Source organism: Vicia villosa, unplaced genomic scaffold (assembly GCF_029867415.1).
Source record: "Vicia villosa cultivar HV-30 ecotype Madison, WI unplaced genomic scaffold, Vvil1.0 ctg.000041F_1_1_5, whole genome shotgun sequence".
NCBI classification, from domain to species: Eukaryota; Viridiplantae; Streptophyta; class Magnoliopsida; order Fabales; family Fabaceae; genus Vicia; species Vicia villosa.
In genome coordinates this window covers 123,121-195,209 of record NW_026704975.1, presented here as the reverse complement: position 1 = coordinate 195,209, position 72,089 = coordinate 123,121, and the positions used below count along the sequence as shown (strand labels likewise).

The 72,089-nt window shown below is 38.7% G+C and overlaps 2 protein-coding genes across 2 annotated transcripts; both read right to left on the bottom strand.

Annotated features, from left to right (window-relative positions):
• Positions 1-33,071: 33,071 nt before the first annotated feature.
• LOC131622747 (uncharacterized) lies at positions 33,072-58,438 on the bottom strand. The gene is made up of 10 exons (XM_058893790.1): positions 57,719-58,438; positions 56,777-57,346; positions 56,207-56,452; positions 55,265-56,032; positions 54,873-55,102; positions 51,261-51,376; positions 51,088-51,173; positions 33,593-33,671; positions 33,433-33,505; positions 33,072-33,162 (listed from the first exon to the last, which is right to left on the bottom strand). The coding sequence occupies exons 1-10, from the start codon at positions 58,436-58,438 to the stop codon at positions 33,072-33,074; spliced, it is 2,979 nt and encodes a 992-aa protein (XP_058749773.1).
• Positions 58,439-58,477: 39 nt separating this feature from the next.
• Positions 58,478-59,116, bottom strand: LOC131622746 (uncharacterized). Its single transcript, XM_058893789.1, has one exon. The coding sequence runs from the start codon at positions 59,114-59,116 to the stop codon at positions 58,478-58,480; it is 639 nt and encodes a 212-aa protein (XP_058749772.1).
• Positions 59,117-72,089: the final 12,973 nt, after the last annotated feature.

Sequence of the window (72,089 nt, the reverse complement as noted above, 5' to 3'; positions counted from 1 at the left end):
AATCCCTTTCCTGATTAAATGTTGACCAGAAAGTCAACTGGTCGACTTTGGTCAAGGAAACCCTGGTTAAGAATAACCAGATGAATTACAAGCTTGTACACTCCCACCAATGCCTTGAGTTGAGAAGAACCCTAATCCAAGAAGACTTCAATGAAAACAAAGACACATAATCACACCTCCGATCCTCACATTTGGTAGGAAATTCCTAGCTATAAAAGTTCTTTCTTGCTAGTCTTTGATTGATACCAATGATATGCATGCATGGGTATGGATTATGACCTAAGTGATGTATGTACATGAATGCAAAGCCTAAGCCAGTTAGAAGTAAAGGGGTAGGACAAATTTGGGGTATGACAGTCTGGAGAAAGAGCCTCAGGTCGATGAGATAGCAGAACTCCTTCAGTTGAAGGTATCGGATGTGAAAGCAAACATGACTAAAAAAGGGGGAATTTGGGGGTTGACTTCTAAGTTCTTGATTGGAAAGGCTTCTATGTTGGCTAGTAAAGGAAGTATGATTGCTTATGAGACATTTTTGGCCTTGCTCATCTATGGTTTGATACTCTTTCCCAACATTGACAATTTTGTCGATGTTAATGCTATTCGGATCTTCATGATCGGGAATCCTGTACCTACCTTGCTTGGGGACACTTATCATTCCATTCACCATAGAAATGATAAGAAAGGTGGACTTATCAACTGTTGCACTCCTTTGCTCTATAAGTGGTTTATTTCGCACTTACCTCAAGCTAAGAATTTCTTGAACAATCCTGATGGTCTCTCATGGTCTCAGAAGATCATGCCTCTTACTAATGGGAATATCCATTGGTACAATCCTGCTTATGACATTGGTGAGATTATTGATCGTTGTGGAGAATTCCCTAATGTACCTCTTCTTGGTATACAAGGAGGAATTACCTACAACCCCATTCTTGCAAGGCGTCAATTTTGCTATCCCATGAAGGAGCGACCCGCTAGTATTCTTGTGTCAGGAATCTTCTATCTTAATCAAGATGGAAATTCGGATATGAGAAATCGGTTTGTGCGTGCTTGGCATCATATTGATAGGAAGAGACATTTGGGAACGAAACAATGTGTTGCTCTCAAAGACTACACTGATTGGGTTCAAGCTAGAGCTCATACTTTTCAGATGCCTTATTTGCTTGAGGAGCCTTCTCTACCCATTTCTCCACCTTTGTCTTTCACTACTCCTGTTGAAAGTAATGAGGGGCATCTTGAGCTCGTAGCTAAGATGAGAATGGAAAGAGATGCTTGGGAGAAGAAGTTTCATGCTTCAGAAATGGAGAATAAAGAGTTGAAGATACACTTGAAAGAAAAGGATGAAATGCTTGATATCCAAGATGGTTGGTTGATGGAAAAGGATGATCAAATCCGTCATCAAGAAGAGTTGCTTCAACAACATGGAGAAAAGCGAAAGAGACAACAAGAAGATTCAGTTGCATGGAAGGAAGTTGCTGATAAGTTGATGGTCGAGAATGCTCATTTGAAGGCCTTTTATGAAGATGAGTTGGAGAAGCTCCGTAGGAAGCTGCAGAGAGGAGCTGGATCTTCGTCAGAAGCGTTCCTTTCTAGTTTCTAGCTTTTCATTTGTTTTGTAATTTTGGATCTTTGAATCTTTTTGTAAGCTTTTCCGTTTCTAATGAAAGAATACTGTTATGTTTATGTTGTTTTTGTTAATGTTTACAATTAATGTCTTAAAGTTCCTTGAAAACCAATAAAAATCATTTGCATTGCATTTCATGCATCATTCTGCATTTTGGTCTTGCTTCTGAGAGTATTCCCGAGGTCTTATTCAGTGTTCTTCATACAGAATCAAGCTGTCTCACCGGTATAATACTCGAGCTAACTGCAAGAAGAAGATGGAAGGTCTTGAACAAGAGAATCGTGAGCTACGTGAAGAGGTTGTTACTTTGAGATCTGGTGTGGATCGTCTCACTGCTCTGGTTGAGACATTGATGGCTACTCAGAATCAGAATCAGAATCAGAATCAGGTTCCTCCTCCCAATGCCCAAGCTCAGGGTCAGACCACTGTGATTTCTGAAATTGCTGCTACAACCATTCCTGCTGTTCCTGTTGGTGCTACTCAGCAACGTATGCCTAATGGATATCCTTGGGGTATGCCTGAAGGTTATCTGTCTGTTCCTGAGATGACTCGTCCGTTGACTCCTGTTATGGCCAACACGTCTCCTATTGTTCATACTGGTCCTTTTGTCCCAGAGCCCATTTATGATGCTGCTCCAAGTGAAATTCATGACAGAATGGATGGTTTCCAAGATCAGTTTGAAGAACTGCAGAAAGAGATGAAAGCCTTGCGTGGGAAAGAACTATTTGGAAAGAATGTGCATGATCTTTGCCTTGTTCCCAATGTGAAAGTACCTGCTAAGTTCAAGCTGTCTGAATTTGAGAAGTATAAAGGAAATTCCTGCCCTCAGGCACATCTGGTGATGTATGTAAGGAAGATGTCCACTCACACTGATGATCAACGTCTGTTGATCCATTATTTCCAAGACAGTTTTACTGGAGCTGCTTCAAAGTGGTATATGGGCCTTGATAGCACTCATATTCGCACTTTTAATGACTTAGCTGAAGCGTTTGTGAAGCAATACAAATATAATGTGGACATGGCTCCTGATAGGGATCAATTGCGAGCTATGATGCAGAAAGAGAAGGAATCTTTCAAGGAATATGCTCAGAGATGGCGTGAGGTTGCTGCCCAAGTGATTTCTCCAATGGAAGAAAAAGAGATGACTAAGATTTTCCTTAAGACTCTTGGTCCGTTTTACTATGAGAAAATGATTGCGAGTGCTCCTGTAGACTTCACCGAAATGGTGGGTATGGGTGTCAGGTTGGAAGAAGCTGTGCGAGAAGGTCGTCTGGTTCGGAATGACAATTCGTCTGGTGGTGTGAAGAAGTATGGTTCTTCATTCCAGAAGAAGAAGGAATCAGATGCTAATGCTGTTTCTCATGGGAGGAATAGTCGATTCAGAAATCAATCTCAACAAGTGGCGTCAGTAACTCCTGTTGTGAATTCAGTGCCTGTAGCTCCTGATAATGAACAACCAGCAAGGCGGAATCCGTATCCTCGAGTTAATATTGATCCTATCCCCATGACGTACACTGAACTGTATCCTGCTCTAATTCATAAGAAGTTGGTTCAACCAAGGTCACCACCTCCTGTTCCAGAGAAACTCCCTTGGTGGTACAAGGCTGATGCCACTTGTGCTTTTCCTCAGAATGCTCCTGGGCATGACTTAGAGAATTGCTGGCCTTTGAAGAATGAAGTTAAGAGATTGGTTCGTTCTGGAATGCTTTCTTTCCGTGATATTGGCCCTAATGTGAAGAACAATCCGTTGCCAACTCATGAAGCGTCTGCTGTGAATATGGTGTATGGGTGCCCTGGGAAGTATAAGATTTATCGTGTGGAACACATCAGAGGATCATTGGTAGAGATGCATGCCACTCTGTGTGAATACAGTCATTATGAGCATAATCATGCTGCTTGTAGGATCTGTTCAGTTAATCCTCGAGGATGTTATATTGTGAGAAGAGATTTGCAAGAGATGATAGACCAAAGGCTCATTGAGATTCTGAGGGATAGAGATGAAGATGATGTCAATGTGATTGAACCATGCTTTGAAATCTCGGAATGTGTAGAGATTGGTTATTATGGCAAAGCTGCTGTAGAACCTCTTGTGATATGTTTGCATGGATCTGTACCTTATAGTTCTGACAAAGCTGTACCCTACAGATACAATGCCACCATGCTGGAAGCTGGAAAAGAAGTTGAGATTGAGCCTCTGTCTTCTGTTGAGAATATAGCAGATGTTAGTAGAGTGACTAGAAGTGGACGAGTTTTTACTCAGCCCCAAACAGTTGTGGATGTCCATAGGAGTCCTACTCAAGTGCCTGTGAATAATAATGATGCGACAAAAGTGAATGCTGGATCATCTTCAGGAAAGGAGATGGATGAGATTTTGAAGCTTATCAAGATGAGTGATTATAAGATCGTGGATCAGCTACACCGTACCCCGTATAAGATCTCTATAATGGAGCTGCTGACAAGTTCTCCTGCTCATAGGGATTCTTTGATGAAAATACTTGATCAAGCCTTTGTGGATCATGATGTGACGCTGGATCAGTTTAATGGGGTTGTGAGTAATATCACTGCGTGTAACAATCAGAGCTTCAGTGATGAAGATTTGCCTGAGGAAGGAAGAAATCATAATTTGGCTTTGCACATCTCTGTCAATTGCAAAGAGGACTCAATGTCTAATGTGTTGATCGATACTGGTTCATCGCTGAATGTCATGCCGAAATCCACTCTTGCCAAGTTGTCTTATGGTGGCACACCAATGAGATTCAGCAATGTGATTGTCAAGGCTTTTGATGGATCGAAGAAATCAGTGGTTGGAGAGGTTGATTTGCCTATTGGTATTGGACCGTTTGTCTTCAAGATTACTTTTCAAGTGATGGACATTTTCCCTGCATATAGTTGTTTATTGGGACGCCCATGGATCCATGAGGCTGGGGCAGTTACTTCGACTCTCCACCAAAAGTTGAAATTTGTGAAAGATGGAAAGATGGTTGTTGTGAATGGAGAACAAGCTTTACTGATTAGTCATCTCTCTTCGTTCCGTACCATAGAAGCTGATGAAGTGGTCATTGGAACTGCATTCCAAGCCCTGTCTGTTAATGATGAATTCAAAAAGGATGAAGCTTCCATTGCCTCCTTCAAAGATGCTCAACTGGTGGTTCAGAATGGACATTCAGGAGTCTGGGGACAAGTGGTGAGTTTGCAAGAGAACAAGAATAGAGTTGGTCTGGGATTTACTGCCTCAGACAAGTCTGTGATGAAGCCGGAATCTTCTTTTCGTCCTTATCAGGAGATGTTCCATAGTGCTGGGTTTCTACATCCGACTCTTCCAGAAGTGAACGCTGTTGTTGAAGATGAACCAGAGCCTGAAGTGCCAAACTTTGTGACCCATGGAAAGATGATTATGAACTGGATCACCATTGACATTCCTGAGTGTACTCATGCTTCAAAGTAATTTGCTTTTATGTTTTTCAAAATCCTTTCATTCTGCCCAAGATGAAAGTGAAGTTGTTGGGCCGTTTTCTGTTTGTTTTAAACGTTAAAATCATCAATAAAAGTCATTTTGTTTCTGCATATACATGCTTTTTTATCTTTTTGCTTTTTCTGGAAAGTGGTAACACAAAAAACCTTAAAAAAATGTTTTCATTTTGCCATAATCTGCACGATTACATGTTTGCATATATCTTTCCTTTTTTCTGAAATAATAATCACTTTTGCAGATTAATCAATAAAACCGTTGAAAGTAATGACCCTGCACCCTCTCCTAACTTTGAGTGTCCTGTGTATGAGGAGGAAGAAGAGAGTGATGAATGTATTCCTGATGAGATTTCCCGACTGCTTGAGCACGAGGAAGACACCATTCGGCCATATAAAGAGCCGATAGAAGTTATCAACTTGGGTTCTGAAGAAGACAAGAAGGAAATCAAGATTGGGGCACTGCTTGGTCAAGATGTTAAGAAGAGGATGGTAGAGCTTCTTAAAGAGTATGTTGACATTTTTGTGTGGTCCTACCAAGACATGCCTGGGTTGGACACAGATACTGTGGAGCATCGATTGCCATTGAAACCTGAATGTCCTCCTGTCAAGCAAAAGCTAAGAAGGAGTCATCCCGATATGGCGGAAAAGATTAAGAATGAGGTCTTGAAGCAAATTGATGCAGGTTTCCTTGTCACTTCTGTGTATCCTCAATGGATTGCTAATATTGTGCATGTTCCGAAGAAAGATGGAAAAGTTCGCATGTGCGTTGATTATAGAGATTTGAACAAAGCCAGTCCGAAAGATGATTTTCCTCTACCTCACATTGATATGTTGGTAGATAGTACGGCAAAGTTTGAGGTTTTCTCCTTCATGGATGGTTTTTCAGGATATAATCAGATTAAGATGGCACCTGAAGACATGGAAAAGACAACCTTTATTACGCCATGGGGGACATTCTGTTACAAAGTGATGCCTTTTGGGTTGAAGAATGCTGGCGCGACATATCAGAGGGCCATGACCACTCTTTTCCATGATATGATGCACAAAGAAATTAAGGTTTATGTGGATGACATGATTGCCGAGTCCCAGTCAGAGGAAGGGCACATGGAGGATCTTTTGAAGTTGTTTCAGCGTTTGAGAAAGTATCGTCTCTGCCTAAATCCAAACAAATGTACTTTTGGTGTCCGTTCTGGAAAATTATCGGGTTTCATTGTGAGTCAGAGAGGAATTGAAGTAGATCCTGACAAAGTCAAAGCAATTCAGGAAATGCCAACACCAAGGACTGAGAAACAAGTGAGAGGTTTCCTCGGACGTTTGAATTACATCTCCAGGTTCATTTCCAATATAACCGCTACCTGTGAGCCCATCTTCAAGTTGTTAAAGAAAAATCAGGGATGTGTGTGGAATGAAGATTGTCAGAAAGCTTTTGACAACATCAAAGAATATCTGCTTGAACCTCCCATTTTGCTCCCTCCAGCTGAGGGAAGGCCTTTGATTATGTACCTCACAGTGCTTGAAAATTCAATGGGATGTGTGTTGGGACAGCATGACGAGTCTGGTCGAAAAGAGTATGCAATATACTACCTTAGCAAAAAGTTTACCGAGTGCGAAACAAGATACTCGCTGCTTGAGAAAACTTGCTGTGCTTTGGTGTGGGCTGCTCGCCGACTGAGACAGTATATGTTGAACCACACCACCCTATTGATTTCCAAAATGGATCCAATTAAGTATGTATTTGAGAAACCTGCATTAACTGGAAGGATCGCTCGCTGGCAAATGTTGTTATCAGAATATGATATTGAATATCGAGCTCAGAAAGCTGTGAAAGGAAGTGTGTTGGCGGAGTACCTCGCTCACCAACCAATTGATGATCATCAATCTATCAGAATGGACTTCCTAGATGAAGATATATTGTATTTGAGAGCTCAAGATTGGGATGAACCGTTGCCAGAAGAAGGGCCAGATCCTGAATCCAAGTGGGGCTTAATTTTTGATGGAGCTTCTAATGTTCATGGCCATGGTATTGGCGCTATTATTATCACTCCGCATGGGTCACATGTACCTTTCACTGCAAGGATATGTTTTGACTGTACAAACAATATTGCTGAGTATGAAGCTTGCATCATGGGACTTGAAGAGGCCATTAATCTGAGAATTAAGATTCTTGATGTTTATGGAGATTATGCGCTTGTGATTAATCAGATTAAAGGAGAATGGGAAACTCGTCATCCTGGCTTGATCCCTTACAAAGATTACGCCAGAAGGCTGTTGACGTTCTTTAACAAAGTTGAATTCCACCACATCCCTCGAGATGAGAATTAGATGGCTGATGCATTAGCCACATTGTCCTCCATGTACAAAGTGAACTTCCATAATGAGTGTTGCACCCCAAAATTTGCCCACCTAATTTTTTGCTTCTAACTGGCTTAAAGTTTCACATTCATCTGCATACATCCATTAGGTCATCTAACACTCATGCATTCATTTAATCAATAACAGTGACATGGGATCAAGGATATTGAAAAGTCAAGGTCCTATTTATATGCTCGAGGATATTGTAATTAAGGCTGACTTGTATTCGGTATTTACATTAAATTGATGATTGTATCTCCTTATGGTTATACCTACTAAGTAATCAAGACTTGGTCCAAAGGGTTGTCGTCAATTCAGTTATTGTTTGTTTGGATCTCTCAGTGAAGTGCTGTAGAAGAAATATTACAAAATATCCAGTTGATTAAGGGTTGACTTTTGCTCAACAAAGTCAACCATGGAAGGTTGACTTCATGTTGACCAAATCGTTCTAATTAATTCTCGACCAAAGGTTACCTCAATCTTTTGATAGAATTTCAACTGATATTGTGGTTCATCCAAGTTGGCAATTAAGGACAAAGTGAAAAGATTTGGAAATTTAAATTTAACAAGTGGAGGGAAAATTTAAGTTAACAAATTCCACTTCAAAGTCCAAGAAACCCTGTCATTACAAAATAGGAGCATTTCACTATAACTCTAAAATCACAAACAAAGTGTACACATTCAAGTGTCTATCCATTCATTTCAAATCCCTTTACCAAAGTCCTAGTTCATTCGATCTATACATTCATCCAATTATCATTACAACATTCAAAGTTCATCCATAATTACACAAATAAATTCTAAGTCATTACACTGAGACATTCACAAAAGAAATTTAAACTTATGCTTCGAGGGCTAAGCTCCACTAATCTTCTTTCAAGATCACTTCAATCCGTAATTTCCATGTGTGCTTAGGAGTCATTTTCTCATATTTCTTCTTCCATGCCTATGTAAAGAGAACCATGGCTGCCTTAAATTCTCAGACCTGCATAGTGTGTACAAAACAAATCAGTTCCATAACTATTCACAAATCATACCTCAGAACTATATACCTTGCAAAAATAAGACACTGAACCGGTTCGGACCTCTGCATCGCATTGTAAAATCTCAAAACAGTTAATCTATTCTATTGGGTAAACCAAGAACAATTTCACACTCACTTCTCAATTCCAAACTTGCAACCTCAGTACAAAAAAGAATCAAGACTCGCGCTGGTTCAGAAGAAAGCGGAGCAAACATACGCAACCGTATTCAATACTTACAATCAATTGATTCAGGCATGCACTAAATTCAGTCCAAGCGGTGTTGTGTCATTCGCAAGCTCAATACGGCTCAGAATAGAAAAATAACTTATACACCACTCCAGCACAAAATTGAGACTCGACGTATACACATAAGCAGGAACTGTACACTAAGCAATTTGAAGGGAGCTTCACTAAGCTATTTTAACTAACAGCAGCACTGATTAACCTTAAGTTCTCTAATCACATCCTAACCATAGTTGCAACTAACTTATAACAAACCTTCAAACATATAACTAACTCCAACTGCCATGTAACAGTTACCAACTAACTCCTAACTAACAGCTATCAGAAAAAATCAGAAGAATAACTAACCTCTTCAAACTCAGTCTCCACCTTCAGTTCCATAACAGATTCTTCAATCTAAGGGCTCAAAATCCTTCTGCCCTAACTGATTCTCTTCCCCCAACCAACCTCTATATAACAGAACCTTCCACCTTCATTCAAGCCTCTCCACAATTCACTCATCAACCAACCATTTTTCACTCTCCACCATCTTTCCACAAATCATCATAGACACCATTCCCCACCACTTTATCAGATTCAGATTCTTCATTCATCATCACTCTCTTCACTCTTCATACCTCACATTCAACCATCATTGACTCTTTTTCTCTCTTCATCTTCACTCTACACCTTCACATTCATTCTCTTATTGATCATTCCAAAACCTCTCTCTCTGAACCATCTTTCTCCACCATTCAGCATCTTCATCGTTCTTCATCGCCTCATCATCAATTCTTCAATCAACTTCTCTGCAATTCACCTGCAATCAATCAACAACACTGCTCAAGGCAAAAACTCACACCATCCGAGTAAGACACATCGCACAAGAAACGCAAAAAGAAAGATTCAGAATCTGAGAGAGGAAGAAAATAACGCAAGAAAGAGAAGAGCATTACAAGAAGTGAAGGATTGCATTATCACCTGAAATCGTAGCTCGTCTTCATACTTTGCGTTTATTTCGCAACGAAGCTTCGAGGACACCGTCTCCGGATTTCTCAACCTTCATCTCTTTCTGCACTTCAGCTCGGTTTCATCATCACCTTAGTCCCTAGGGTTTTCAATTTGGGGCTCGAGTGGAAGGTTTTTGAACGATTATCTTTCGAATTGACAAAGTGAGCGCGAGAAAGAATCGAAGGTGAAATGGTTTGGTGGTTCATGGTGGAGTCGTTCGGCCATGGATGCTTAAGCTCGTTCGGCCGTTTGCGTACGTTCACGAGAAAGGAGAAGGAAAGTTGAAGAGTCACAATACAAGTAACCCTAATCCCATTTCATTTCATTTTATTACTATTAATGTTATTAATTCAATTAATTAGTATAATTAGAATATAATATAAGGTTTAACTTCTATTAATTGGGCTAGTTGGCATTAGTACAATAAAAATCTGGATAAGAATAGAAACGGATCATACTACTGTATTGGGCCTACGAATTCTGATTCACTCCCTTTGGGTCCATAGTCACGTTTTTTTTTTAAGAAGAAATTCTGAAAACAATAACTCTTCTGGGCCAGGTCCTGTTTGGGCCCGGCGCCCTTACCATCACTGCATCAATATTTTACTACCCCCAGGGCTTTCTTTTTGGTAAACAAACTCAGCAACAATAATCACCAATAAACACCTTTGGGCCCTGCGCTCCAATTGCTAAAAACACCATAATTTCAATATTCACCCCCCTGTTTCCTTGTATTTTTCATTTAGATTTTAAGTAGTTTTCTTTGTTATTTCTTTTAGATGATAAATACTAATTTTTCTCCTATCATTTTAGTCCCTTTAATACAATTTTTGACATATAAAAATATTCATAAAAAATAGTAGTTTTAGGCTATTTGTTTGTAATTCAATTTCTCCCATAAAAATCAATATAAAAAAAAATAGTATTTTTAATTCATTTTGTACTATGTTTTTTACTTGCTAATTCATGCTTGTGTATAATTTTGTACCATTGTATCCTTACTCAATTTTGTTCATGTATCCTACTTGTTGACTTCTAATTGTGATCTTTAATTTTCATATTCTTTTATTCCTAACCTTAGGTAGAAACCATGATAACATTAGGTAGAAGTTCCCTTCATACTTAGGCTAGTTTCTTCTCCTTTTTCAACTTCAAAACATCTAACAACTATCCAAATTAAATCCCATAAAAAACACCAAGAAAATACTAAAAAACATTAATAAAAAAGTGAAAATCATTAAAAAGGGAATGGAAGCTTGAATCTCCCTTGCTTTAGGGAATCATTCGAGTGCTTGGATCTCCCTTGCTTTAGGGAACCATTCGGGCGTAAGTTCCCAAATTCTAAAAAACACAAACCAAAGAGCAACTCGAGTCTCCCTTGCTTTAGGGTGCAACTTGAACGCTCAAACTCTTTTCTCTATCTCGCCTCCGAGGCATTCTTTAATCGGACACGTTATTTCCGCTCCATTCCCAGCTTAAGACTCCAGAGGTCGAGCAGCGGAGTGCGAATGTAACTTCGTCCACTAAAAAACACAAAAACAAACAAAAACTAAAGAGCTGAACTACGGCGCTCTGATTCCTGAAAAGGATACGTAGGCATTGGGTCGCGGGGCCTAAGCGAGCACAATTATTTATTAACCTTTTTTTCCCCGTGTTTCTTTTTCTTTCCTTTGCATGCATTCCCTATACATTAAGCTCTAGATTTATAGTACACACCCTTTAGATAGCAACAAACATAGGTGGATACCATCGAGTACGATGGGCGTGAGGGGTGCTAGTACCTTCCCCTTGCGTAACCGACTCCCGTACCCTATCTCTGGTCGAAAGACCTCGTTCTTATTCATCTTAGGTTTCCTGATATTCCTTTCCCTCTTTGGGATAAATATATTGGTGGCGACTCTGTTCATTTCGCGAGCGTGCGACAATGAGGAACCTCAGATTACAATCAGACGTCTTGATAGACCTGCTCATGTATTTGCAGTTGAGGAATCAACAGATGAAAAGCCTTAGTATTTCGATATTAAGCACTTCCTTCAGACTCAAGAATACCCACTTGGGACATCAAATAAAGATAATAAAACTTTGAGGAGACTGGCTGGTAGTTTCTTCATCAATGATGATGTTTTGTATAAAAGGAATTATGACATGGTTTTGCTCAGATGCGTGGATAGACACGAAGCAGACATGTTGATGCATGAAATCCATGAAGGTTCTTTTGGTACTCATGCCAATGGACATTCGATGACTAAAAAGATGCTTAGAGCAGGTTACTATTGGCTGACAATGGAATCTGATTGCTACAAGTTTGTAAAGAAGTGTCATAAGTGTCAAGTGTATGCTGACAAGATTCATGGGCCTCCGACACTTTTCAATGTTATTTCTTCTCCATGGCCTTTCTCTATGTGGGGTATTGATATGATTGGCATGATTGAACCCAAGGCTTCGAACGGACATCGATTCATCCTGGTAGCAATCGATTACTTTACCAAGTGGGTAGAAGCTGCTTCATATGCTAATGTGACAAAGCAAGTTGTGGTCAGATTTATCAAGAACAACATCATCTGCAGATATGGTGTACCGAGCAAGATCATTACTGATAATGGCTCGAATCTGAATAACAGTATGATGAGAGAACTGTGTGAAAGTTTTAAAATTGAACATCACAACTCTTCGCCTTATAGGCCAAAGATGAATGGAGCTGTTGAAGCAACAAATAAGAATATTAAGAAGATTGTGCAAAAGATGGTTGTTACGTACAAGGACTGGCATGAGATGCTCCCATTTGCTTTGCATGGGTACCGTACATCTGTTCGTACTTCAACAGGGGCAACTCCCTTTTCTTTGGTTTATGGTATGGAAGCAGTGCTCCCTATTGAGGTTGAGATTCCATCGTTGAGAGTTTTAATGGAAACCAAGTTATCTGAGGCTGAGTGGTGTCAGAGCAGGTTTGATCAATTGAATTTGATAGAAGAAAAGAGAATGACGGCTTTATGCCATGGTCAGTTATACCAGAAAAGAATGAAGAAAGCTTTTGATAAGAAGGTTCGACCTCGTGTATTCAGAGAAGGCGACCACGTGCTCAAAAGGATCTTGTCTTTCACCTCCGATTCAAGGGGCAAATGGACTCCTAATTTTGAAGGACCATATGTTGTTAAGAAAGCCTTCTCTGGCGGTGCATTAATTCTTGCAACTATGGATGGAGAGGAGCTCCCACGTCCCGTGAATGCTGATGTAGTCAAGAAATACTTCGCCTAAAAATAATAAAAGAACAGCTCGCTAAGTTGAAAACCCGAAAGGGCGGCTTAGGCAAAAAAGAGCGTATCGGTGGATTGAAAACCCGAAAGGGCGGTCCAGGCAAAAATTAGAGACATAAACAGAATAAAATACCCGGTGGACTGAAAACCCGAAAGGGCGGTCCAGGCAAAAGTTAGGGATTCATGGCAAGTAACTACATCAGACAAGACTTGATCATCAGCAGTCATCTGTTTATCATGAAGAAGTTCAACACGTTTCAACGGAAGCCTTTGCTTAGGAATTCCAAGTTGAGAGAGAGGATAAGGTCATTACATTTCAATGTACCTTTTCCACAAAATCACCACTTTCCAAACTTTGTAATCATCTATGGGGTCTTGCCTTTATCAAGCTACCATTCTATTAAAAAAGTTTGAGCCTTTACCCTTTATTGGCAATCTTATTTCTTTCATATCTCTCAAAATGTCATTTATTGTTGATAGTAATTTTTGAAACAAAAAGAAAATTGATCTCAATAAAATCTTTTTTTGAAAAATATAAAAGAAGTTTTGTTTGATTCATGAGTGCATTACAAGGAATGGATATGTTGATGTATTCATATGCAAAAGGGGAAGAATATAGCCCACTTAATGTACTGTTGGCCTGGTTCGAAGATGATCTAGAACTCGGTTATTTTGTTTTCTCAGCTCCAATGTTTCCTCAGTGTTGGGTAGCATTTATTCTGATGCCATCAAAAGATTGTTATAGCAGTTTCTGCTCTGGTGTTCAGCTTGAGACATGCTTGATTATGTTATCCTCGTACTCTATCTCTTGAGTTACTCCTTATGCTAAGTTTTGGCAGGATATGCATCATTAACATGCATCAAAAACAGTCATGCATTCACATTTGATATTATAAAGTTTACTGTCAATCAGATTGCTCTTTCATTTAGAGTGTCTTAAGCAGAAAAAGCCCACTTTCCTTGAAAATCCCCACTGAATTTGTTTCTAGGTGGATAATATGTTTCAGTTATTCTGTTCAGATGTCTACGAACAGAAGACCAGTGAGTTTTTCCCTCACTTGGTCCAGTCTTTTTGGGGCAGCTTCTTTCCATTTGGTCATGGATTGAATTTTGGTTGCTGGACGATGAATATTGAGATTATGCATTTGTGTTTGCATCCCCAAATCATGAAAAAAAATATATTATTGATTGCTCTTCACCATCAGTGATACGAAGAGGCATCTCTTTCAACCTCCAGTGGAACGTTGGTATTTCACCTTCAGTGGAACGTTGGTGTATTTTGTTATCTTCATCGTCAGTGGTACGTCGATGTATTTTTCTTCAATACCTTCAGTGGAACGTTGGTATGTGTTATCGTTAGTGGTACGGCGATACATCTCTTTCTACCTCCAGTGGGACGTTGGTAGTTCACCTTCAGTGCAAAGTTGGTGTATTTTGTTATCTTCATCGTCAGTGGTACGTCGATGTATTTTTCTTCAATACCTTCAGTGGAACGATGGTATGTGTTATCGTTAGTGGTACGACGATACATCTCTTTCTACCTCCAGTGGGACGTTGGTAGTTCACCTTCAGTGGAACGTTGGTGTATTTTGTTATCTTCATCGTCAGTGGTACGTCGATGTATTTTTCTTCAATACCTTCAGTGGAACGTTGGTATGTGTTATCGTTATTGGTACGACGATACATATCTTTCTACCTCCAGTGGGACGTTGGTAGTTCATCTTCATTGGAACGTTGGTGTATTTTGTTATCTTCATCGTCAGTGGTACGTCGATGTATTTCTCTTCAATACCTTCAGTGGAACGTTGGTATGTGTTATCGTCAGTGGTACGGCGGTACATCTCTTTCATCGTCAGTGGTACGTCGATGAATTATCTCTTTTTATATCATCAGTGGTACGGTGGTATATCTCTTCAATATCATTAGTGGAACGATGGTATATTTTATCGTCAATGGCACGGCGATATATCTCTTTCTACCTCCAGTGGGACGTTGGTAGCTCACCTTCAGTGGAACGTTGGTGTATTTTGTTATCTTCATCGTCAGTGGTACGTCGATGTATTTTTCTTCAATACCTTCAGTGGAACGTTGGTATGTGTTATCGTTAGTGGTACGGCGATACATCTCTTTCTACCTCCAGTGGGACGTTGGTAGTTCACCTTCAGTGGAACGTTGGTGTATTTTGTTATCTTCATCGTCAGTGATACGTCGATGTATTTTTCTTCAATACCTTCAGTGGAACGTTGATATGTGTTATCGTCAGTGGTACGGCGGTACATCTCTTTCATCGTCAGTGGTACGTCGATGAATTATCTCTTTTTATATCATCAGTGGTACGAGGTATATCTCTTCAATACCTTCAGTGGAACGTTGGTATGTGTTATCGTTAGTGGTACGACGATACATCTCATTCTACCTCCAGTGGGACGTTGGTAGTTCACCTTCAGTGGAACGTTGGTGTATTTTGTTATCTTCATCGTCAGTGGTACGTCGATGTATTTTTCTTCAATACCTTCAGTGGAACGTTGGTATGTGTTATCGTTAGTGGTACGGCGATACATCTCTTTCTACCTCCAGTGGGACGTTGGTAGTTCACCTTCAGTGGAAAGTTGGTGTATTTTGTTATCTTCATCGTCAGTGGTACGTCGATGTATTTTTCTTCAATACCTTCAGTGGAACGATGGTATGTGTTATCGTTAGTGGTACGACGATACATCTCTTTCTACCTCCAGTGGGACGTTGGTAGTTCACCTTCAATGGAACGTTGGTGTATTTTGTTATCTTCATCGTCAGTGGTACGTCGATGTATTTTTCTTCAATACCTTCAGTGGAACGTTGGTATGTGTTATCGTTAGTGGTACGACGATACATATCTTTCTACCTCCAGTGGGACGTTGGTAGTTCATCTTCAGTGGAACGTTGGTGTATTTTGTTATCTTCATCGTCAGTGGTACGTCGATGTATTTCTCTTCAATACCTTCAGTGGAACGTTGGTATGTGTTATCGTCAGTGGTACGGCGGTACATCTCTTTCATCGTCAATGGTACGTCGATGAATTATCTCTTTTTATATCATCAGTGGTACGGTGGTATATCTCTTCAATATCATTAGTGGAACGATGGTATATTTTATCGTCAATGGCACGGCGATATATCTCTTTCTACCTCCAGTGGGACGTTGGTAGCTCACCTTCAGTGGAACGTTGGTGTATTTTGTTATCTTCATCGTCAGTGGTACGTCGATGTATTTTTCTTCAATACCTTCAATGGAACGTTGGTATGTGTTATCGTTAGTGGTACGGCGATACATCTCTTTCTACCTCCAGTGGGACGTTGGTAGTTCACCTTCAGTGGAACGTTGGTGTATTTTGTTATCTTCATCGTCATTGATACGTCGATGTATTTTTCTTCAATACCTTCAGTGGAACGTTGATATGTGTTATCGTCAGTGGTACGGTGGTACATCTCTTTCATCGTCAGTGGTACGTCGATGAATTATCTCTTTTTATATCATCAGTGGTACGAGGTATATCTCTTCAATACCTTCAGTGGAACGTTGGTATGTGTTATCGTTAGTGGTACGACGATACATCTCATTCTACCTCCAGTGGGACGTTGGTAGTTCACCTTCAGTGGAACGTTGGTGTATTTTGTTATCTTCATCGTCAGTGGTACGTCGATGTATTTCTCTTCAATACCTTCAATGGAACGTGGGTGTATTTTGTTATCTTCATCGTCAGTGATACGTTGATGCATTTCTATTCATATCATCAGTGGAACGATGGTGTGTTCTCTGTTAACGAAGAATAAGTATTCTGATTCCCCAGTGAAAGAGGATGCATATTTCTCATCCCCAGTGAAAGAGGATGTCCCTTGTTCTCATCCCTAGTGAAAGATGATGCTTTGACCTCTCTGGTGCGAAATGCTTTCCTCAGTGAAGTTCCTTTCCTCAGCAGAGTTTCGTCTCTCCAACAGATCCTTATCTTCCCCAATGGAATTCTTCCCACAAAGACATTTTGTGTTCCCAGTGGATTTCCTTTGCATCCCCAGTGTTGCTATGTTTCATCATCATCATATGCATTCATTAAACATTGCATTGCATCTTAGGATCAAAAATTGTGTGTTTTATATATTTAAGTCTCTTCAATCTCGTCAAAAAGAAGATTTGCAATCATCGTACCTCCGGATCGAAGAAACTTAAATAGGGGCATCTGTCATACCCCAATTTTTGACCCTAAGATCATATATCATTCATACCCCAATCATTAATCAAGAGCTTCACTTGGAAGTTTTGTTCGTGGTATTGCACTCACCTCATCAATAAGAGGGACCATCAAGCACCAATGATTGTTTATCTTGTATGCATATTATACTAACCCAAATACCAAAAACATCGCTTTATTTCTTTGTAGGCTTTTGTTTTGTAGGTACCAAGCCAAGACATGCCATAAGCCAGGCATTTTCCACATTTTGGACTGATGAAATCGATTTCCCTCTTGGGTAAATCGATTTCCCTACAGCAATTTTCAACAAAATCACATTCTGGACAGCATGAAATCGATTTCCCTCCTGGGTAAATCGATTTCCCTAGTGTATTTTGCGCCAAATTCTCTTCTGGAACAGAGTGAAATCGATTTCACTCCTCGGGGAAACCGATTTCCTTAAGGCGAAATTCAAAAAAATAGAGAGGGAAGCTTGATTTGATTTTGGCACCTATTTTCTTTGACCATTTTTGTCATTTTACCAATTTTCCACCTCACCAAAATAATTCCCTTCATTAATTCCATTTTAACCTCATTTTACCATTTTTTACCATTTAAATGTCACTTTAATCACCAATTAAACACAAGTTAATTAACCAAGAGCAAATGACCAAATTGCCACTACTCTTGCTCTCATCCTATAAATAGAGGCCACTACTCTCTCATTTCTCAAGCTTGGAGAGCCAAAAAATTGCTTGCAAATTCATTTCTCACCCTTTCCAAAACCCTCACCCAAAGATCATTTTCATAAGATTAGTGAGATTCACATTGAATCTTGCTAATTTTGAACTAAACCTCCTACATTTCTCTCTTTTCTTTGGTTGTTCATCTCCAAATTTGAAGGATCTATACACTTTGTGCTTGCTCTTGAAGCTACTCCAAGACTTTTGTTCAAGAAGTGGTAATTTGCTAGATCCATGATGTAGATCTTTATTGCTTGTGTTCAATGCATCTTTGATGCTATATTGATGATATTTGCTGGTTTTGTGATGGAAATTTCGTGCTCAAGTTGATGTGTGATCATAAGGTGTTTGTATATTTGTTCAAATCAAGTTTCATGCCTTTAAATGATGTTTTTGCTGAAATTTACACTGAGGAAATCGATTTCCTTAAGGCTGAAATCGATTTCCTGCTGAACGTAACCTGTTTTTTTTGAAAACTGCACTATGGAAATCGATTTCCCCCTGCATGAAATCGATTTCCTGCTGGCAGAATGTGGTTTTTTGCCTTTTTTTATGCTTGTTTTGGCTTCCTTCTTCCTCCACTTCATTAATATCATTGGATCTAGGGTGTTGATAGGTTTGAAATGACCAAATCCATAATATTAGATGAATGATATTAATGATAGTGTGAGTTGATTATCTTTTGTGAATTTTATTCTTCTTCCTCCACCTCATTAATATCATTGGATCTAGGATGTTGATAGGTTTGAAAGAACCAAATCCATAATATTAGATGAATGATATTAATGATAGTGTGAGTTGATTATCTTTTATGAAATTTATTCTTCTTCCTCTACTTCATTAATATCATTGGATCTAGGATGTTGATAGGTTTGAAAGGACCAAATCCATAATATTAGATGAATGATATTAGTGATAGTGTGAGTTGATTTTACTTTATGCATTTTATCTTCTTCTTCTCCTTTTTTTTTTCTTTTAATCAATGAAAGTCTTAATACTTTGAGAATTCTTATGGATTCTTAGTAAAGACTAGATCGTTACCTATTTTCTTTTCGTGCGGTATTGCTTTCGGAGAATGATCTACATATCATTTCTCTCGCATGCATTAGCACATAAAGTTTTGACCGGCCTCGTTGTAGGGTGATTTCTACATAAATCACTTGGCGATCTGCTTAACATAGCGCAATATTTCGTGTCCCGAATAAAAAAAGATCAAATATGGAAGAGAATTGTATGCGGTTGATTTAAGACTTATGGAAATTTATCGTGTAGTCGCAATGATTTTATCAAGTTTCTGATAAGTTTCCATTAACTTTAAATCCGAGTACATCCTTCACTCACCATCGATCTTTACTACTAACTTTGATAACATACTTGACAAGTTTCAAGATGGTTTATCTTTAACATCTAACAATTGACTTTAATTTCCGCAATTTATTATACCGCTCTTTATATTTCTCGCTTTATCGCTTTATTTTATCATTTCATCATATTTACATTCCGCTATTTTTCCTTTGTCCATTTGGACGTTTATATTCCCGTTATTTTCTCTTTGTCCATTTGGACATATGTTTATGTTTCCGTTTTTTTTCTTTTGTCCACTTGGACCATACTTTACTTTTATGCTAAAACACTAATAAATAACAAAAATCTAAAAAACTCTTAAGGCTCTTTTGGACTATTGGTTACTATCCCTAGCATTTTGGAGATTCGGACTTATGGACTTAGTGCCTCTGGACCCCCTATTCTGTTATTACTCTGCTGTTATTCTGTCTGTCTGGCATTGGATTGTTGTCTGTTTGTATGTGCAGGTATTTCCTTGAAAGTCCTTGATGGTTAATTCCAAGGCATTGAGATAAGGATTTTACCCGAAAACAGCTGTTACTCTGCCCGATTTTTGTCAGAATTTTAATGTGCTTAATGCAAAGTGGTGCTAAGACAATAAGTTCATCTGGATCCCCAAGTGATAATGTTGGTTTAGTATTGATATTCCAAAGGAAGGGAAATCTACCTTGACTCACAATGTCAAGTGTTGGCTTCTTATTTAGGTTAGACCGTTTCTTTCCTTAGCTTTTATTTTACGCAATAGGATAGCCTCTTCATCTCCTCCCACTTCTTAGATTTTCAAAATCTTCTCCCTTTTTCAAAAACCTTCTTATGTTTGTAAAACCTTTTTAAAACTCTTTCTTTAAAAAATCTCTTTTGCCCTTAGTGGCTTTTTCTCCAAAGTTTAGACACCGTTAATTGTCGAATCGAGTGGTTATACCCCACGATTTTGAAATTGATTGATATAATGAGATCTTTTTCCGCGTGAGAGAGCTAGTGGCATACTCGTTGATTTTATCCGAGTTGGAGCCCTTCTTTCATTTGCGATGCAAAGAACTCGTTTGTTCTCATGCTCAAGATCAATGGCTAAGTATTTCTCTCCGACGATGATAAAGTGTTTATTCGTTTTAAAAAACGTTTTTCCCTTTAAGCGGAACTACATTAGCTCTTACTTCTCCATTGCACCGAGGAGGTATGTAGGCACAAAGCTTAACGCTTTGCCGAGCTTATTTTAAAAATAAAACAAACCGTTTTTTAGCACACACGACACAGATTTTCAAAAAGGTTCCTGTGGAGTACCACAGATATGAGGGGTGCTTAAAACCTTCCCCTCATATAATCAACACCCGAACCTGAGTTCTCTTTCTTGTTTTAAAAACAAAACTTTGGGTTTTTCGTTCTTTTCCCTTTTCCTTTGAAAGAATAAAGCGCGGTGGCGATTTCAAATGAAATATTGATTCGAGTCAATCCTATGGCTTCGATATCAGAATTTCCCCGCTACAGGAGTATGCTCAACGTTGGAGAGAGCTAGCTTCTCAAGTGGAACCTCCTTTGGATGAAAAAGAATTAACTGGAATGTTCATGGACACTCTCTCACATTTCTATTGGGAGAAGATGATTGGAAGTATGTCCTCCAACTTTACTGACTTGGTGACCATCGGTCAAAGGCTAGAAGAAGGAATCAAGAATGGCAAAGTTGCCAATGCTGCTGAATCTTCTAATGGGGCAAGAAAGTCTTTTGGAAACTTCCATAAGAAAAAGGAAGGAGAAACAAATGCTGTGAGTGATGAAGGAAGAAGACCTCGTCAAAGGACTAATAACTATGATCAACCAATTGTAGTTACAGTTGCTCCTGTGACCAAGGCTCCACAAGTTCAAGCTCCTCAACCTCAAGTTGTTATTCAGAATCAGAATCGTGGTAGGATGACCTATGATCCTATTCCCATGACTTACACTGAGCTATATCCTGCATTGGTTAAGAAAGGTCTGATTACAACAAGAGCTTTTACTCCTCCGAATCCTCTTCCACCCGGTTTCAGATCTGATCTGCACTGTGAATTTCATCAAGGTGGTGCTGGCCATGATTTAGAAAGTTGTTTCGCGTTGAAGGCTAGAGTGCAAGAGCTGATGAGGGCAAATATGATATACTTCAAGGATATCAACCCCAATGTTGTCAAGAATCCTTTGCCCGAGCATAACAAAAGTGGCTGAAGACTGAGAAAGCCAAGTTACTTTTCCTAAAGCCAAGTGTTTCAGACAGGATAGCTCCTCCTCGTCAATGATTAGTCACTAGGCCTTGTTTTTCTTCTGTTTGCAATTTCCTTATTTTATTTTTTGTGTACTGCATTTGAATTCAGTTTATTCTTGATTGTTAATTTTAATGAAATGAGCATTGCGTATTTTGAGTCAATCCATTTATATCCATTGTGTGTTTCTTTATGCTTTATCTTTAAAAAAAAAGATATATCTCTTCTTCATTTTCTTTATCAAACTTGTGTTTTATGCAAAGATTGGACGGAGGATGATGAAAACAAAATACCCAAAATTGTTGAATTGTATGCTTTCAAATAAAACTTTGCTGATGATGTACAGGCATTGTTTCAATCCCCAAACACTGGAGAAATAAGGAAGTTAATCCCTAGTCAACCCCTCTGAGCCTTCGAAGTTGGAGTTTCTTTTTTTTTTAAACGAAAAAACCCGCAATTTTAACCTAGGGCAGGGTAGTTCTCAGTTAATTTGGATATGCATTCGATTTCGAGAAAATCATCAAGTACACCTTTTAATAAGGGTTCCAGTCAAAAGTGACCAAGATGGTCATCATTAATCATTATAAAGGCAGTCACTATCTTTCCAATAACAAAAAGTTCAATGAAGAGAGCCCGCTAAGTCAAAACCTACAAAGGAGACTTAGGCAAAACTGGGGCATCCCGCTGACTGTAATCCTAAAAAGAAACAGTTCAGGCAAAAGTTAGAGATATAAAGCAAAAAAGAGAAGTCAATAAAGTCCTTAAACAACAATAAAAAGTTGTGACTATCAAAAGGAAGAAGTGACTGCCATCTCAAAGATTCCCTTGGTCTTTAAACCATCATCATTATCATAGGTGCAAGTCCAAAAGTCTTTTGGAACCTGAATGCATAATTTGATTTAACTGAGCGTAGGATTGGAAGATCATCACGAAGAATGGGGTGGGTACAAATATATTTTGAGCCTATATCCTTTGTTTCTGAACCCGTGGACCAAGCCACGTTACAACCTTCAAAAGACCTAATTGAAGCAAGGTTTATTTTGAAAGCATACTACAACAAGGTTGCGTTAACCTGACTCCTAAAGATTTTTGCATATTGTTTGTTTTACCATACCTTTTGCTTTATCCATCACTTTGAATGTCTAAACAATTGTGTTTGGACTTTTGATCCATTTTCTTTACATCAATAATATCATTCCTACAATGATTTTGATTTCAAAATATGCTTTGAGCGTTGCATTAAAATTACCATTTTAAATGAACATTTTATTTGCAAGTACTCATCTTTCAAGGAAGTTCAAACAGTCAAGAGACTTGATCAGTGATCCTATCAGGTGCACGTTACTTCAAGATCCTGTTATTCAAGACTTATACTGGAGCATGTGTTCCCGACATTCATTTCAAGAACTGAAGCAACGATCAAATCACAATCAGTCAGCCAGGGGCAGTTTTCTTCATCGATCCCCAAGCAGTTTATATGTCCTTCTCAAAAGGATCATCAGTGTGACATAACAGAGTTGACAATGTTCTTGTGTTGAGGAATCAGAGTTCCAATCTTCCCTCACAAAAGAGTCTACCTCAGTTGTCATAACCAAATGCATTACATTAATCATTCACATCTCATGCATAGAAAAATTCAATATCATGCATCGAAACAAAATTCATACTCATTTACATTCTTTTGAGGTTCCGTTGTTATTAATCCTACATTGTTATCAAAGCCCAACTCACTTGGCATCTACCAAAACGATGTTTGTCTCTTCATCCAATGCTACTCTTGGATGTATAATTGTTTCTCTTCATCCAAAGCTACTCTTGGATTTGTAATTGCTTCTCTTCGTCCAATGCTACTATCGGGTGCCTATTTGTTTCTCTTTATCCAAAGCTACTCTTGGATTTATATTTGCTCCTCCCCGTCCAAAGCTACTATTGGACATGTTGTTTCTCACCTGTTATCCAAAGCTACTGTTGGATATCACAATCCCTAGTAAAGTGTTATTCAAAGCTACTGTTGAATGATCTTTATATCTTTGAGCGGGAATACCATTCTTTTTTCATCCAAAGCCACTCTTGGATGTTCTTGAGTTTGTTTTTTCCTTCCCATCCAATGCTACTATTAGATGGTCGCTCATATTTTCCAAAATTGGTATCCATTTCATCTATTGCTCCTTAGGATGACTCTGATACGTTTCAGGTTCGGGTTTCCTTTTTGCATTCAAAGCCACTGTTGAATCTCTTTGGTTTCCGTATTATCCAAAGCTACTATTGGATTGCCCCCGATGTTTTTCAGAGTTTGGATTCCATTCGTTCAAAGCTACTCTTGGACGTCTCTGCCATAACTCTGAGTTTGTAGGTCTCCTCGTGCATTCAAAGCCACTGTTGAGTCTTGTTGGTTTCCTTCCATCCGAAGCTACTATTGTATGTCTCCGATGTTTCCCCAGAGTTTGGATTATTTTCAGATCCATTCAAAGCCACTCTTGAATGTCTCTGATGTTTGGTGTCGTCTAAAGTCACTCTTAGACGTTCCTACCCAAAGTTTTGTTTCAGATTCATTCAAAGCCACTCTTGAATGTCTCTGATGATTTCCGCCGTCTAAAGCTACTCTTAGACATTCCTACTACCTTTTCTTACCTAGAGTTTTATCCCTCTTTTCCAAGTTTCTCCATCAACAGTTTGTCTCATGTGGCACTAGTTCCCCACAGAGTTCAACATATGTCTCATATCATATTGCATTCAAAAAAAAAAAGTGTCCATTGCATTCATGTCATAAGCATTGTTGCGGCGATCTTAAAGACAAAAATTGTGTACTTTGTATTTAAGTCTCTTCACATCTTCGATAGAAGAAACTTAAATAGGGGCATCTGTCGCACCCCAATTTTTGACCTAGTCATTTTTATATAGTCATGTCGCATTCGCATTTCATGTGCATCCAATCATCGCACTTTGCATATTTTGAAAAAATGACTTCTACTTAAAGTCAACAAAAAATAGCTTAGATAGTTTAGATTAAATTTAATGTTTATACTATTTAATTTTTTTTTTTTTAGTTTAGGTTAGGTTTAATTTAGATTATTTTTTAGCTTTAATACTATTTTTATTATTTAGTCTAGATTTAAATTAGGTTAATTTTTTAGTTTAAATTTATTTTAGATTAATTGTTATTTCATTTTTTTTACATCTTTTTGTTATTATTATTATTATTATTATTATTATTATTATTATTATTATTATTATTATTATTATTATTATTATTATTATTATTATTATTATTATTATTATTATTATTATTATTCCATTTAACTTTAGTCCAAGTACAAAACAACAAAAACAATAGTCAAAAAAGGATTTTTGACCTGCATGCCACCCCTTTGAAAATTTATTCCAGAATTGCCACCCTCCCAAAATTATTTCCCAATTTGCCCCCCTTTTCCCACTTTTCAGAATTTTTTAATTTTTTTTCCTGGCGCAGCAGGTGGCCGCCGTTTTGAATGGAGGCCATAAGAAGGCCTTCATGAGGCCGCCATTTTGAATGGAGGGCACCCCTTATTTTATTATTTTTTTTCGTTTTTTGTATTATATTTAATTTTAATTGTTTTTTTAAATTATAGTTATTATATATAATGATTAAATAATTATAATTTAATTATTTTTATTATTTAAAAAAAAATTAAATTTGTCCATTAAAATTAAATTATTTTGATACATAAGAGAACCATAAAATGTAATAAATATTATAATTTAATAAAAGATAATAATAATATTTCCCGCCAAAGCAAAATATTGTACTATATTTTCCCTCCAAAAATATGGGTAGAAGAGGTCTGATCTTCTATGAATAGAGGTATGTATGTGAGAGTTGAATTATCAATTCTTGTGTTGTGGTTACTTTTAACAGTTAAAAATCATGTATGTTTGGGCTGTAGTGTTTTTTGAGGTAGGCGAACACATCAGGGTATGTCTGAACCCGCATTGGAATTTCAGCAGAGTTGTTAGAGCCATCAACACCGGGTTTCGACAACTTGACGGTCCTCCCCGCAAAGTTAAACAAATAGATTATCGCTGTCCATACATAACCTTGACGGATGCAAGCCCAGAAGGAACCTACATGTATTACTGGGATCGTGTGAAAGATGATGTCGATGTGGATCTAATGTTTTGGACATACAATGGAGAAGTTAATCGAGGCGTTCAAGATCCACTCGTTCTAGCAGTTATACTTGAGTAGTTTAAATGTTGTATGTTGAGTGAGTCCTTATATGATCTATCTATGTCTGAAGTATGTCTTTTGCTGTTTTGATTATGTTGTTGTAATCTAATTTTAAATCGTTGTGTTGTTGTTAACGTTGTTATGATGTTAGTAGAAGTTGAATATTCTAATTAGAGTTGTCATTGATATTGAAAGAAACTACAAGGCAGTGATGAAAATAAATCAACATAAAAACTTAAACACAACTAAGATGATGGTCCAACTCGGTTTGGACATGTTTTGCGATAATGTCCGAACTCGCGACAAATACCACATCTTCTTTTTTCCTTCTCATAATCATCCGTTTCTGTTCGTATGCGGGTACTGTTTGGGCGACCTTTCTTTCTTCTTCTCATGGCGTCATTGTGGCAAAGAGTATCTCCTTCGTATTGAGGCCAGTCAGCCTCAGTCCCCACCCCTATGAAACTTTCTTCGTAGACCTTAAACACGTTAATGACCTTGAAGACATCAGCTATATGCACGGTATAGTCCTGATGTATGCTCGCGCATGCTACAATGATATGCGAGCAAGGCACATGAAATGTTTGAAATTTTCCACACTCGCACGTTTGATTTTTAAGGTCGACGTTGAAATGACGAGTCGGTCGACACTCATTATGGTTCATAGTTTCCTCCACCAAGAAGCAGAACCGTAGACGATCAAATTGCCTAACGTGATGACTGCTTGCTTTGGCAGCCTCCTCTTCTATACCTTTCAGGAAATTTTTTGTATATTGTTGTCCAGAACCCAATTTTTTTGTCCATTCGTGCCCTCTTCTGCCAAATAAATCACCCATCCTAAAGTATGTAGATCTTACCAATGCTGTAACAGGTAGATTACGAGTGGCCTTCAAGACTGAATTCATTGATTCTGCCAGGTTGGTAGTCATGTGACCCCACCGTTGCCCTCCATCAAAAGCTCTGCACCATTTTTCTCTTGGAATATTTTCTACCCAGTTTAATGCATCCATATTTGACATACGTATTTCACCCCAGTAGTAGTTGTAGGTTGATTCAGTTAATGCATAACCTGTAAGTGAAAATAAGAATATTAGTTAAACAAAATATTTTTAAACAACATTATCAATTACAAAGAAACCCTTGGCGTTGAGAATTACCCATGTTAACGACTTTTTTGCGAAGCTCTTTGTCTCTGATCTCTCGTATGAAGATCTAGGATATATGTCTAATGCAATAGACATGCATAGACGGTGGGTATTGCCAACCATTTTCCGGGTTATCATATGCGCTTTTGATGGACACGTGTCTGTCTGATATTAGACAGATGTTGGGTTGCGGCGTAACATGCATTCTTAGATTCCTTAGGAAAAAACTCCATGCATCACCCGTCTCACTCTCAACCAAGGCAAAAGCTATTGGAAAGATGTTCCTGTTTCCATCTTGTGCAACAGCTAGTAACAGGGTTCCCTTGTATTTTCCATACAACCACGTCCCATCAACTTGCACAACGGGTTTGCAGTAAGCGAACCCGTTGATACATGGCTGGAAGGCCCAAAATAGACGATGGAAAATTCTACAACCATCAATTTGCGTCCCGTCATCTGATAACGCCGGTAGGGTCTCTAGATCGATTACGACACCTGGAAAATAATATTTCATTACCAATAACCACTGCGGAAGGTCGTTGTAGGAAGTCTCCCAATTACCATAGGTAGATGCTATTGCCTTGTTCTTCGCAATCCATGCTTTTTGTAAGAAATCGTGTAGTTGAATTTCTCACAAATATGAGCAATAATGTGTTTAACCTTCAACGAGGCATCCTCTTGTATGAGACGTTTGATGCTGTCACTGATGATGTTTGAGTTTAGTTTTTTGTGATCTTGAGTAATCGCAACCGAAGTGCATGTGTGTTGTCCACTTACCTTTGTGATCTTCCACGTACCACTTTGTTTCCCCAAAGTACCTCTACATCTGAACGTGCACTCTTCATTCTTACACTTGACTATATATCTTTTAGAATCAGACTTATAAACTTCATAATCAAGAGAGTGTTTGATGTGGTACTGAGCGATAGCAAAGACACACTCCTCTTTACTTGCGAATTTCATTCCAAACAAACCACCTTCAATTTGCATTGGCACTGGTGTTTCAAATATTGAACCATCATCTTCCTCATCTAAGCTGACATTTCTCATGTGAAGTGGTGGATTATACAGATCCATAGGAACCTGTTGATGCCCCACATCCATTTCATCACCCGAGTCTCCACTATCGCCGCTAAAAAGATTTTGAGCGTTTACGTACCTGACTTCATCAGCATCGCTGTCGTCTCCAACCTCTTCGTTTCAGAGAAATGGCTCGTTTTGTGTTAAGGGGGTGGTAACATTGGAATGATAGACTCCTGACTCATATAATTTTGGGTTTGGGATGGCTCAGCGTGATACATTGGTTGTGTTTCTTCTTCACGTGCCTCCAAAATACACGCATATAGTTCAATAACATCTGAAAAATCATATGTAGCGTGACAATGAAACATAGACCGAACATCGTTGTCATTTTCGATCTTCGTGGTTGTATAGGACATGCTACCGTCAACCGGACTAAAACATGGATATCGATAAAAAATGTCGGTTACGATCATTTGAATTTTATTTTGGATAAGCTCTTTTAGATGAGAAAAATTGGCGGTGGGGTTGATTTTGAGTGTTTGTGAGTCTGTGTTTTGAAATACGACCCCAACATTGATGTCGGGAAAAATTAAACCGTTGTAGTGGACTTAAATATTAAAATTATTTGGAGACATCTTTGTTCCGGTGTCACAAAATGAGGCTGGTTTGAACTTAATATACACAATGAAAAATTTGAAGGGTGTGCCAAGCATGCAAGACACGTGGGAATTCTGCATGCCCTCCCTTAGCTTGAGGCCGCCATTTTGAATGGAGGCCATGTGAAGGGTGTGGCCGCCATTTTGAATGGAGGGCGCCCATAGCATGTGACCGCCATTTTAAATGGAGGGCACCTATGCATGCGTCAAATCCAATTCTGTATAAATGCAGAGATGCTGCATGCATTCTATTACACAATAGTTCTCCCCATGGCTCTCTATATTGGAGTAGTGCACATTATTGCTCTGAACTGTTCAAATGATATTTTTTCTGGTAATATTATATCTGATCCTATATCAGTGCGGTTGATGGAGTCGTTCAATTTTTCTGACATTAAGTCTCAGATACATCAAGTCACTGCAATTAACAGAGAAATTGTTGAAATTTGCTACAGAAAACCCTATTTCAATTCAAATGGGTTATTGTTATATGCAGAGATGAAGATCAGAACTGATGAAGACGTACGTGAAATGTTTGCGAATTTTTTATTTTTTTATCAACATAGGTCCTATGGAATTGTATGTAAAATTTTGTAGAACAGTTGAAGAAATTTTATCAATGTGTAAAAATCCTAATTAATGGATCTAACCAAGTGCAATAACTATGTAACCATATTATTAAATATTATAACTCCCCCAACCACCTACCAATTTTTTCTATAAATAGGTAGTTGGGATTTCATTTTTATCATCACAATCTCAACACTCTCATCATATAACATCACAATCTCACTTATCTATTTGCTTGTAATTCTTTCTCTTCATATAAAATGACTTTCTTCTGGTTTGGTGATAAACATAGAGGAACACCCGAACATGCTGCGGTACTGATTTAAATATATTTATATATTCATGTTTATATTATTATGTTTATATTTATATTTATATATTTATTGTTTATGTTTATATTTAATTTTATTTATTTATATTTATATATTTATGTTTATATTATTATGTTTATGTAACACCCCATACATACATTGCCTAGGATATACGTATATGGCATTAAAATGGTACTCGAAAATCATAAACATAAGCAGCGGAGTGGATAATATATAAGTACAAGTACAAAAGCCCAAACTGTTATGGCCAAAATACATAAGTTCTGGCTGGTACAAATACATATCCATAGTACAAAAGATGATAATACAAAAGATCATGAACTACAAAAGAACACATCGCCAAGAAACACCATCTCGAAGCTAAGGCATCTTACCCTTTCCACGATCCTGCCTCGAACCACCTGTAAAAATAATAATTGGAATGGGGTGAGATTACTAAATCTCAGTGAGTCTCCCTATCCTACGGGTTCACTCAGTTCTACAGGGAACATGCAGTCAACGGATCCACCGAGGATCCGGGTTACCTCACGGCCAGGTACAAATACAAACAAGGGTACACCATCATTGGAAGTCCCATAACTATCCAAGATGGCATCAACAACAACGGGCTCAACGCCACCACAAACAAGTGTGCAGACCCGTACCCATGTACGAGGAATCCAGGAGTAGAATCTGCCTGTCTACCTAGGCTGCCAAACCACACCCTCGGTGAGTTACTCCTGTACATCGCGTCAAGAGACTCGCACAAGACCACCGCACTATGAGTCAGATGAATCCCATGTGACTTACACCTACTTGGCTACACAATCTCATCTGTGATGAGTTACCGTAGTGACCTCCTAAGTGGTGTCACTACCCCATCAATCATGTATATACGCAGGTGGTTATCCAAATGCGAAAAACGCCTACATGACAGTACAAGCCCACCGGGCGAAAGCCTAGTGATTATCTACGTGACATCACTAGAGGTGAGTCCGAAGTGATGTAGCCTACGTGGCATCACGACCCCACCATACCAAGCACGCCAATATGTTACATCAAGGTGGGAAACGCCTTTCAAGACCCTCACCTTCATATTGCAATGGTAGCTCAGGTGCATAAACATACCGAGCACGCATGTGTGTCACATCAAGGTGGGAAACGCCATTCAAGACCCTCACCTTCACACCGCAACGATAAATGATGGACTAAGTCCATGAACAGGACTTACCACCTAGTAGCTTAGGCTTACTCCGATTCAAGCACACACACAGTATCAGCCATCACACAGGCAATCACATCCAAGTGTTCAACCGGAACAAGTGGAAACATCAATAATCATGCCACAATATAATCCACACAATTTGTATTTCACAACATACAAGCATATTCAAGGGATTACGGTCATATCATGGTCTTATACAAATAAAACACTTATCAGAATGTTATACAAGTCATAAGAGGCCTTCGATTCCGATACGAAGCGAAACTGCACTCAAATGGGAGAAATATCAATTCTGTACCAGACTAGTTCGCTACAGCGAACTTCTGTTCGCTACAGCGAACTCAAACAGAAGCTAAGCTTCTTCAAATCCAGGTCAGTTCGCTACAGCGAACTCCAGCGAAGCCCCGATTCGCTGCAGCGAAGGAAAGTTCGCTACAGCGAATAAATCAATTCAACTCCCAGGTTTATTCGCTACACAGTTCGCTACAGCGAACCATTCGCTACAGCGAAAGAAAGTTCGCTGCAGCGAACTCTGCAAAATCAGCAAAAATGCAGAACGCGTTTGGGGTTCCCAAACCCCAACATTTCACATGCAATCATTCTAGATGGAGTAATAAGACATGGTAAAGGTACATACTGTCATACCCCAATTTTTGACCTAAGATACCACCTCATATCATTGCATATACATCATTTGCATCACTAACAAATTACATAGCTTGTGTTTGTTATTTGTGACTCAGCAGGGTTTAATCAAGAAATCACTCATCAGTACAAGCAACAAATAACAATTAGGGTTTTGTTTTCCCTTCATCTCAAATGAACCATCTTCATCAACAATCAACATTTGGTCCTCAGAGATTCATTTCAACAAGCTCAACAGCTTTGAATCGACTGAATTAGGGTTTTGACTGAAGACAGTATACTCCTGACTTTTGCTCAGGATTTGACCTAATGACTTGGGACATGATATCAAGACCTCAAGTGCATCATTTTGACCTAATCCATTGGCTCATAACATCTCCTACACAAAGATTGATCAGACAAATCCTCAGATCAGGGTTTTGAACTATCAGGGACCAAAATCAGGGATCACATTTGGGAAACCCTAAAAATCCCCAGGAGGTCAATCAAATGTTTCAATCATCCTCAAATAATCCCTATGACAACATCCAATGGAAATTGTGTCTCAATTCAAGATCCATAGTCATCAATTTGCGTTCATTTGAAGTGTGCCATTTTCAATTTGTGCGATTCAAGAGATTAGTTTGGAATTTGTTCAAGGAATCGGCATATGGATTTGTCATTCATGAAAGAAAGGGTTTCACGTGGATTGCTTGGAATTTAGAACAAATTCAAAATTATCCATAAGGATTTCTTCAAGGTTTGCAAAAAAGGAGAAGACATTATCCATTTTGAGTTCATTTTGAAAGAATTGCTTCAAGTATGGTTCTAAAACCATAAATTCAAGAATTAAAAGTTCATTGGTGCAAGAACATTCTTCACATTACTTCAAGGATTTTTCATTCAAGAATATCCAATATTCATGGTTCATACAACTTCATTCAAGGATTTTTAAAGGAAATTCAAACATTCAAAAATGAAGTTCATTCTTTACAAAGTTCCAAATTTCCAAATGAGTTACAAATGGACTTTATCTAAAGTTCAAGAATTGCATCATTTCAAAATTCCATTCAAAGTTCATACAATCTAAAGTTGGAATAAATTGGAATTACAAGAAAAGAAAGAAAATGCAATGCTTTCTTGAATTCTTCAATCTTCAAAGTCTTCATTCTTCAAAATCGAATTTCTTCATGCTTTCATCAAGAATGCTCATGTCACATGGAAAAAGAAACAAGAAGGGTGAGATTAGCAAAAAGTTCAACAAAATATTCAAAAGCCCAAGTCAAAACAAAAAGGGTGTGTATTTAGCAAAAGAAATAATTCAAAAAAAGAAATAATTCAAAAAGGAATCAAAGATATTTCATGTCCACTTGCAAGAGAAAAATCTCATAAAGAATATTCTTATTCTTTTTCTTATCTTGCAATGATTGAATCAAGTTCACCAAATTGCCAAACACATCCTAAGCTTTTCCTATAAATAGGAGTGTTCTCTTCATTGCAAAATCACACCAAAGCTACTATACTACTAGCTTTCTCACTTCTTCCTCTTCTCTTATAGTTTTCATGTTTCTTTGTTAGAAGGAGAAATTCTTCAAATCAAAGAAAAACTACTTGAAAAAATAAGAGTTTCTAGCTACATAGTTCTTGAAGGGGAGTGAAGAAGAAATTCTTCATACCTTGGTGGAGAGTTCCAACTTGAAGTCCATCTTCAAGTCTCCCTAATATCCAAAGAGGTGGCTTCATCTTCATCAAAGGATCCTACAACAACAAGCAAGGTGTTAGAGAAATTGTTAGTAATAATTCAAAGTTGTTAGTAACAATAAATAATCCAAGACATACCTTCAACAATAATCCGGCGAAAATCTCCTCGCCGTAGGTAAGTCATCTCCACTCTCAATCTCAATATTGTTGTTGTTTTGAATTTTGGCTTTCCTGTAACATAAAAATCACCAGAAACACATATAGCTTGAGTTATTATTGTTGTAAGTAAAAGCAAAAATTCAGCAACAAGCAGCTAGTCTGCAGATTTTTTCAGAAAGAAATCCGGGACAGTAACAATAACAACAATTTTCAACATAAACTCAAAACAGTAGCAGCAACATGTTCACAGGTTCAGAATCAACAATCAGTTACAACAGAAACGCAACAATCATGGCATAGTTTCAGAAGCATAAAGAATCGATACGCACCTCAACGATAAACCGGCGAAATCCTCCTCGCCGCAGGTAATTCGGTTCTCCTTCCACTTTTGATGTCACTGTTATTTGTTCTTTACCTATGAATTTCTCAAAACCGAAAACAGAGAGTATAAACAATTGCTACTATGTCATGACAAGAGGAAAACGAAATTAAGAACACATACCTTGATTTTGCTTCTGATTTCTATTTCCATGGCCGCCGAAAACTTGAAGGTTGTCATCGTTGTTGTTCACAGCGAGCAACTGAGAAAGATGAATGAATTGAAAGAGAAATCTATTACTGAGTTATCATCAAAGAAAAACAAAAGAACACAAATTTGAAGCATACCCGGACTTTTGTTCTTGTTCCATGGCCGCCGAAAAATCGAAGAGCTTCAGTTTTTGTTGTTCAAATCGTGAGTGAAGAGAGACTGAGAGAGCCCATCAATTGCGCGAGAGAGAGAAGAAAAACCAGGTTATTGTTGCTGTTCGTTGAGAATGAACGAAATCGAGAGAGAGGATGAGAAGAATTGTTTTGTGTTCATTCCATTTGTCTGTTTCAGAATTGTGAACGAAGTGAGAGGGAGTTAGAGCGCTGCTGGCCTCTTTCCCTATTGTTTAGGGTTTTCTAAACCATCCTCTTGCTAACTAACAGATGGGCGGATCCGGGTTCCATCTGACCCGACCCGGTCCGGCCCAACCTTCTCTTATTATTATTTGCTTCAGCATTTCATTTGGGCTGCACCCCCAATTTATTTTTCAACACCTCTGGCCCAATTACTTAGTTTTTTCTTACTAACTATTTCTTTAAAAGATTGTTTATAAAAAATACTTAGTATTTTTATTTAATATAGGATTTAATTTTCTTTTCTAATCCTTATTAAAAAATCCCAAAAAATATATTAGATGCATATTTAAGTTTATTTTTCTAATTATTTTCTTCTTTTCATGAAAAAACCACAAAAATATCTTCTTTTAGAATTAATTTGAGTTTGATATTTTTATATTATTGTTGTATAGTTAATCATTTAAATTTTATTTGATTACTGTTACACATCACTCAAATTTTCTAACATCATCCGAGACTTCGAGATTATTTCTCTGTTGTTCTCTATTTTGTCTGTTTGTTTGGTCTTCCATTTGTTGTAGAATTCCATAAACAATTGCTGGATGATCAAAGATTGCTGAAAGCTGTGAGCTTATTCGACGTTTCTTTTCTGCGGGTGTGGATTCTTAATATCTGTTGAGATCCTAATTTATTCCAAGCACATCACTTGAAGATCACGGTAACACCTCAAACTCAGAAATCCAATTTTCTCATTCTTCGAGGTAAGCCTAAAACTCAATCAACTGTTTTCACAACAGTAATCAATTCACTTTCAAATCATCCATTGTTTTTCAAAACAGTGGGGCCTCTCGAATATTAGAGAGTATAAGACCCACTCCTTTTTTCCTTTTTTCTACAGTTTTTCTTTGTACAGAAAACTCTTTCAAAATAATAACTTTCAAACAGTTTTTCAAACCTCGCGTCTGTTAAAAATAATCAACCATGTTTCATAAAAAATACCATGGGCCTCCATGTAGGTATAAGTCCCAAGCCCCTTTTGTACATACCCACTCAAGTACATGAAATTAGGTATTTCATTGTACGCCTTTTGTACATATCTCGATCAGTTGATTTTTAACTTTGAAATACAAACCAAAAATGAAGGTTTTCTTTAAATCTTCCCAAAAATATCATGGGCCTCCATGTAGGTATAAGTCCCAAGCCCTTTTGTAAATACCTGTTTACATAGCTTTGAATAAATTCAAGTGGACTTCTCCCCGAGTGTGAGTCCCGAGCCCTGTGTATACAAATGGATCATGCTTACAGGTATATTTCCTTCATAAACTCCATTATATACACACACCTTGTCATATATATGTGCTTATATATAACTGTTCATATTTGTTCATGTACTTGTTCATATTTGTTCGTACTTGTTCATACTTGTGATTGTGTTATATATGCTTGTTCAACTTAGTACAACACTAGGTTCCCCATAGCCTCCTATTGGGCTTCATGCAAAGAATCTCCCCTAGTTTAGGTTAGGACATAGAGTATGGTTTCCCGGTGAAATCGCTCTAAGAGCTCAAACCAACTATACCATGCCTCCCCTTGGGCTTTGTACAAACGAGTGTCCCTCCCATAGCCTCCTCTTGGGCTTACAATGCAAGGACCCTGGATTGTCCCTCCCATAGCCTCCTCTTGGGCTTACAATGCAAGGACCCTCGGATAGCCTCCTCTTGGGCTTCGTACAAGGACCCACGGGCTTCTTATAAGCATCCCCAATATCCAAATCAAATACCCTAGGAGATTAGACATTTTTCATCTCTATGCTAGGAGTATCTCTTATATATCATCACAAACAATCAATCAATCAAACTTCTTTTTTGCCACAAGGCTGGCTAATCAATCAAACTGTTTTACCACCGTACTGGATGATTAATCAAAGTTTTTGTCACAAGGCTGACTTCATTGAAACTTTTGCCACAAGGCTGGCTGATTAATCAAAGTTTTTGTCACAAGGCTGACTTCATTGAAACTTTTGCCACAAGGCTGGTTAAACAAAAACATCTTTATCATTCTAAGCACCCTAAGTGGCATGGCCCCGGGCTTATAATGAAAAGATTTTCAAACAAAAACAAACAGATGTATGTGATGATATAGATTAGATACATCTAGCATTTAGACGACATTTGTCTATTTTCCTTTGCTTCCACTAGCATAAGTGGGAACTACGATTGCTCTGACTTTCTCAACATCCCTTTGAGAATACGTAGGCACAAGGTCGATCCTTGGCGAGCAAAACAAAACAGAAAAATGGCGACTTCACTGGGGACCATCTTTTTATTGTTTCCAAAGAAAGGGTTATTTCTATTTATTTTGTTTTTATTTTATTCTTGTTACTTGTTTGGTTCTTTGGTTCTGTTACTTGTGTGGTTCTGTTACAAGTGATACATTATGGACAAATCCTAACCCGGATTAAGTACACATAAGAATTAGGTGGAGGGTATAGTCATGTGCAGGCGCACGTGAGAATCCTTCCGCTCAGTGGAGGTTCCTTGTTTTTAATATATGTTTAGCGAGTTAATTGCGAAGACATTGTTGCTTTCATTGAACTGTAGAAGCTGAGAGACCGTAGAACCCCAACCCATCCTGGCCTTATTAGGTTGTGGTGCAGAAACTATTCAGGTGAAGACTTGGATTAGTTGTCATGCGGAGAACCACACTCAGACGAGTTTTTCTTGAGAATATTACTGGCTCATGAGTTTAATTGTGGAAGGCCGGTAATATCCGAAAGAAAAATGTAGACTCTGACGTATCAGTAGAACATGTCATGCAGGTGATTAACTAGAACTATCCCATATTTGGTTCTCTGACCTCATGCTCGTGACGCTGGACCTTTGAACCTGTGTGTACCATGTTTGTGTTACCATGTTTGTGTTGCCATGTTTACAGTACCATGTTTGCGTTACCATGTTCGCTTTACCATGTTTGAATATGTGGCATCCATGCATCCATGCATTCATACATCCATAAAAAAATAAAAAAAAATCTTTTTCCATAAAAACATGATTTTTTCCAAACAATTAGAGAATTTTCTTTGCAAACATTATAGGATTAGGTTATGGAGTGGGTAAAAAGGCATACCAAGAGGTACGGTTTCAAAGAGCCTAATGTGGAAAGACTGAAAGAGTTAGCATCTTTTGTACAAGATCCTTCTGATTTTAGGAAAAGCCATGGAAAGCTTTTGCCTATCTTGAACACTCATGTTGATGAAGGACTTCTCAAAACTCTGGTTCAGTTTTATGATCCCGTCTACCGGTGTTTTACCTTTCCAGACTATCAGTTGGTACCAACCTTGGAAGAATATGCCAATCTTTTGGGTATTCCTGTGTCTGACAAAATACCTTTCAATGGTTTGGAAGCCATTCCTAAGTCACCAGCCATTGCAGCAGGAACCCACTTGAAGAAATCTGAAATAGAGAGTAATTGGACTACCAAAGGAAACCTTCCAGGTTTGCCTTCACAGTTTCTAATAAAGAGAGCCTTTGATTTCATCGAGACTGGTAGCATGATAGCTTTTGAAGCTGTACTAGCCTTGCTCATCTATGGGTTGGTTCTGTTTCCCAATATCGACGACTTTGTTGATATCAATGCCATAAAGGTCTTTTTGAATGGAAATCCTGTTCCGACTCTGCTTGCTGACATGTATTTCTCTGTCCATTATAGGAATCACCAAGGTGGTGGAATTATTGTATGTTGTGCACCTCTGTTGTTTAAATGGATTGTTTCACACTTACCTAAGTCTCCCATTTTCACGGAAAACCGGGAAGGTTTACGTTGGTCTCAAAGACTTATGTCTCTTACTAATAATGATATTCAGTGGTATACCTTGGCTCGCTGCGGTACAGAAACCATTGAAAGTTGTGGAGAATTCGCCAACGTACCCCTCATTGGTACACAAGGAGGAATTAATTAAAATCCGGTCCTAGCCCGACGACAACTCGGGTATGCAAATTCAACTAAACCCATTGGCCCTACAGTGGAAAGCTACTTCTATCAGGAAGGAAATGATCCTCAAGGGTTGAAGACAAAAATGGTGAAAGCCTGGTACGACATCCGATGGAAAGAAAAAGGTGAGATAAAGAGCTGTATTGCTACGAACGCCTATACCTGTTGGGTGAAGAAAAGAGCAAGGGAGTTTCAAATGCCTTATGATTATGAAATACCCATGTTCCCTGTGGTACCTCAACGACCCAACATTCCTGCTATGGAGGAATACCAAGACACTTTGACCAAGATGAGGATAGAAAAAGACGCTTGGAAAGAAAAATTTCGAAAAACTGATGTGGAAAATAGAAAGTTGAAGAAACAAGTGAAAGAACATGAAGAAACTCTCTATTATCAGGATGGATGGCTCATGAACAAAGATGAGAAGATCCGTCGGAAAGATGCCGCAATCAGAAGATACATCAAAGAAAGCAAGAAAAAGCTTGAAGGCTCAACAAGCAACGCTCCAACTCCTGACAATTGGAAGAATGTGGTTGACAAACTGAGAGCTGAAAAGGCCGAGTTGAAAGCTTACTATGGGAAAGAAATCATGAAGCTCAAGCTGCACAACGCATTTGGTTCTTCGTCTGATGAAGATGTTTAGGATTTGTTTAGATTTTCATGTATCATTTGATTCTGTAAGGAGCTACGCTCCAATGTTGTAACATTTCCCATTATTGCAATAAAAAAAAATGAATAAAAGAATTGTTTGTGTTCAAATGTTTGCAAGGAAATAATCTTTAAAATGTTTGGAAAAATCATAAAATTTCTCTTTGCATACATCATTCAGCATATCGAGTCTGTTGTATAGAGTCTCATCTTTTGGATCTTTCTCCAATAGATCGTCAAGCTGTCGCGTCTCAAAGTTTCTCGACCGCGCTCGCAATCAGATCACAGATACAATACTCGTTCAAGCAGAAGAAGAGTAATGGAACACTCTGAACAAGAGAATATTGAGCTTCGTGGTACAGTGACCACTCTTCAGGAAAAGTTGGAAAGTCTCACTACTCTGGTTGACTCTTTAATGGCCGCACAGAATCAGCCGCCGCCACCCAACAGTCAAGCAACAGTAACATCTGAAGTCACTACTCCAGTTTCTACAGTTGCATTCAGCATTCCATCTTTTTCTATGCCAGAAGGTTGGGGCCCGCCTTTCAGCTTTGGTACAGGTTTCCGCCATAATTTCTCTGGGGTTCAAACAGCTACAACTGAAGCGCCTGCTGCACAAGGTTCGGCTTTTATTCCACATTCAGGGGTAACTTTTTCCCAAATCACTATGGCACTTTCTCAACCCACTATGACAGTTCCGACCCCTACGGTTCACACTGTTCCCTACGATGGAAATGAGATTTATCATGATCAAGGTGATAGCACGAATCAGCGTAATCTTGTAGAAGATCTCCAAGAGCAGTTTAACAAGATGCAGCTAGAAGTCAAAGCTATTCGTGGCAAAGATTTGTTTGGAAAGAATGCCCAGGAGCTATGTTTGGTTCCCAGTGTGCAAATACCTGCTAAATTCAAGGTCCCAGACTTTGAGAAGTATAAAGGTAGTTCTTGTCCACAAAGCCATCTTGTGATGTATGCCAGAAAGATGTCTACTTATGCAGATAATCATCAGTTGCTTATCCATTACTTTCAAGACAGTTTGACTGGTGCCGCATTGAAGTGGTACACAAGCTTGGATAGCACTAATATTCGAACATTCAATGACCTAGGTGAGGCCTTTGTCCGACAATACAAGTATAACTCGGATATGGCTCCGGACAGAGATCAGCTTCGATCCATGGCTCAGAAAGACCATGAAGCTTTCAAAGAGTATGCCCAACGATGGAGAGAAACTGCTGCTCAGATTAATCCACCGTTAAAAGAGAAAGAGATGACAAAGATCTTCTTGAATACTCTCAGTCCGTTTTATTATGAACGCATGATTGCTAGTGCTCCAAGTGATTTCACCGAAATGGTAAACATGGGGATGCGTCTAGAAGAAGGAGTCCGAACCGGACGTCTAACTAAAGAAGGTGGATCTTCAAGCGGAACCAAAAAGTTCGGAAGTGGTTTCCCAAAGAAGAAGGAACAAAGTGTTGACATGGTATCCCAAGGGAAGCCAAGAGGAAACGTCAATCGTCGACAACAGATTTCTGCTATTGCGCCAATCGTTAATACAGCGCCAAATCCGGGATTTACCCCGCAGTTTCAACAACAACAGCCTCGACAACAGGCTCAACAACTTAACAACAATCAGAATCGTGTGCAAAGAGCTCCACAGTTTGATCCGATTCCAATGACCTACACAGAGTTGTACCCTGCTTTGATTGAAAAAGGTCTCGTTCAAACTAGAGCACCACCACTAGTACCTGAGAAACTCCCATGGTGGTACAAAGCTGAGGTCTCATGCCCTTATCATCAAGGAGCACCTGGCCATGATCTTGAGCATTGCATAGCTTTGAAATATGAAGTTCAGAGGTTGGTTAGATCTAATCTTCTCTCTTTCAGAAATTTGAACCCTAATGTGCAAGCAAATCCGCTGCCCAATCATGGAGGGCATGTTGTAAACATGGTATATGGATGTCCTGGCCAATACCGAGTCTATAATATCAACTTCTCAAGAGCAGATTTGGTACAAATGCACGCTACTCTTTGTCGGGGGCCGAATTTTCGCCAGCATCAATACGGTTCCTGTAGAATATGTTGTGTGGATCCTCACGGGTGTTCAATTGTGAGAAGAGATCTCCAAGTTTTGCTAGATAATGGTACTATTGAGATCTACAGAAATAGGGATGAAAATGAAGTTAACATGATAGGATGTTATCCGCATGAGCTTTTAGTCTCAGATATCAACTCGGAAATGCCTAAAGTTAACGTCATCGTTCCTCATTTCAACATGCCTGAGCGCATGGAAGTTACTTACAACAAGCCGAAGGTTCCAATTGCTCCTTTGATCATTTTTCTACCTGGACCTGTTCCTTATGACTCTGACAAGGCAGTTCCATACAACTACAATGCAACAATGATAAAAGATGGGCAAGAAGTTCCTTTACCTACTCTTTCATCTGTCGTGAACATCGCTGATGTGAGTCGAGTAACAAGAAGTGGACGTGTGTATACTCCACTACCTCCAAAGCAGCCTGTTGCTCCTGCAACCAGGCAAAATCCTGTTAATACACCAGTGGGGAATCCTGAGGAAACTCCTGTCAGTAATACAAACACTGATGTTGGTCAATCCAGTGGAACCAATGTCAATCCTGACTTTAATGAAATTTTGAAGCTTATCAAAAGAAGTGAATACAAGATTGTGGATCAGCTTATGCAGACTCCTTCAAAGATCTCAATACTTTCATTGCTTTTAAACTCTGAAGCCCACAGGGAAGCTCTGATGAAGGTCTTAGATCAAGCTTTTGTAGATCATGATGTGACTGTTGATCACTTTGATGGGATAATAGCCAACATAACAGCTTGTAACAATTTAAGCTTCTGTGATGAGGAACTCCCCGAGGAGGGCAGAAATCACAATCTTGCTTTGCACATTTCTATGAACTGTCAATCAGACTCTTTGTCCAATGTGTTGGTAGACACCGGATCTTCCTTGAATGTGATGCCAAAGACGACTCTTGCTCGCTTGTCTTACCAAGGAATGCCTATGAAGTTCAGTGGTGTAGTAGTCAAAGCATTTGATGGATCGCGAAAATCTGTTATCGGAGAAGTCAACCTTCCCATGACAATTGGTCCACATACATTTCAAATCACCTTCCAGGTCATGGACATTCAAGCTGCTTATAGCTGTCTGTTAGGACGACCATGGATCCATGAAGCAGGGGCAGTAACTTCTACGCTCCATCAAAAATTAAAATTTGTAACAAATGGAAAATTGGTAACAATAAGTGGAGAACAAGCCTTGATGGTGAGCCATTTATCCAATTTCTCTTTCATCAGTGCTGATGATGTGGAAGGAACTCCATTCCAGGGTCTCTCTTTAGAAGACGAATCTTCCAAGAAGAAAGCATCGATCTCTTCTTACAAAGAGGCAGTGAAAGTAGTGAAAGATGGAACTACCACTGGCTGGGGGCAAGTTGTGATCCCGACCAAGAATGAAACTAGAGCAGGACTCGGATGTTCACCAACATTCTCAAACTGCACCAAGAAGGATGAAACCCTTCGTCCGATCAAAGAAACTTTCATTAGTGGAGGATTCCTTAACCCAATTCCTCAAGAGGTTAATGTCCTTATCGAAGAATGCATCGAAGAGGGTCTACCTGATCCTGAAGAAGAATGGAAATGTTATCTCAATGACTCGGGATACATATCTCAGGAAGAACCATATCCTCTTTCAGAGAAAACAAGTGCTAAAGAAATTCCGCCTATTCCTGCAGAGGTTTGGGACACCTTGGGACAACCAAGTGGAAAATTTGATTATATGGTGAAATACACTGCACCTGAGAGTTACAAGATTGCGATTGAAGATATCCAACCAACTGGATGGGGAGATTCCTTTGAATATAATAGTCAACCAGAAGAGGCTTATCAGCCCTGTCAATTTTCTCAGCAGCCTGAAATTACTAAAGATTTCGGATTTAGTGCATCTGCCAAGGTTTATAATCCTGAAGATGGTTATTATCACATAAATGCCATTTTTGAAGATGAAGGGGAAGATGGTCCCGCAACTGACTCGGAAAGTGTCGCTGACAATGAGTCTCTTCATCCTGAAGACTGGGAAATACATCCTGAAAATTCTGAAGATTGTGACTCGTCTTATGCTCTTCAAGAAGTGGAAGAAGACCATTTCAACTCTACAAAGAACAAGAGTGACAAACCAGGACCTTCAAATCCTGCTCGACCTGCGGTCAATGTCAATACTGAAGATAATTCTGGGGAGAACTTTCCTGAATACATAATACACAGAGGAGTTCGTTGCTACTGGAAAGCTGTCGACGTTCCGAATGTTGTTCGCCGCTCAAAGTAATCATCTCGCTGTTATTTTGACCTCCTGCCTTGCCCAAAGCAGAGAGATGTTTTATAGGGCTTTGCTTTTAAATGTTCCGCCCAAATAACTTTGTGTATAGGGCTTTGTTTTAAAAGTTTCCCTCTTTGTCCTGCCCAAGACAAATGAGTTTGTGTTTAGGGCTTTGTTTCAAAAATGAGTCATAAATAAAGTGTCATTTTGAATTCCCTACGCTATGTGTTTTATTTTTTGCTTTTTTCTGGAAATGGTAATCCTAAAAAACCAAAATAAATAAAAAAAAAAACTTTTTCAAAAAAAAACTGCATACACTCTTGCATTCATAAATTTTCTGAAATAGATATAAATCACATGTGCAGATTTACTATTGATAAACCCATTGAATGCAATAACCCTATGCCCTCTCCCAACTTTGAGTTTCCTGTGTTCGAAGCCGAAGAAGAGGAAGAAGAGGAGATCCCGGATGAGATCTCTCGATTACTTAAGCACGAGGAAAGAGCCATTCTGCCTCACAAAGAGCCTTTAGAAAAGATCAACTTGGGTTCTGAAGAAGACAAAAAAGAAGTGACCATTGGATCGCTGCTTGATGCTGATGTCAAGAGTAAGTTGACAGACCTTCTCAAAGAATATGTTGACGTGTTTGCCTGGTCCTACCAAGACATGCCTGGGTTGGATACCAATATTGTTCAGCATTACTTGCCATTGAAGCCAGAATGTCCGCCAGTTAAGCAGAAATTGCGAAGGACTCACCCTGATATGGCTAACAAGATCAAAGTGGAAGTTCAGAAGCAGCTCGACGCAGGTTTTCTAGTCACCTCAGAGTATCCTCAATGGTTGGCCAACATAGTGCCAGTTCCGAAGAAAGATGGTAAAGTCAGAATGTGTGTTGACTACCGTGACTTGAACAAGGCCAGTCCAAAAGATGACTTTCCATTACCACGTATCGACATACTGGTTGATAACACTGCTAAGTTCAACGTCTTTTCCTTCATGGACGGGTTCTCCGGTTATAATCAGATCAAGATGGCTCCCGAAGACATGGAGAAGACATCTTTCATCACCCCATGGGGTACTTTTTGCTACAAAGTGATGCCGTTTGGATTAAAGAATGCAGGCGCAACTTACCAAAGGGCAATGACTACTCTCTTTCATGACATGATGCATAAAGAAATTGAAGTCTATGTGGACGACATGATAGCCAAATCCAGCACAGAAGAAGAACATATTGAATACCTTTTGAAGTTGTTTCAACGACTAAGGAAATATCAGCTTCGCTTGAATCCTAACAAATGTACTTTTGGGGTTAGATCCGGAAAACTCTTGGGTTTCATTGTCAGCCAAAGAGGTATTGAAGTAGATCCCGACAAAGTCAGAGCTATTCAAGAGATGCCTGCACCAAAGACTGAAAAACAAGTAAGAGGATTTCTCGGACGATTGAACTATATCTCCAGATTTATCTCTCAAATGACTGCTACCTGTGGGCCAATTTTCAAGCTTCTCCGTAAAGATCAAGGGGTTGTATGGACTGAAGATTGCCAGAAAGCGTTCGACAGTATCAAAGAGTACCTGTTAGAACCACCAATATTGATTCCTCCAGTTGAAGGAAGACCACTAATCATGTACCTTACCGTGTTAGAAGAATCCATGGGCTGTATGCTTGGACAGCAAGATGAAACTGGTAAGAAGGAGCATGCCATCTATTACTTGAGTAAGAAATTCACAGACTGTGATCTCGTTACTCCATGCTCGAAAAAACATGTTGTGCTTTGGCTTGGGCTTCAAAACGTCTCCGCCAGTACATGATCAACAATACTACTTGGTTAATCTCCAAAATGGATCCGATCAAGTATGTCTTTGAAAAGCCTGCCTTAACAGGAAGGATTGCCCGATGGCAAATGCTGTTATCTGAGTATGACATTGAGTACCGTGCCCAAAAAGCGGTCAAAGGAAGCATTCTCGCCGATCATTTGGCGCATCAACCAATTAATGAATATCAATCTCTCAAGTTTGACTTTCCTGACGAAGATGTCATGTACTTGAAGATGAAAGATTTTGACGAACCATTACCTGAAGAAGGTCCTGAGCCTGGATCAAGATGGGGCCTAATTTTTGATGGAGCAGTAAACGCTTTTGGCAATGGAATTGGGGCAATCATCATCACTCCCAAGGGTACTCATATCCCGTTCTCCGCCAGACTGCTATTTGATTGTACCAACAACATCGCAGAATATGAAGCTTGTATCATGGGTCTCGAAGAAGCCATTGACTTAAGGATCAAGATCCTAGACATATATGGAGATTCAGCCCTCGTGATCAACCAAATCAAAGACAAATGGGAAACTTTCCACCCTGGCTTGATTCCTTACAGAGATTATGCAAGACGTCTGTTGACTTTCTTCAACAAGGTTGAATTGCATCATATACCTCGAGATCAGAATCGAATGGCAGACGCCTTGGCTACTCTATCTTCCATGTTCAAAGTCAATCATTGGAATGATGTGCCTAAAGTAAGAATCACGCGCCTTGAAAGGCCCGCCTATGTGTTTGCAACTGAAGCAGTCATCGATGATAAACCGTGGTTCCACGACATCAAACGCTTCCTTCAAACTCAAGAGTACCCGCTTGGGGCATCAAACAAAGATAAGAAAACTCTAAGGAGACTTTCTGGCAGTTTCTTCCTGAATGGAGATGTGCTATACAAAAGAAATTTCGACATGGTTTTGCTCAGATGCGTGGACAGACACGAAGCAGACATGTTAATGCATGAAGTGCATGAAGGATCCTTTGGAACTCATTCAAACGGGCATGCAATGTCCAAGAAAATCTTAAGAGCAGGATACTATTGGTTGACAATGGAATCAGACTGTTACAAACATGTGAAGAGATGTCACAAGTGCCAGATCTACGCAGATAAGATCCATGTGCCACCGACTCTACTCAACGTTCTCTCATCTCCATGGCTTTTCTCCATGTGGGGTATCGACATGATTGGAATGATCGAGCCGAAAGCTTCAAACGGTCATCGTTTCATCTTGGTAGCCATTGATTACTTCACCAAATGGGTCGAAGCAGCATCTTATGCCAACGTTACAAGACAAGTGGTTGTGAGGTTTATCAAGAATAACATCATTTGCCGATATGGTATTCCCAGCAAGATCATTACTGACAATGGTTCAAACTTGAACAACAAAATGATGAAAGAATTGTGTGAGGAATTCAAGATTGAGCATCATAACTCTTCTCCTTACAGACCAAAAATGAACGGCGCCGTCGAAGCTGCCAACAAGAACATTAAGAAAATCGTCCAGAAAATGGTCGTCACTTACAAAGACTGGCATGAAATGCTGCCATTTGCTTTACATGGGTACCGTACTTCAGTGCGTACTTCAACAGGGGCAACTCCCTTTTCTCTAGTATACGGCATGGAAGCTGTACTCCCCGTAGAAGTTGAAATCCCATCAATGAGAGTCCTCATGGAGACTAAGTTATCAGAGGCTGAATGGTGTCAAAACAGATACGATCAGTTGAACTTAATCGAAGAAAAACGTATGACTGCTCTATGCCATGGACAGTTATACCAAGAAAGGATGAAACAAGCTTTCAACAAAAAGGTTCGACCTCGTGAATTTCGAGAAGGCGACCTCGTGCTTAAAAAGATCTTGTCTTTTCAACCAGATTCTAGGGGCAAATGGTCTCCTAATTACGAAGGCCCGTATGTTGTCAAAAGAACATTTTCTGGCGGCGCCATGACTCTTGCAACCATGGATGGTGATGAACTCCCACATCCTGTGAATGCTGATGCAGTCAAGAAATACTTTGTCTAAAAAATACAAAAGAACAGCTCGGTAAGTCGAAAACCCGCAAAGGGCGACTTAGGCAAAAATGAGCGTCTCGGTGGACTGAAAACCTGAAAGGGCGGTCCAGGCAAAAATTAGAGACAATAAACAGAAAAAATTCATCCTGGTAGATTGAAAACCTGAAAGGGCAATCTAGGCAAAAATTAGGGATTTATGACAAAGTAACTGCATCAGTCTGTACTTCGTCACCCGAGGAGTCTGTACTTCATCAAAGGATCTTCAATCAAATCATCGCCAATCTGAAGCGACAAGCACAGTTGGAACTCAAAGTTGTTAAGGGAATAGTGGTTATTGATTTCAATGTAGCCTTTTCCGCATAAATTACCATTTCCAACTTTTGTAAATACTCTATGGAATCACGCCTTTAGCTGATTACCATCCTATTAAATAAATTTGAGCCTTGTGCCCATTTGTTTGCAATCTTTAATTTCTTTCAGCTTGCAAAATGACGCTTTAATTGTGTTATTCACTTTTGAAACAAAAAAGAAAAAAATAAGTTTTAAATGAATTTACTTCACTTTTCTTTTTCAAAATAAAAGCGAAATTTTCCTTTGAGTTGTGAACAACGGAAGGAACATCAGCAGTCGTCTCCATAGGATGAACAAAAGGATTCTCCCTGAAAAAATTGTTGAAACAACGGCATTCTTGTCCCAGAAAAGAATTCTTGAAGCAATTATCCCCAGTGAAGAAGCTCTTCTATCCCCATTGAAGAAGGTCTTTTATCCCCAGTGACGAAGATTTTCCATCTCCAGTGAAGAAGTTCTTCCATCTCAATAAGAAAAGATGTTTATCTTCCCCAGAGAAGTTGAAAACATGCAGCACCATTCATCACCTGTGTTATCTACACCGTGTTGAAGAACATTTACCAAGTATCTGGTTGTATTGCGACGTCGGTCCTTCTCCAGTATATACTTCCTTGTCTGTCAGTATCGTCAGCATGCATGCGACATTCATGACATTCATCATTCATACATATTTGCATCATTTATGCATTCTTGCATTTTTTTCAATATCTGTTTTAAAATCACTTGTTTAGGATATATCTATCCCAAAAAAAAAAGAAAAAGAGAAAAAAAGAAAAAAAAAGAGAAAAAAAAGAAAAAGAAAAAAAAACAAAGCAGGTATGGGCGTGTCATCTCTCCAAGTAGGTTGTCACCCATAAGCAGAAATAAAATCTTCTTTCTCCAGTTCCCCACTGAGATCATTCCTCGTGGAAGAAGGTTGCTTTAGTGTCTCCTCTCAAAACAAAGGAGAGAATCCCCAGTTGAGTTCATTCCTCATGGGTACAAAGTCTTATTTGACTATTTCTTTCCAATTCATTCTTGGTTAGAACCTTGTCTTTACCAGAGATTCAAACTCCGATTCCTCAAACAGAGTTGTGAAAAACAGGCAATAAGCAATAGCCTCATCATCAGAGCAGCTTATGTCTCTTTCAAAAATTTCCTCTCTAGGAAATCAATCATGAAGACCATTTGATCAGGGCCTTATTACTGTTCACAAGGCTGAATAACCAGTAATTTCCCTAGCAAAGTCTCCAGAATCATTTTTATCACTCGGCTGATAATTGATCATGTCTTCAGAACCACTATCACGAGGCTGGTAGTCGGTAACTTTTTGTTTTGGTTATATTATTTAACATGTCTATCACAAGGCTGATAGTCGGTAATATTAACCGAACCTTTGAAACTCTTTTTACCTTGTCAAGTCTGTCACCATGCTGATAGTCGGTGATGCAGTTTCATACCTTTCACCTTCGCATTATTAAACAAGTTTATCCCCATGCAGATAGTCGATAATGTCGATAGGTAAGCTTTTCTTACAAAGCTATCATTCCCCAGTGAAGCATACACTTGCTTTCCCGAAAAGACAAAACGGATTCTCTTCCCAAAACGGGTTAAGACATCCTTCCCAATCTCTTTTCCCCAGTGGAGTCAGTTCTTGATATTCCCTCGGTAAAGACATCCTTGCATCATTCGCAATTTTTGTATCTTAGGTCCAAAATTTGCGTCTTCTGATATTTAAGTCTCTTCCACCCTATCAAAACAAAGATTTTCAATCTTCATGTCTCAGGTTGAAGAAACTTAAATAGGGGCATCTGTCATACCCCAATTTTTGACCTAAGATACCACCTCATATCATTGCATATACATCATTTGCATCACTAACAAATTACATAGCTTGTGTTTGTTATTTGTGACTCAGCAGGGTTTAATCAAGAAATCACTCATCAGTACAAGCAACAAATAACAATTAGGGTTTTGTTTTCCCTTCATCTCAAATGAACCATCTTCATCAACAATCAACATTTGGTCCTCAGAGATTCATTTCAACAAGCTCAACAGCTTTGAATCGACTGAATTAGGGTTTTGACTGAAGACAGTATACTCCTGACTTTTGCTCAGGATTTGACCTAATGACTTGGGACATGATATCAAGACCTCAAGTGCATCATTTTGACCTAATCCATTGGCTCATAACATCTCCTACACAAAGATTGATCAGACAAATCCTCAGATCAGGGTTTTGAACTATCAGGGACCAAAATCAGGGATCACATTTGGGAAACCCTAAAAATCCCCAGGAGGTCAATCAAATGTTTCAATCATCCTCAAATAATCCCTATGACAACATCCAATGGAAATTGTGTCTCAATTCAAGATCCATAGTCATCAATTTGCGTTCATTTGAAGTGTGCCATTTTCAATTTGTGCGATTCAAGAGATTAGTTTGGAATTTGTTCAAGGAATCGGCATATGGATTTGTGATTCATGAAAGAAAGGGTTTCACGTGGATTGCTTGGAATTTAGAACAAATTCAAAATTATCCATAAGGATTTCTTCAAGGTTTGCAAAAAAGGAGAAGACATTATCCATTTTGAGTTCATTTTGAAAGAATTGCTTCAAGTATGGTTCTAAAACCATAAATTCAAGAATTAAAAGTTCATTGGTGCAAGAACATTCTTCACATTACTTCAAGGATTTTTCATTCAAGAATATCCAATATTCATGGTTCATACAACTTCATTCAAGGATTTTTAAAGGAAATTCAAACATTCAAAAATGAAGTTCATTCTTTACAAAGTTCCAAATTTCCAAATGAGTTACAAATGGACTTTATCTAAAGTTCAAGAATTGCATCATTTCAAAATTCCATTCAAAGTTCATACAATCTAAAGTTGGAATAAATTGGAATTACAAGAAAAGAAAGAAAATGCAATGCTTTCTTGAATTCTTCAATCTTCAAAGTCTTCATTCTTCAAAATCGAATTTCTTCATGCTTTCATCAAGAATGCTCATGTCACATGGAAAAAGAAACAAGAAGGGTGAGATTAGCAAAAAGTTCAACAAAATATTCAAAAGCCCAAGTCAAAACAAAAAGGGTGTGTATTTAGCAAAAGAAATAATTCAAAAAAAGAAATAATTCAAAAAGGAATCAAAGATATTTCATGTCCACTTGCAAGAGAAAAATCTCATAAAGAATATTCTTATTCTTTTTCTTATCTTGCAATGATTGAATCAAGTTCACCAAATTGCCAAACACATCCTAAGCTTTTCCTATAAATAGGAGTGTTCTCTTCATTGCAAAATCACACCAAAGCTACTATACTACTAGCTTTCTCACTTCTTCCTCTTCTCTTATAGTTTTCATGTTTCTTTGTTAGAAGGAGAAATTCTTCAAATCAAAGAAAAACTACTTGAAAAAATAAGAGTTTCTAGCTACATAGTTCTTGAAGGGGAGTGAAGAAGAAATTCTTCATACCTTGGTGGAGAGTTCCAACTTGAAGTCCATCTTCAAGTCTCCCTAATATCCAAAGAGGTGGCTTCATCTTCATCAAAGGATCCTACAACAACAAGCAAGGTGTTAGAGAAATTGTTAGTAATAATTCAAAGTTGTTAGTAACAATAAATAATCCAAGACATACCTTCAACAATAATCCGGCGAAAATCTCCTCGCCGTAGGTAAGTCATCTCCACTCTCAATCTCAATATTGTTGTTGTTTTGAATTTTGGCTTTCCTGTAACATAAAAATCACCAGAAACACATATAGCTTGAGTTATTATTGTTGTAAGTAAAAGCAAAAATTCAGCAACAAGCAGCTAGTCTGCAGATTTTTTCAGAAAGAAATCCGGGACAGTAACAATAACAACAATTTTCAACATAAACTCAAAACAGTAGCAGCAACATGTTCACAGGTTCAGAATCAACAATCAGTTACAACAAAAACGCAACAATCATGGCATAGTTTCAGAAGCATAAAGAATCGATACGCACCTCAACGATAAACCGGCGAAATCCTCCTCGCCGCAGGTAATTCGGTTCTCCTTCCACTTTTGATGTCACTGTTATTTGTTCTTTACCTATGAATTTCTCAAAACCGAAAACAGAGAGTATAAACAATTGCTACTATGTCATGACAAGAGGAAAACGAAATTAAGAACACATACCTGGATTTTGCTTCTGATTTCTATTTCCATGGCCGCCGAAAACTTGAAGGTTGTCATCGTTGTTGTTCACAGCGAGCAACTGAGAAAGATGAATGAATTGAAAGAGAAATCTATTACTGAGTTATCATCAAAGAAAAACAAAAGAACACAAATTTGAAGCATACCCGGACTTTTGTTCTTGTTCCATGGCCGCCGAAAAATCGAAGAGCTTCAGTTTTTGTTGTTCAAATCGTGAGTGAAGAGAGACTGAGAGAGCCCATCAATTGCGCGAGAGAGAGAAGAAAAACCAGGTTATTGTTGCTGTTCGTTGAGAATGAACGAAATCGAGAGAGAGGATGAGAAGAATTGTTTTGTGTTCTTTCCATTTGTCTGTTTCAGAATTGTGAACGAAGTGAGAGGGAGTTAGAGCGCTGCTGGCCTCTTTCCCTATTGTTTAGGGTTTTCTAAACCATCCTCTTGCTAACTAACAGATGGGCGGATCCGGGTTCCATCTGACCCGACCCGGTCCGTCCCAACCTTCTCTTATTATTATTTGCTTCAGCATTTCATTTGGGCTGCACCCCCAATTTATTTTTCAACACCTCTGGCCCAATTACTTAGTTTTTTCTTACTAACTATTTCTTTAAAAGATTGTTTATAAAAAATACTTAGTATTTTTATTTAATATAGGATTTAATTTTCTTTTCTAATCCTTATTAAAAAATCCCAAAAAATATATTAGATGCATATTTAAGTTTATTTTTCTAATTATTTTCTTCTTTTCATGAAAAAACCACAAAAATATCTTCTTTTAGAATTAATTTGAGTTTGATATTTTTATATTATTGTTGTATAGTTAATCATTTAAATTTTATTTGATTACTGTTACACATCACTCAAATTTTCTAACATCATCCGAGACTTCGAGATTATTTCTCTGTTGTTCTCTATTTTGTCTGTTTGTTTGGTCTTCCATTTGTTGTAGAATTCCATAAACAATTGCTGGATGATCAAAGATTGCTGAAAGCTGTGAGCTTATTCGACGTTTCTTTTCTGCGGGTGTGGATTCTTAATATCTGTTGAGATCCTAATTTATTCCAAGCACATCACTTGAAGATCACGGTAACACCTCAAACTCAGAAATCCAATTTTCTCATTCTTCGAGGTAAGCCTAAAACTCAATCAACTGTTTTCACAACAGTAATCAATTCACTTTCAAATCATCCATTGTTTTTCAAAACAGTGGGGCCTCTCGAATATTAGAGAGTATAAGACCCACTCCTTTTTTCCTTTTTTCTACAGTTTTTCTTTGTACAGAAAACTCTTTCAAAATAATAACTTTCAAACAGTTTTTCAAACCTCGCGTCTGTTAAAAATAATCAACCATGTTTCATAAAAAATACCATGGGCCTCCATGTAGGTATAAGTCCCAAGCCCCTTTTGTACATACCCACTCAAGTACATGAAATTAGGTATTTCATTGTACGCCTTTTGTACATATCTCGATCAGTTGATTTTTAACTTTGAAATACAAACCAAAAATGAAGGTTTTCTTTAAATCTTCCCAAAAATATCATGGGCCTCCATGTAGGTATAAGTCCCAAGCCCTTTTGTAAATACCTGTTTACATAGCTTTGAATAAATTCAAGTGGACTTCTCCCCGAGTGTGAGTCCCGAGCCCTGTGTATACAAATGGATCATGCTTACAGGTATATTTCCTTCATAAACTCCATTATATACACACACCTTGTCATATATATGTGCTTATATATAACTGTTCATATTTGTTCATGTACTTGTTCATATTTGTTCGTACTTGTTCATACTTGTGATTGTGTTATATATGCTTGTTCAACTTAGTACAACACTAGGTTCCCCATAGCCTCCTATTGGGCTTCATGCAAAGAATCTCCCCTAGTTTAGGTTAGGACATAGAGTATGGTTTCCCGGTGAAATCGCTCTAAGAGCTCAAACCAACTATACCATGCCTCCCCTTGGGCTTTGTACAAACGAGTGTCCCTCCCATAGCCTCCTCTTGGGCTTACAATGCAAGGACCCTGGATTGTCCCTCCCATAGCCTCCTCTTGGGCTTACAATGCAAGGACCCTCGGATAGCCTCCTCTTGGGCTTCGTACAAGGACCCACGGGCTTCTTATAAGCATCCCCAATATCCAAATCAAATACCCTAGGAGATTAGACATTTTTCATCTCTATGCTAGGAGTATCTCTTATATATCATCACAAACAATCAATCAATCAAACTTCTTTTTTGCCACAAGGCTGGCTAATCAATCAAACTGTTTTACCACCGTACTGGATGATTAATCAAAGTTTTTGTCACAAGGCTGACTTCATTGAAACTTTTGCCACAAGGCTGGCTGATTAATCAAAGTTTTTGTCACAAGGCTGACTTCATTGAAACTTTTGCCACAAGGCTGGTTAAACAAAAACATCTTTATCATTCTAAGCACCCTAAGTGGCATGGCCCCGGGCTTATAATGAAAAGATTTTCAAACAAAAACAAACAGATGTATGTGATGATATAGATTAGATACATCTAGCATTTAGACGACATTTGTCTATTTTCCTTTGCTTCCACTAGCATAAGTGGGAACTACGATTGCTCTGACTTTCTCAACATCCCTTTGAGAATACGTAGGCACAAGGTCGATCCTTGGCGAGCAAAACAAAACAAAAAACCATTCAAACCTTAGCACCCGTAGACCCGAGCTACAGATGCTCTGATTCCCTCTAAGGGATATGTATGCAGAGGATCGCGATGATCTTTGCGAGCATAATCAAACAAACACCTTAGGTCCCACCAATTTCACAAGAACCTCTCAATAACATGGAATAAAATAATAAAGAACCCTGTAGAGTACTACAGATACGTTAGGTGCTAATACCTTCCCTTCGTATAACCAACCCTCTTACCCAAGATCTCCCCCCACTTTTAGGTTATTGCAGCTTTTTTCCTTTTCCTCCTTTGGAAATAATAAAAAGTTTGGTCGAAACAAAGAAAAATCATTTTTTTGAGCACTCGAGCCCAAAGAAGGCATCAGGTGTCTCATCCACAAAAAAGAGGAACAAAACGATTTTTCGCCCGCGACACATACACGAATTACTACTAGAATAGAGTCTAAAACATGCATGAATAAGGATTATAGAACACATACTCTCAATCCCTTAATCCCTCACATTTACATAAACCCGAAACTATTTTCCCCAAAGTCTCTATCTATGAGACTCACCTGATTAAGCTGGGGAAGAAGCTGCGAAAATTAGAAGAAGATGGTTGAATCAAGGATGCATGCAAGGTTGATGATGAAGTTGGAAATGGGTTCTCTTCTCTTTTCCTTCTTGTTTCACGTTCTCCCTCTTCTAGTCTCCACAAAATTCTGTTTTTGTTCCAAGGACAAGAAATGAACTCAGCCAAACAACCCCTTAAGAAATTTATGTCTAGTGCAATGACTTAAGTGCCCTTCAACTAAACTCCAATTACTAAGGTGCCACTTAGTCACATTCCAACTATCTATACTTTCCACACATATATATATAATCTCTTAAAATAAAATTGGGACATTACATTCTCCCCCCCTTAAATAGAATTCGTCCTCGAATTCGAAAACTTACCAGAACAGGTGAGGATACAACTCCCGCATCTCTGATTCGAGCTCCCAAGTGGCTTCGTCAGGACGCGACTCCTCCCACAACACCTTCACAAGAGGTATCTCTTTGTTTCTCAACGACTTGCTAGCATACTCCAAGATACGACAAGGTTGCGGTTGGAAGGAAAGATCTGGTTCTACTTCAATCGTATCTGGCAGGATAGGATGAAATGAATCCGGCACAAACTTCCGTAACTGAGACACATGGAAAACGTCATGCAGCCCGGATAGTGAAGGAGGCAACGCTAACTGGTATGCGACTTCACCTATCCGTCTCATGATCTGATAAGGTCCTACGTATCTCGGGCTAAGCTTGCGAGTCTTAAACGGTCCTTTCAACCTCAACCTCGGAGTCACCTTCAAGAACACATGATCTCCTACATCAAACTCCAACGGTCTCCTTCGTTTGTCCGCATAACTCTTTTGTCGATCTTGAGCTTGTTTCATCTTATCTCGGATCATCTTAACCTTTTCTGTGGTTTCTTGAATTATCTCCGGTCCAAGGATTCCCTTCTCACCAACTTCAGACCAACACAACGGTGATCGACACTTCCTCCCATACAAGGCTTCATATGGGGCCATACCGATACTCGCATGATAACTGTTGTTATATGCAAATTCTATCAAAGGTAAGTTATCTTTCCAACTTCCACCAATTTCCAAGATACATGCCCTTAGCATATCCTCAATGGTTTGAATAGTCCTTTCTGTTTGTCCATCTGTCTGGGGGTGGTTAGAAGTGCTCAAATTCAGATCTGTACCCATCTCTTGGTGAAAAGCTTTCCAAAATCGGGAAGTGAACTTCGGATCCCTATCTGACACAATGCTAGATGGTACACCATGCAATCTCACAATCTCCACTACAAAAAGCCTCGCAAGGTGAGAAACCTTGTGAGTTGTCTTAACCGGTAAGAAATGCGCGGACTTAGTCAAACGATCCACTATCACCCATATCGAGTCATGCCCACCTAATACACGTGGTAGTCCCACAATGAAGTCCATGGATATACTGTCCCATTTCCAAACAGGAATATCCAATGGTTGCAACATACCACCGGGCCTTTGGTGCTCTATCTTCACTTGTTGACAAATCACGCACTGCTCTACATAATCAGCCACATCTCTCTTCATACCAGGCCACCAAAAATTCCCTTTCAAGTCTTGATACATCTTGGTCGATCCGGGGTGGATGGTGAATTTGCTCTTGTGAGCCTCGTCCAGAATCAACCTCTTTAACTCCGCATCATTTGGCACACACATCCTTCGTCCAAAAAGAATGAATCCATCAGATGTACGAACGAAATCAGGAAGGTTTGCTTTAGCCTGCAATTCTACATCATTCCACTGTGCTTGACGGATCTTTTCCCGCAACTCATTCTCAATACACAAGTTACTTATCAACACACCCGTTGGTGCCCACACAAATTGCAAATCCAGATTTCTGAACTTCTCCATAAGGTCAAACTCTAACATCATCAGTTCTGCAACTTTAATCTCCTTTCTACTCAAGGCATTCGCTACCTTATTAGCTTTACCAGGATGGTACTTCAAATCAAAATCAAAGTCCTTCAAGTACTCCATCCATCTCCTCTGACGCATGTTAAGTTCCTTCTGATCAAAGAGGTACTTCAAACTCTTATGATCGCTAAACATCTCAAAGTGAACTCCATACAAATAATGTCGCCACACCTTGAGTGCGAACACAATTGTAGCGAGTTCGAGGTCATGAGTAGGATAATTCTCTTCATGAGATCTCAACTGTCTAGATGCATAAGCTACAACCTGTCCATCTTGCATCAACACTCCACCCAAACCTTTCTTAGAAGCATCGCAAAACACTTCATAGGATCGGTTTGGATCTGGAATCACCAACACTGGAGCAGTAGTCAATTTCTCCTTGAGTTTCTGAAAACTCTTCTCACATTCCGAATTCCATTCGAATGAAACTTCCTTCCTTGTAAGCCTGGTCAAAGGTAATGCTAGCTTAGAAAAGCCCATAATGAATCTCCGATAGTAACCTGCCAAGCCTAGGAAACTATGGACCTCCGTTGCATTCTTGGGTCGTTCCCAATTTATCACTGCTTCTACCTTTGAAGGGTCTACAGCTACGCCGCCGCCAGATATGACATGTCCAAGAAACTTAACTTCGGACATCCAGAACTCACACTTACTAAACTTCGCAAACAACTGCTTCTCTCTGAGAACCGACAACACAATCCTCAAATGCTCCATGTGCTCTTCGATAGTCCGAGAGTATATCAATATGTCGTCTATAAAGATTACCACGAACTGATCCAAATATGGTTGAAACACCCGGTTCATGTAATCCATAAAGACAGCAGGAGCATTGGTTACCCCGAATGGCATAACCAAGAACTCATAATGACCGTATCTCGTCCTAAAAGCGGTCTTAGATACATCCGAACTCTTAACCCGAATCTGATGATATCCCGACCTGAGGTCAATCTTCGAGAACACACAGGCTCCTTTCAATTGATCTAGAAGGTCATCAATCCGCGGTAGAGGGTACTTGTTCTTTATAGTTACCTTGTTCAGCTGACGATAGTCGATGCACAAACGCATACTACCATCCTTCTTCTTCACTAACAAGACTGGAGCTCCCCATGGAGAAACACTAGGACGAATGAAGTGTTTCGCCAACAACTCTTCTAGCTGACTCTTCAACTCTCTTAGCTCTGCAGGAGACATCCTATAAGGGGCGATCGAAACTGGAGCGGTACCCGGAACAAGATCAATAGAGAATTCAACTTCTCTTTCCGGCGGAAGAGAAGTAACATCCTCAGGAAATACATCGGAAAATTCACACACAACCGGAATCTCCAATACACTCTTCTCATCCTTGGAGTCCGACGTAAGAACCAAAAGGAAAGACTTCTCTTGAGCAAAAAGGTAATTGATCATGTTAACTGTACCTTCAAGAAGATGTTCAATGGCATCGGTTGGTGTAGTCTCCTCAGCAGGAATGAAGATAGCCTTCTCTTTACAGCCGATGTAAACCGAGTTAGCTGACAACCAGTCCATACCAAGTACTACATCGATCTTCTTAAGAGGTAGACAGATGAGATCAATCACGAACCTACGACCATTGAAGGTAATAGAACACTCCTTGCAAATTTCTCGAGCTTCTACTACATCGTCCGTAGCCGAAGAGATAATCATAGGATTAGGAAGAAGACTCGTTTCAAAACCAAGCCTCCGCACACAGGGATAAGAAATAAAAGAATGTGTTGCTCCACAATCAACTAGCACAAACAAAGGTTGGTTATTGACATAACACGTACCAGCAACAAGATTAGTGTTCCCTTGGGCCTTCCTAGCGTCCAAGGTGTAAACACGACCTGGAGTCCTTTCGGGAGCATCTCGCATAGGACAATCCTTCCTAAAATGACCGAACTCTTGACACTTGTAGCATTTCACCGGGGCTGTCCTACAATCTCCATAATGCTTCTTGTTACACTTGCCACACCAAGAAGGTTGAGTAGAGCGATCACCATGAACTTGTTTCCTCATAGCTGGAAAATTGCGGGGTTTCAAATGCTGCCCCGACCTTCATGGTTCCCTACGAACCGGCTTATTCTGTTCTCTTTCATCTTGGACTCTCTTCAATGTGTTCTCGGCAACATAGCATTGCCTCAAACACTCAGCATAGGTGGTAAACTCCCTTTGAGACACACTGTGCACAATATCGGCATTCAGCCCCATAAGGAACTGATCAATCTTCCATAACTCATCTGGTGCATAGGCAGCTTGTCTGGAATAGGCAGCCATGTCCTCAAACTTCTCAGCATATTCAGATACCGACATGTTGCCTTGCTTGAAAGATTGAAATTCACGCTCCTTCAAAGCACGCACACTGTTGGGATAGTATTTCTCCAAGAAAGCTGTCTTGAAATGTTGCCAATCCTTTGGAATCCCCCGGTTAGTGAAATACGTAGACTCCGTATTCCACCATCTACCTGCTGGCCCCTTCATTTTCTGAGCAGCAAAGATCACCTTCTCTTCCTCTGTGCACTGAATAGCCTGGAATATCATCTCCATAGCATATAGCCAATCATGCGCAATCACAAGGTCTAAGCCACCCAAGAACTCTGGCGGATCCATCCGAAAGAAGGCACGAAAATCAGGCCCTGCTGCAGCCTGAGGAGTAGGAGCAGGAGCAGTTGGTTGTTGCCCTTGCATGCCTTGCATCATTTGCATCATCATCTGATTCTGTTGTTGCATCTGTTGCATTATCTGCACCCAAGGCACACCCGCATTCTCAGTTTCAGGCTCAGTCTCCACATTCCTTGTTCTGGGCCTTCCGGGACCTCTGCGTTGTTCAGCCATCTTCCTTTTTGTCCTACACACGGAATCAAGTTGATCAGGCTTAATGCCATAAGTAAGACATAAGGAATCATGCCGACACTACACATATGAGGCAGAATTATGCTGACTTATGATGTTTCGTGGCAAAGCCGAGAATCGACCTGCTCTGATACCAACTGTAACACCCCATACATACATTGCCTAGGATATACGTATATGGCATTAAAATGGTACTCGAAAATCATAAACATAAGCAGCGGAGTGGATAATATATAAGTACAAGTACAAAAGCCCAAACTGTTATGGCCAAAATACATAAGTTCTGGCTGGTACAAATACATATCCATAGTACAAAAGATGATAATACAAAAGATCATGAACTACAAAAGAACACATCACCAAGAAACACCATCTCGAAGCTAAGGCATCTTACCCTTTCCACGATCCTGCCTCGAACCACCTGTAAAAATAATAATTGGAATGGGGTGAGATTACTAAATCTCAGTGAGTCTCCCTATCCTACGGGTTCACTCAGTTCTACAGGGAACATGCAGTCAACGGATCCACCGAGGATCCGGGTTACCTCACGGCCAGGTACAAATACAAACAAGGGTACACCATCATTGGAAGTCCCATAACTATCCAAGATGGCATCAACAACAACGGGCTCAACGCCACCACAAACAAGTGTGCAGACCCGTACCCATGTACGAGGAATCCAGGAGTAGAATCTGCCTGTCTACCTAGGCTGCCAAACCACACCCTCGGTGAGTTACTCCTGTACATCGCGTCAAGAGACTCGCACAAGACCACCGCACTATGAGTCAGATGAATCCCATGTGACTTACACCTACTTGGCTACACAATCTCATCTGTGATGAGTTACCGTAGTGACCTCCTAAGTGGTGTCACTACCCCATCAATCATGTATATACGCAGGTGGTTATCCAAATGCGAAAAACGCCTACATGACAGTACAAGCCCACCGGGCGAAAGCCTAGTGATTATCTACGTGACATCACTAGAGGTGAGTCCGAAGTGATGTAGCCTACGTGGCATCACGACCCCACCATACCAAGCACGCCAATATGTTACATCAAGGTGGGAAACGCCTTTCAAGACCCTCACCTTCATATTGCAATGGTAGCTCAGGTGCATAAACATACCGAGCACGCATGTGTGTCACATCAAGGTGGGAAACGCCATTCAAGACCCTCACCTTCACACCGCAACGATAAATGATGGACTAAGTCCATGAACAGGACTTACCACCTAGTAGCTTAGGCTTACTCCGATTCAAGCACACACACAGTATCAGCCATCACACAGGCAATCACATCCAAGTGTTCAACCGGAACAAGTGGAAACATCAATAATCATGCCACAATATAATCCACACAATTTGTATTTCACAACATACAAGCATATTCAAGGGATTACGGTCATATCATGGTCTTATACAAATAAAACACTTATCAGAATGTTATACAAGTCATAAGAGGCCTTCGATTCCGATACGAAGCGAAACTGCACTCAAATGGGAGAAATATCAATTCTGTACCAGACTAGTTCGCTACAGCGAACTTCTGTTCGCTACAGCGAACTCAAACAGAAGCTAAGCTTCTTCAAATCCAGGTCAGTTCGCTACAGCGAACTCCAGCGAAGCCCCGATTCGCTGCAGCGAAGGAAAGTTCGCTACAGCGAATAAATCAATTCAACTCCCAGGTTTATTCGCTACACAGTTCGCTACAGCGAACCATTCGCTACAGCGAAAGAAAGTTCGCTGCAGCGAACTCTGCAAAATCAGCAAAAATGCAGAACGCGTTTGGGGTTCCCAAACCCCAACATTTCACATGCAATCATTCTAGATGGAGTAATAAGACATGGTAAAGGTACATACACGAATTACTACTAGAATAGAGTCTAAAACATGCATGAATAAGGATTATAGAACACATACTCTCAATCCCTTAATCCCTCACATTTACATAAACCCGAAAATATTTTCCCCAAAGTCTCTATCTATGAGACTCACCTGATTAAGCTGGGGAAGAAGCTGCGAAAATCAGAAGAAGATGGTTGAATCAAGGATGCATGCAAGGTTGATGATGAAGTTGGAAATGGGTTCTCTTCTCTTTTCCTTCTTGTTTCACGTTCTCCCTCTTCTAGTCTCCACAAAATTCTGTTTTTGTTCCAAGGACAAGAAATGAACTCAGCCAAACAACCCCTTAAGAAATTTATGTCTAGTGCAATGACTTAAGTGCCCTTCAACTAAACTCCAATTACTAAGGTGCCACTTAGTCACATTCCAACTATCTATACTTTCCACACATATATATATAATCTCTTAAAATAAAATTGGGACATTACAGTTTATATTTATATTTATATTTATATATTTATATTATATGTTTATGTTTATATTTAATTTTATATATTTATATTTATATATTTATGTTTATATTATTATGTTTATATTTATATTTATATATTTATATATTTATATTATATGTTTATGTTTATATTTAATTTTATTTATTTATATTTATATATTTATGTTTATATTATTATGTTTATATTTATATTTATATTTATATATTTATATTATATGTTTATGTTTATATTTAATTTTATTTATTTATATTTATATATTTATGTTTATATTATTATGTTTATATTTATATTTATATTTATATATTTATATTATATGTTTATGTTTATATTTAATTTTATTTATTTAATTTTATCTATTTAATTTTATATGTTTGTATGTTTATATTTATATTTATATATTTATACTTATCTATATAATTTTTTTTACAGCTTGCTGATCCCGAACAATTTAGAACAAGATCCCTTAAAAAATTAGATCCTCCTGGTGTCATTATGCCTTACTTGGCGAGATCGGGTTTTGCAAACGTAGGAAGGATACCACATATCCACATAGACACAAGTTTCGTAATGGCCTTGCTCGAAAGATGGAGACCCGAATCACATACATTTCATTTTCCAACTGGTGAGTGTACCATGACGTTGGAAGATGTGAGTATGTTACTGGGTCTACGAGTCAATGGGGATGCTGTAAGCGGTCCCACCGAATTAGACTTGGACATGTGGGAAGAATTTTTGGGTGCTCAACCACCACGTACAGCTTTAAAAGGTCGGATGGTTCTAATATCTTGGCTTAAATCATTGTTAGCTAATAATCCGGTAAATGAAAATTCAACTGTGGGACACTTAACTACATACACTAGAATTTTTAATCTGCTTTTAATTGGCTTATCCTTAATGCCCGATAAAAGTAGTAAATATATGCATATCATGTGGGTGCCATTGCTACAAGATTTGGAGAGATGCAATACATATAGCTGGGGGTCAGCCGTCTTAGCCTATCTTTATAGAGAAATGTGTAAGTCGGTAGACGTAGAAGTCGAGGGAATGGGAGGGTGTGTTGAACTTCTCCAAGCTTGGGGATATTCCCGATTGCCTTTTTTGGCACCCATCTCTCCGGAGCTACCATCATATCCGTATGCTGCAAGGTTTATATTTTTTTACGATTTTTTTTATTTCAATTTATATTATAAATTTTTAACATTATACATTCTTATATTTAATTTATTCTTACATAGGTGGGGTGCAAAGAAGAAAAAAACGAAGGATAGCCCTCAACATTGTCTACTTGGATACCGTACTCGCATCAATGACATGGTCCATGGAAACGTAAAATATCTATCTATCTATATTTTTTTTATAACGTCAATCACTTCAATTTTATTTTATTATTAATTAACTTTTATTTTTAATCTGCAACAGTTTATATGGAGACCATATATCAACTATCCGCCCCTAGATAATAACGACCACACAATGTGGAATGCAACCGTGCCGATCATATGCTTCTGGATTGTCGAATGGCAGCAATCTGATAGGGTAAAGTTGCAGTTTGGGTTCCACCAAGAACCACCGCCCCAACGACGTTGCTTAAAAGAACACCATGAAATGACGATGAAAGAATCATGGAATACTCCATTTACTCGATTGTACCGCAGTGAGCACCAAAAATGGAGAAATGTGGTGAGATATTGCCTGACTGGACCTACGGTTGACCCACAGTCTGTGCCAACTCACGAATATATGAATTGGTATAGATCTTTGCCGTTTACGCACGCTTCTTCAAATCAATGGCTCGTTGATCCACGTACTCAACCTTCCTCTTCCCAGATGCCACCTACCCAACCACAAACATACAACAACCCACCATTCCCACAACCCTCCTCGTCAAACATATACGACCAACCATCCCAAAATTACCAAACACAACAACAACAATTCTCATACAATCCGACCCAACACCAAACTCAGTACACCCCATCGCAACAAACAGATAACCCTTTCCAAACACCACAACAACCAATACAATTCATGTACCAACATACACAAGAACAATACCTCCGTCCACCCCTCCAATACACTCCAATCTCTAACCCCAACTTCACCCAAACGTACTCAACACAACATCCATCTAGCTCAAATTACTCTGACTGTTATGTTGCGACCGTAGACTCCACTTATCCCACCTCAACAACACATCATTCAACCACCACCTTTCCAATAAATATGGACTTCGAAAATTTCAACCCTTTTGAAATTTTCCCAAATGAGGTCCCTATTTGTAGTACATCTTCATTCCAGCAAACATCTGAACCCCCTCCCATGCCGCCCGCAGAAGATCAACAACCCCGCCGAAGCACGCGTACAATTATACCTGCAAGGTGTTATACTGGAACTCACCTGTATCAACCAGGAGATCATAATCAAGGCGGACAAAATTAGTTTTTTTTTTCATTGCATTATCATGGTGTAATATTGTTGAATAATCAAGGCTCTGATGAACACTTTGGAAGCTCTACATCAGAATCAAGCCATGCTAGCTTCTCGTTTAGACACGCAAGAAGCAACCAATGCTGAGTTTCGCTCCTTCATGGCAAGGCAAACTGCAAGCACTGACGGGATTCATGACATACTGGCGCAGATTTTGTCTAGGCTAGGGTCTTAGTCTTTGGTCGTTGTAGTTTTCTTTCCTTGTTGCATCTGCTTGTTCTGCATTTTTTTGTGTACTTTCTCTTTCAAATCAATGAAAAACTTTAATTCTGTTTCATTCCTACTGTTTTTTGTTTTTCATCTAAATCTTTTATGTTTTTGATGTTATGACAAAAAGGGGGAGAAAATGTGATAAATGATCTGATTAATATTATCAGTTACCGAGTAAAAAGGCCCCACATTTTTAACAGAACTTGCAAAGTTCTATGCTTTAAGTTTTGTTGTTGCAGGAATTGAAGATCCTCTTCAGGGAGAAGCAAGTCTAAAGAATCAAGCTCTTGGATTCTTGAAGCAAGCTGAGTGCTATGAAGCTTCAGAATCAGAAGCAAGAAGCAAGAAGGAAGAATGTTCAGATATTCTGATGATATTATATGCTCTGATACATATTATGTGTTCTGAAACATATTCTATGTTCTGACTCATTCATGCTGACTTTTGTCGTTTAGCGTTGTTCTGTAACATTTCAGGATGTAGAGATGCTCTGATGATGCTCTGGTACATTCAACAATATTCTGATACAATCTAGCATGAAGTGATGTAAGAAGAAATTCAAGCTCTGAAGCTGTCTTGATGGAAGCACGAATCAGAAGCTGTGAATGTTCTGAAGATCAAAGAAATTCAAGTTCTGAAGCTGTTCGATGGAAGCAAGAATCAGAAGCTGTGAATGTTCTGAGGATCTAAAGAAATTCAAAGTTCTGAAGCTGACCTATGGAAGCAAGAATCAGAAGTCATGAATGTTCTGAAGATCAAGCATATGTGAACGTCTCTACTGAAATACTCAGGGAAGTCTTTTTTTATTAAAATTCTTCTAGTATTTATTTCAGGGGGAGATTACAAATCTCAGGGGGAGACATATTCACATGCTCATGCTTTAGCTGTGTAATTGTCTTTAGCCGTCTGCTCTTTCTGATTGCAAATTCATATCATTTATATATGTTTTTGTCATCTTCAAAAAGGGGGAGATTGTTAGAACAAGATTTGTTCTGATCAATATTCTTAGTTTTGATGATAACAAGGATATGAATTTTGGATGAGATAATGTGGTACTCTAATACATTGCAATTTCCCTTTCAGGAAATATATAAAGAGTATGCACAAATCACCGCTCAGAAGCTTTGACTCAGAAGGTTCAGCATGCATCATCAGAACATGGTCTGGCAAGACATCAGAAGATGGTCAAGCAGAATCAGAACATGGGTCTATGGAAGCATCAGAAGAACTTGAGATCAGAAGCAGAAGCATTGAAGTTCTCATGGTATCACGCTCAGAAGCACTTCAAGGTCAGAAGACAAGAAGATGCTCTGCACCAAGCTGTTTGACTCTGATGATATTCAAACGTTGTATACACAAACATCAGATCAGAAGCAAGTACAAGATGGCAGGCTACGCTGACTGACAAAAGGAACGTTAGAAGCTATTAAAGGCAACGTCAGTAGACACAGCGTAAACAAGGCTCGAGGTAGTTGACAAAAGAGTGAAACATTAAATGCAATGCTGTACGGAATATGCAAAGCATTAAATGCTCCCAACGGTCATCTTCTCAAGTGCCTATAAATATGAAGTTCTGATGAGAAGCAAGGTTACCGATTCTGACGAATTCTGTGAATACATACTTGCTGAAACGCTGTTCAAATCAAAGCTCACAAACTTCATCTTCATCAAAGCTCACTACATTGCTGTTGTAATATATTAGTGAGATTAAGCTTAAACTTTAAGAGAAATATCACTGTTGTGATTATAGCTTTTCAGAAGCATTGTAATACTCTTAGAATTGATTACATTAATTTGTAAGTAACTAGAGTGATCAAGTGTGATCAGGATACTCTAGGAAGTCTTAGCTTGTGTCTAAGCAGTTGTAACTAGAGTGATCACGTGGTGGTCAGGATACTCTAGAAAGTCTTAGCTTGTGTCTAAGCAATTGTTCCTGGAGTGATCAGGTTGTGATCAGGATACTCTAGAAGACTTAGTCGCGGACTAAGTGGAAAACCATTGTAATCTGTTGAGATTAGTGGATTAAATCCTCAGGTGAGGTAAATCACTCCAAGGGGGTGGACTGGAGTAGTTTAGTTAACAACGAACCAGGATAAAAATAACTGTGCAATTTGTTTTTATCGTTCAAGTTTTTAGACTACACTTATTCAAACCCCCATTTCTAAGTGTTTTTCTATCCTTCAGGATTGCCTATAAGGATTGATGGCTACTACCTATACTAACAAGATGCATATTCTTTTCGGTAGTCTGTTCCATAAGAACTCCACAATTAAGCGTGCTTGACTTGGAGCAATTCTGGAATGGGCGACCTTCTAGGAAGTTTCCTAGAAAGCGTGTGAGTGATGTCAAAGCATGCTAAAAAGACCAGTGTTGGTTTGTGGGGTCAGTCGATCATCTCGAAAGCAGTCTGGGGCGTTACAAATGGTATCAGAGCCATACCTCTCCCAATACGATGTGATTCGAGGAAGAACCATGCGGAAGATGGTGGGCATGTAACACACGAGGCCGAAGAAGGCAAAGGGTGGTTGCACAACATGTAACAGTCGAGGCCGAATATGACAAGGAGTGGTCGCCGCATCGGAATGAGAGGGATCCTGAGGCCGTGCATGTATGGGACTGCATGGTTGAAGGATTTCCTATAAGGATTAATGGGTACTACCTATACTAACAAGATGCATCTTCTTTTTGGTAGTCTGTTCCATAAGAACTCCACAATTAAGCGTGCTTGACTTGGAGCAATTCTAGGATGGGCGACCTTCTGAGAAGTTTCCTAGAAAGCGTGTGAGTGAGGTCAAAGCATGCTGAAAATACCAGTGTTGGTTTGTGGGATCAGTCGATCATCTTGAAAGCAGTCTGGGGTGTTTTAAATGGACCTATGACTGTCCACCGTTAATATCCACGCACCAAACTCAAAAGAGTGTCCGTGTGAGGGGTGTATTAGAAAAATCTCAATTCTCACGTTGGTTAGACATAGAGACTCTAAAACATTTAATAGAGTGACACCCCTCATCTTACAAGTCGATTTTGTAGAGTTAAGTTAGGTCTATCCACATTTCTTAACAATATGCATATTTTTTGTTTTTCTATGAATTAATTAGGAGCTCTGATCTCAAAGAAAGACCATCCACAATGTTGAATTGGTTAGAAATGGAGTTATTAGTTTTGCCATCATTTTCTTACTCTAAAATGGTGGTACAATTAAAAATCAAGCTTATAGAGATGTTCACTCCTAAATATTATTTGAATGTGTGCCAATGATCCTAATGGAAAGAGAGAAACGTGTGTTATACTTATGCCATTATTTTGGAATGAGATTAACTACATTGTTAAGGTCATGACGCCTTTTGTAGATGTACTAAGAATGATTGATAATAAAAAGAAAACCACAATGAGTTACATATATGTATCAATGTGGATTGTCAACTTCATCATCCATTACATAATGCAGGTTACTATTTGAATCCTAAATAATTGTATAGTAAGCCTGAAATTAAGAATGATCTCAAATTGATGAGTAGTCTTTGTAAATGGACTGAGATACTTAATGAATGCTATAAAGTGAATGCTATGATTTCAGCTTAATTAGCACAATCTAAGAATGCTGAGGTCTCTTTAAAATATGTGCAACAATTAGATAAATGTCGACATTAGCATAATGTAAAATATGAGTATTTTTTACAAACTGAATCCATAAGAACTTGTGTATACTTTTTTATTCGCAGCCGAGTGGTAGAAGTCTCATGAAGCATAAACTTTAATTATTGGTCGTAAAAGTGTTGAGTTTGACTTGTATTGCTTTAAGATGTAAGTGAATTCCGAGCATAATTGAGCATGTAAATATTAAATTTAAGGGATAATCATACGTTATCCTCCTGTCATATAGGTGAGATTAAGGTTATACCTCCCTATAATTTTTTTTGGATTATCTTCCTATAATTTTAAGGTATCCCCTAAGCGTGTAGAAAACAATGAAAAACTGAGGGGTAGGGGGCAAAAATATTGAACTCTTCATATTTCGAAGGAGTAATCCAAAAATAAAATAAAATAGGGGATAACCCGAATCTCGCTTATAGGAAGGGGATAAATCACTGTTAACCCTAAATTTAACTAGATTATTAAAGTATCTTATAATCTAAATTATTAAATTAATATTTTAAATTATTATATTATAGATTCATTTTAAGAAGAGAAATGAGTTTGAGCATCCGAAATTACATGATTTAGTTATCATAAGTATAACCAAGATTTGAAAAAAAAAGGTATTATAACACAATTGATACAATGGTTTTGTGTGATATTAATTATCATACTGAATGGTTGGTGGAAGAGATGAGAGAAAATAGCGAATCTATAGAAGTGATGTTTTGTGAAAATGATGATTTAACTTGGTATTAAGTTGCTAATGCAAGTGAAATTAATGAACCTCAATAATCTACAATAAAAGGGAAAAAACAAAACAACTTACATGCAACATCTTGAACAACAATGATACTACAAGTGGTGGTAAAAAACATAGAAGTGGTGGTAAAAAACAAAGCAACTTGCATATGCAAGATGCGATGTTTTGATAAAAACTTTTTTTTATAGTTTAATTTATGAATCTTTTAAGGGTATTTAGTAATTTGTTAAATTATGAATAAATATATGTTTATAGTTATTATTCATGTGATTTGTTAGAAAAATAATTAAATAAAAGTTATCTTACTATTCTCATCCACTATTTAATTTTTGATCCACCACTCCGTGCTGTTATTTAGGATTGACAACTCTGTTGAATAATATTGTTAAACTTTATTATAAAAATAAATACTTAAATTTAATGAAGAGTAATTCATATTCAGAAGATGAGCATCAGAAGTTCTGATGTGGGCTGATCTTCTGATGGTTACTCAGAAGATAGTGTTGACCAGAAGTTCTACCTTCTGGGTCCTGTTAACTTAGCTATTTAGTTAGTAAGGGTAATTTAGTATTTGTTAGTATTATACTGTTTATACCTTTAGACTTGTTCACTAAGTTTACTCTATTAGGGCTTATGTGGCAAGATTTTCTTTGTATAAATAGCCTTGTAGTAGCTATCATTTATACAACAACACAAGTAGTAGAATGTACAACATTTATTCTCTCATTCTTTTGCGCCGTTATTCCTTTTTGTATTCTCTTTGTTATCATCTTTCATTCTTGTGCACCAACAATTGGTATCAGAGCTCCGGTTCCAAACACAGGGAAACACGAGTGAACTTGAGTTTGTGTGACTGTGTGATTGATTTTGTTTCTGGGAAACAAAGTTGTGTTGAATCACATTTTTCTTGGTTGTGTGTGGGTTTGGGAAACACTGTGTGAGTGTGAGTGAAATCTATTTTTCTGCACAAGTTTGAAGATGAATGGAAGCAACTTGAATACCAAACTTCTAGTTCTTGATGGTAAGAACTGGTATAGATGGATAATTCAAATGCGCGTATTATTTGGTGCTCAAGATGTACTAGATCTTATCACTGAAGGATATGTTGCGGTTGCAGCGGATGCAAAGGAAGAACAAAGAGAAGCGCAAAGAGAAACGAGGGAGAGAGATCAGAAGGCGTTGTTCTTCATCCATCATTGTGTGGATGTGAATCTGTTTGAGAAGATTGCTGAATCTATGACATCAAAGGAGGCGTGGGATATACTGGTCAGGTGTTACAGTGGTGACGTATCAGTGAAGAAGGTAAAGCTTCAATCCCTGAGAAAGCAATATGAGAATCTCAACGTGAAGAACAATGAGAAAGTTTCTGAGTATATCTCTAGAGTGATTTTGATCACTAATAAGATGAAGGCTTGTGGAGAAACCTTTTCTGAACAAGTAATCATAGAGAAGATATTGAGGTCACTTACTCCTCAATTTGATTATATTGTTGTATCTATTGAACATTCCAAAGATCTGGAAACCATGAGAATAGAAGAGTTGCAAAGCATTCTAGAAGCACAAGAGTTGCGTCTGACTGAAAGAACTTCTGAAAGGGAAGTTGAGCAAGCTCTGAAAGCTTCTTTTGTCAAGAAGGACAAGAATCATTCTTGGTCAGAGTCAAAGAATAGACGTGGTGATAAATTCCATAAGGAAGCCTCAACTTCTGATGAGAAGAAATATCAGAAGGGAAAGGAGAAGAAGAAAGTTCAATGTTACTATTGCAAACAGTTTGGCCATTTTTCTAGAGACTGTTTGGCAAACAAAGGAAGGAAATCAGAAGAAGCAAATATAGCTAGAGGTGACTCAGATGATGAACCTGTGCTATTGATGGCTTCAGAGTCTGACGGAAGCTGTTTGTCAGAGTGGTGGTATATGGACATTGGGTGTTCAAATCACTTGACTGGAAACAAACAATGGCTGATAGATTTTGACTCTGAAAGGAGGACAAAGATCAGATGTGCTGATACAAGTACCTTTATGCAGAAGGAATGGGAAATGTCAAAGTCAGAGTGAAGAATGGGAAGAATGTTCTGATCAAAGATGTTTAGTATGTTCCTGGAATCAAAATCATTCTGATGAGCGTGGGTCAGCTCATTGAAAAAGGTTTCTCAGTAGTTATGAAGAACAATTTTCTGAAGTTGTATGACTCTGATCAGAAGTTGATTATGCAATCTGAACAAGGAAGCAACAGAACATTCAAGGTGAATGTAGAGACAACTGAAACAGAGTGTCTTAGTGCAGAAGGCTCTGAATGAGATAGTAAGCTGTGGCATAAGAGGATGGGGCATCTGAACTATAGAAGCCTAGGGCATCTAAGTTCTAAGAAGCTTGTACATGGAATTCCAAAGATTATGAAGCCTGAGAAGTCATGTGAGGTATGCATGAAAGGCAAACAACTCAGATTGCCATTTGTATCAGAAGTTGCTCCAAGAGCAAAGTATGCTCTGGGAATAGTGCACTCTGATGTGTGTGGATCATTTCCAGAACCTTCACTTGGAGGAAATATGTATTTTGTGTCTTTTGTGGATGAATTCACAAGAATGACGTAGGTAACACTTATCAAGTTTAAGACTGAGGTGTTCACAGAATTCCAGAAGTTCAAGGTGAAGGCTGAGAAGCAGAGTGGTCAGAAGATAAAGATTCTCAGAATGGATGGTGGAGGTGAGTATAACTCTATAGAATTCCAGAAGTTCTATGATAATAATGGAATTGAGCATGAGGTTACTGCTCCTTATACTCTTCAACACAATGGTCTGGCTAAACGAAGAAACCGTACTTTGCTTGATATGACGAGAAGTATGCTAAAAGAGAAGAAGCTTCCTCACAATCTCTAGGGAGAAGCTGTTTCTACTGCAGCATATGTGCTCAACAGGTGTCCAACGAAGAGGCTGAAGGAAATTGTTCCTTTAGAGAAGTGGACTAAAGAGAAGCAAAGTGTTAGTCATCTGAAGGTTTTTGGTTCTGTGTGTTACAAACACATTCCAAAAGCTAGAAGGAAGAAGCTGGATGATAGGAGCAAAGTGATGTTATTAGTGAGGTACCACAGTACATGTGCATACAAGCTCTATTATCTAAAGACTAGCAAAGCTGAAGTTAGCAGAGACGTCATTGTGAAAGAATCAAAAGTTTGGGATTGGAGAGAGTCTCAACCAACTTCTGATATAGAGATAACTTTTGAAGAAGAGTTAGAGTCAGAAGATGAAGAATCTTCTGAAGATGAGTAAGATGGTGAATCTAATTCTGATCCAGATTTTGATGATGATCCAGAGTCTGGTGGTACTCATGATTCTGGAAGGGAAAACTCTGAAGATGTGGAGTCTGAAG

Excerpts from the sequence above, each read along its gene's own strand:
- LOC131622746 (XM_058893789.1), bottom strand. The coding sequence starts at position 59,116 with ATGCAAGGCATGCAAGGGCAACAACCAACTGCTCCTGCTCCTACTCCT.
- LOC131622747 (XM_058893790.1), bottom strand. The coding sequence starts at position 58,438 with ATGAGGAAACAAGTTCATGGTGATCGCTCTACTCAACCTTCTTGGTGT. Across the intron at positions 33,672-51,087 it reads TTCGCCGGTTTATCGTTGAG|TTGCTCGCTGTGAACAACAA; the intron begins GTGCGTATCGAT and ends CATCTTTCTCAG. Across the intron at positions 33,506-33,592 it reads AAATCAGAAGCAAAATCAAG|GTAAAGAACAAATAACAGTG; the intron begins GTATGTGTTCTT and ends AGAAATTCATAG.